The sequence below is a fragment of the Camellia sinensis genome, chromosome 1 (genome assembly GCF_055761805.1).
Source record: "Camellia sinensis isolate YWXY chromosome 1, ASM5576180v1, whole genome shotgun sequence".
In the NCBI taxonomy this organism is placed as follows: domain Eukaryota; kingdom Viridiplantae; phylum Streptophyta; class Magnoliopsida; order Ericales; family Theaceae; genus Camellia; species Camellia sinensis.
This window is the reverse complement of record NC_138961.1, coordinates 183,813,589-183,885,677: the sequence shown is the minus strand read 5'-3', so window position 1 is coordinate 183,885,677 and position 72,089 is coordinate 183,813,589. Positions and strand designations below refer to the sequence as shown.

The 72,089-nt window shown below is 37.6% G+C and overlaps 3 protein-coding genes and 1 long non-coding RNA gene across 7 annotated transcripts in view; 1 reads left to right on the top strand and 3 right to left on the bottom strand.

Annotated features, from left to right (window-relative positions):
- The window catches only part of LOC114265617 (UDP-galactose transporter 1), a 14,934-nt gene extending 14,517 nt beyond the window's left edge, over window positions 1-417 (bottom strand). Inside the window, 1 exon segment of the mRNA XM_082869693.1 lies at window positions 270-417. Within this exon segment, the coding sequence (XP_082725819.1) occupies window positions 270-417 (148 nt within the window).
- A 27,212-nt stretch (window positions 418-27,629) lies between these two features.
- LOC114265556 (magnesium transporter MRS2-F) lies at window positions 27,630-41,707 on the top strand. Of its 2 annotated transcripts, XM_082890180.1 has the most exons (6): window positions 27,630-28,115; window positions 30,362-30,607; window positions 36,177-36,305; window positions 37,812-37,957; window positions 39,406-39,535; window positions 41,223-41,707. In XM_082890180.1, exons 1-6 carry the CDS (start codon window positions 27,723-27,725, stop codon window positions 41,496-41,498), a joined length of 1,320 nt encoding a protein of 439 aa, XP_082746306.1. In that variant the 5' UTR covers window positions 27,630-27,722; the 3' UTR covers window positions 41,499-41,707. The 2 variants fall into 2 exon arrangements, with proteins under 2 accessions (XP_082746306.1, XP_082746309.1); XM_082890183.1 differs by lacking the exon at window positions 30,362-30,607 and having other exon boundaries at window positions 27,645-28,115.
- Window positions 35,000-35,300, bottom strand: LOC145800496 (uncharacterized). The gene is made up of 2 exons (XR_014341472.1): window positions 35,172-35,300; window positions 35,000-35,089 (listed from the first exon to the last, which is right to left on the bottom strand). It is a non-coding gene; the product is annotated as an uncharacterized LOC145800496 (long non-coding RNA).
- A 2,388-nt stretch (window positions 41,708-44,095) lies between the features above and the next one.
- Window positions 44,096-63,972, bottom strand: LOC114265558 (putative disease resistance RPP13-like protein 1). Of its 3 annotated transcripts, XR_014341468.1 has the most exons (4): window positions 63,363-63,948; window positions 46,641-46,772; window positions 46,418-46,483; window positions 44,096-44,400 (listed from the first exon to the last, which is right to left on the bottom strand). XR_014341468.1 is itself a non-coding variant. In XM_082890156.1 (3 exons), the coding sequence occupies exons 1-2, from the start codon at window positions 63,678-63,680 to the stop codon at window positions 46,653-46,655; spliced, it is 438 nt and encodes a 145-aa protein (XP_082746282.1). In that variant the 5' UTR covers window positions 63,681-63,948; the 3' UTR covers window positions 44,266-44,400; window positions 46,641-46,652. The 3 variants fall into 3 exon arrangements, 2 of the variants coding, with proteins under 2 accessions (XP_082746286.1, XP_082746282.1); XM_082890156.1 differs by lacking the exon at window positions 46,418-46,483 and having other exon boundaries at window positions 44,266-44,400; XM_082890160.1 differs by lacking the exons at window positions 46,418-46,483; window positions 46,641-46,772 and having other exon boundaries at window positions 63,363-63,972.
- Between the last annotated feature and the right edge of the window lie 8,117 nt (window positions 63,973-72,089).

Below are 72,089 nucleotides of genomic sequence, written 5' to 3'. Positions count from 1 at the left end.
AACTTAACCATTATTAGCAGATTCATCAAGACCAATTAAGCCTAATCGTAATTAAGTAATTAGAGACTTAACCTAATTTATTTATTACTAACCTTGATTAATTTAGTTAAACTGCAATGCTCCCTCTAATCTCTTCCTCTGAATGTAAGCATCTTTCCCAAATTCAGATCTTGTCTACATGATTGTTTTGCCTATCAGCATTTGCTATCTTATGGAAAAAGAAGGTGCTCCTATCCTTCTCCGTAAGCCACAATTGCTTGGACTTTTGCCTCCAACTATGCTCCCAAACTCCTTCAGTTGTGATTTAACAATATATTTCTCTTTGAGCAAGCCCTCATTTTCTTCTTTCGCAACTAATTCCCAAATCCTTTCCAAAACTTGCATCTTTTGAATTCCCACATACCCAAACTCCTTCATGTTCCACCTTTTCAAATCCACATTCAACAATTTCAATTACTTGGCCAAAACCAAACTAGGCAAGCCCTGCACAAAATATCGGTTCCACCATTCTCGCATTCTAAAGCATCCAACTAGAATCACATGGTCAAAGCTCACTTTTCTATTTCTGTTTCTAAAACTGGTCGAAGCAACAACTTTCATAATAATGGTCATCTTTATTTTCTACTAGTATATGATTAGAAAAGGTGCGCCAAACAAGCACCCATTTATTAAGTGTCACTCATGGTCCAAACTCCAATCCAAACTAAAACAATATCATAGAAAAACAAAAATATAAACATATCATCAAGCAAAATGGTCACTGACGCATATCAAATAGGGTCTGAGAAATGCCTATGTATTTAACACGTTTGAAAGAAACAAAACCACTCCATAGGTATCTAGATTTGGTTTACATATTACTAGTCGTAATACCAACTAAATCTTGGTATTTTAGTTATCAAACATCAGCTACATAACTCTTTCACATGTAATAAATGTTTGGCTTGGTAGGTATCTCTTTTTCTTCTACATGCCAGTAGAAAAGGAATGATAGGGGAAGGGAGGTTTATAGATTTGTAATGTGAATAAATTGGTCTGAAAACAATAATAAAATAAAAAACTCAGAACAAGAATTTATATATCCATAAAGTTTTCCTTTCAACACTGGGTGTCCAAATTCCAGTGCCAAACTCATTGAGGTCAAAGGCAGATCATCAAGTAACAAAATTTTGACGAACCAGTAATGTTATTGTAATGGTATACTTCAACAAAAATATGGTGTTGGTTAAATTTATAGACACAGTAGTCCTTTACCTTTATACTCCTAAAAATTTAAACAAAGCAAGCATTCCCTCCTAAGAACAAGCCAAAAAAAAGAATTTTGCTTAAACAACGGACGAATTATTAGCAATAAAGTAAGACAATCAAATTAACTTAGACATGTCACAAAAAGGGAAAAGATAAGCTAACCCTTTTAACAATATTCCAAAAATATTATAAATTTAAATAGAACAATGAAGCAAAAATAATTATACAACAATGCTACATTCTTTAATTTATCACCTTAGATAATCTTTAATAATGTGACATTAAGGTTAGACTTACATGTTAAAATGTTTAACAAATCAAAATTTAAGAATGATAAATTAAATGTACCAAGCATTTTTCATAATCATAATGACATACCATCAATATTTCCTTCAAATAAAAAAAATTGTACATCACACAATTTTCCAGGGAAATAGGAAATTAAGAACCATAAAATAGATAAAAAAGCATACCCATCTGATAAAACTAATAAATAGTGACAGCTCACCTGAAATATCCATTTGTTCATGAAAATGACAGTGCCATTGAAAGCCCACCGTTGTAGGATAGCCAGAGTAGGAATAATGTTTGGGACCCTATTTTGGGGAGACCCCCACCATTCTCATAGTGATGTGGATCAATGATGTGTTAGTATTGATTTTTTTTTTTTTTTCTCTTTCTTACTTGGACCAATCACAAGTGAATGAGAGTTATGGAGGTAATGTTTTGCGAGGGTCTGAATCATTAGTGGCCAGAGTAGAGGGTGCTGGTGCTTCTTCCATGCGATGTGATAGTGTGATCAAAATGCCATTTTTGCTTTTTTATTTTTATTTTTATGGTGCTCAAACCCAGTTCTAATGCCCTTTCTTCCTTACATTTTTGCTTTTTGCTTTAATTTTCTTTCTAACAGATGTTGGAGCTGTATTGGTTAGAGCATCTCCAATGCATGCTCCATATCTTCAAATATGGAGGATCCTCTCCCAAAAACAACTCCAACCCATCCTCTATATCCTCCTCCCAAATGGAGGAGGATGAATTGATCCTCCAAATATAGAGAGAGGATGAAAAAATGGAGGATCACTCTAAGAGCATCTCCAATGCATGCTCCATATCTTCAAATATGGAGGATTCTCTCCAAAAAACAACTCCAACCCATCCTCTATACCCTCCTCCATTTGGGAGGAGGATGAATTGATCCTCCAAATATAGAGGGAGGATGAAAAAATGGAGGATCACTTTAAAATACTATTCACTCTTTTTTGATCTTTAATTTTGTCTTTATAACTTAATATGTATATTCAATATTTATAAAATTAGTTTCATTAAAAAGATATTAACAATACCTTTAAAATGAGACCAATATTAATTATATTTAACAAAAAATTAAATAAAATAATTTAAATTTTGAAGAAAAACTGGGTAAAATTTGAAAGAAAAGTGAGAAAATGTTCAAATTTTTGAAGAAATAGAGATGTATGATTGGAGTTGTCATAAATAATAAGATCCTCTAAACTCACTTTTTGAATAAAAAATATTATTTTGTTCCTCTATATTAGAGAAATAGAGATATATGGGTTGGAGATGCTCTAAAACACTATTCACTCTTTTTTGATCGTTAATTTTGTCTTTATAACTTAATATGTATATTCAATATTTATAAAATTAGCTTCATTAAAAAGATATTAACAATACCTTTAAAATGAGACCAATATTAATTATATTTAACAAAAAATTAAATAAAATAATTTAAATTTTGGAGAAAAACTGGGTAAAATTTGAAAGAAAAGTGAGAAAATGTTCAAATTTTTGAAGAAATAGAGATGTATGATTGGAGTTGTCATAAATAATAAGATCCTCTAAACTCACTTTTTGAAGAAAAAATATTATTTTGTTCCTCTATATTAGAGAAATAGAGATGTATGGATTGGAGATGCTCTTTTGTTCCTCTTTTTTATTTGAATTTGACCATGGGTGTTTTTATAAAAACTTAAGGGGAGAATTATAAAAAAACATAAAATTTAAAAATTTAATCTAATAAAATATTATAAACCAGTACAAGAATAGTTTTAGAATTTTGTTACATGTTACATTTTTATTACATATGATTATATAATTATTTTTGTTAAAATTCTAAATTTAAATTAAGATGGAGACAAGAAGAATATAAAAATATTAAACGAGACTTATTATTTTCACATATTACTACTTCTAAACTCTTCTATCAAAGTTCAAAATTTTTTGTTACAAGTTTAATCTTGAGCACAACTATAATTAAGGATAAAATTATTAGAATGTAAAATAAAAAATTTCTTAATTTATCTCACAACCTCCACTATTACTCCTCTCGACGTCTCCATATCAATTGGTCACTACACTACCACCATTCTCTGTCTTCAACGAATGTTGGTTGCTTCCTCTTGAGTTCGCCTACAACTATTCATTTTCCTACTCCTTTCGATGCAAGCAACCTTCTCTACCACACTTTCTTCCACACTCTCCCTAACACCTCATCCTTAGGTCTATACATGTATATATGTGAGAGAGATAATCACTAATTAGTATAATAAGAAAATAAAAATAAATATGCTTGGTTTCACTTTTCAAAAAACACTTTTCAAAAAATTCTACTTTCTTATTTTTCATATTTTTTTGTTTTTACTGATTTTTTTTAATATTTTAAGCAATTTTTAAAATTTTTAGACATACCTAACTTAGATGTATCTAAAAAGTGAAAAATTTGTGAAGAAAACCTTTTAAAAATTCACTAAATACCCAAAATACAAAAAAAATACGAGAATTCAGTACATTGTTTGTATTTTTATGTATTTATTAATTTTTTAAAATTTTTTTTCATAAATTTTTTACTTTTTAGATATATCTAACTAAGGTGCATCTAAAAAGTAAAAAAAATGTTTAAAATTTAAAAAATATTCACTAAAAATAAAAAAAACACGAAAATCAAAAAACTTAATTTTCAAAAAACTTAATTCAAAAAACTCAAACCAAACACACTATAATGGAGGAAGGGAATTGGGCAACGGGTGGCGAGAGGGGAGATGAAGCTGACATTGGCAATAGAGGAGATGGTGGACTCAAGTGTAAGTGTGTGGGTGATTTTTTGACCACACTGCCCGCCTAGTAATCAGTTGGAGAGCACCGGCAGAATAGATGGCTTCAGCAAACCAGTAACAGAAAAAAAAGGCTCCGGCGGTGGCTCTTCCACCCGGGGGCACTCCGACGATCAAGTCAGTATATCTCTCAAAGATAATCAAGTGCTAAACTCACTTCTCAAAGCATAAAACTGCATACCTTAGACCCACGGGGGTGCCTCTTTTTTATAGTTTATTCAATCCTAGTCCCACTAGAAGCTTGACTTCTATGGACTCCAATTCTGTACTTACTTTGGATTTCTCAAGAGATAAAAATAAACTCCCTAAGAGCTTTATCCTTATCTTAGCAAAGTCTTCTCTTTACTCTAGGACTCTTGCCCCTTATCCATTATCCGCTTATCTCGGATTCCGATATCTTCGGAGATAACCTCGGCCTCGCCGAGATAACCTCGGCGTCACAACCAGGACACGTGGCACTTCGGCTGACATGTCGGCGTCACCTTGCCATGTGTTGGTATTCAGAAAATACATCCCCACAACTGCCCCCTAGGTTCTATTACCTCGGCATTCTGAGGTGATGGAACCTATATCTGTATTTTCTTCCAGTAAATCGGCTTAAGATTTGACAGCCGAGATCATTCATTTCTGGCCGACATGCTTTCCCTAAAAAATCAAAGATTTTTAAGGAACTTTTTACGCGCATGAGCTGTCATGCACTTCAATTCAACCGTTTTAGACACGTGTTTCTTTCTTACTGGCTCATGCCTGTGACGCGCCCATAAGTCATCTCTTCTCCACATGCGCCGTCTGTCGTATGCGCTCTTTTAGGCATATTGATTGTTTTTGCCGCTGTTTTCATTTTTTGACAAAATCTTTCCCTATTTCTTTCGTCTCTTCACTTTTGCATCTGAGTTCTCTTGCTTTTTTCTCTCTCTAAAACTCTTTCTTTCAAATCCGCCATTGCTCAAGCTTCCAAAGCTCTGCATCCTTCTCCGTTCACCCCTTCCAGCGAGATTTCCACCGGTCTTCTGCTCTTGCAACCGTCATAGGACGTCGGCAAATCCCTTTCCGGCCTCCCTTTTTCTGGTAAGCATCTGTTTCTTTCTATTCCAGTTCTTGATCTTTCCTGGAATTTCTTGCTTACTACTGCTTTACTTAAGTAATCAATTTGTAGATCATACATCTGAATGCGTTGATTTTGTTTTTTGCTTATGCCCTGAATACATGTACTGTTCTTAGTGTTTCTTGCACGTCTTGCTACTGTTTCCTGGCCTTCAACCCTTTGTATTCTTCATGTTCTTGATAGTCCATCTCTGTTCTTGACTCTGAAACTTCGTATTTGTTTTTTTTTTTTTTTTTTGTGTATCTTTTCCAGATCTGTACCTTTGATCTTCATCTTCATAGCTTTAGGTTTGGGATTTGTTTGTAGAACCCATAACTTAGGAAAAAACTAAAACCTGCACCTACTTTCACTGTTTGCCGAGGTCCCATCAATAAGAAGCATCTTTCTGAATTTCAACCCTTCTAATAGAAGCCGATATCGTGGTATGTGGAGACATAGGGTAGATACCCCGACCAAACTTGAGTACTTTAGGCAAGAGTTCTCCATCCCTGCCGATGTCCACCTGAGACTGGTTGGGGATGATGACTCCATCATGCCTACAAAAAATGCCATGCCTCTTCCCATTGTAGCTTTCACTGAGTGCAGACTCCGGCTCCCACTCAACATCCTTTTTCGCGAGATTCTTCATTATTATAAGTTGAACCCTATGCGACTGGCAATCAACTCTTATCGAGTGATTTTTGGTATTATTGCCTTAGCTAAACAGGAAAACGTTAGGATCACCTTAGCTGACATACAGTTTTGTTACACCATGTGTGCCCTTAATTTGAAAGAAAAAGGCTTCATTTATTATCTTAAGCCGAGGTCTACAGAATTCAAAATCGTAGCCGACCTCCCAGACTCCAACAAGGGGGCTGGAGATGATTATGTTATTGCTTCGGGAAATTGGGAGTTTGGCGTAGACGAGGACTCCCATCTTTACCCTCTTCCCCGATCAGTTAAAGAGGGCAAGGGTAAGAGCCCAGTGTCAATACTTAGTTGTTTCTGTTCAAGTCTTCAATATGTTATCTGTTTCTAATGTCTGTTTCTTCTTGCAGACGTTCGCAAGCCAGCGAAAAACTTCCGCCAATCTTACGTTCCTAGTAAGGACCTGAAAAAACTCCTGGACTTGCCAGTTCACAAAAGAACAGAACCTCTTCTTCTCAACTTTATTCCTATATACAAATCGATTTTGCCCGACGTCCCCAAAAGAAATAAGAAAAGCTTTTCTCCTCCCATTGCCACAACTCAAACCGCCTCTACATCACGAACAGATCAAGAGTCAACATTTGACCCAACCAATCAACCATCTACTTCGGCCCCATACTTGGTCCCAATACAAGAACGAAAACGTTGGCGAAGACTTGTCAAAACTGCTGAGATGGGTTGCCCAAAGCCCGTTGCTCAAGACCTCCTTGCCGATCTCCCTGTTGACGTCGATGCTCAGCCGACGCAAACCATGCCCCCACCAAAGCCGAAACGAACCAAGAAAGCCCAGCCAAAGGCTAAAGCCACTGAAGTTGAAGCTGAGGATATCCTGACAATTTCACAATTGGCAGGGAGTGAGAAGACGGCTTCCGTTCCCAAAAAAAAAGTCTGCTGAGACACAGCCATCAGAGTCCATACAATCAAAGAAGCCGAGGTCATCGTCTGCGACGACCTCGGGGTCCAGAATACCAAAAGTCCCCTAGACGTCTGAAATTACTTTAGAAGATAAGCCTGTTCTTGCCAGCAATAGTGCCGACGACATTAATGTCGGCGTAGCACTCAGTACCGCCTACTTCTCCCAGGTGATCTTGAGCGGAATGCCAAGATGAGTGAGTACGAGAACTATGCCTTTATGCTCCAACGTTCTGTCCAAGTAAGTGTCTTTACATGGAAACTTGTCTTCTCTTTTACTTTGTAAAATTTTGTAATAATTTTTGCCCTGTGCTCTTTCAGGCCATTCAACATGCCCACTCTATCTCTATGCAAGCTTTTGAAAGCTGGGCAAAGTTGGCCGACATGAAGAGGGAGGTTTCTGCCCTTAAAAAGGAGAACAAAACTCTTCAATCAAAAATGAAAAAACTGGAAAACCAAGCTGAGGCTGCTACCAAAGCCCAAACCCTAGCCGAAGAAAAGGCCGAATCTGCTGAGGCCATCAAGAAGGTTACCGAGGCCGAGAAGAGAGAAGCCGAGGACAAAAAGGCCCAAGCCGAAAAAGAACTTCAGGAGGCCATGGCCACTAAAGATGCTGAAATCAAAGCGACCGACGAAAAAGCCTATGCCCAAGGAATGGCCGATGTTACAGAGGAATACAAATTACAAGTTAGGCAAGCATGCAACAAGGGCTTTTCCTTTGGTTGGATGTCCCTGGACAAAAAGCTCAATATTCCTGAAGATTCACCTCTGCGCAAGGCCGAAGCTATTCCTCTCCCATTCCCTCCTCCTTCTCCACCTCCAAGTCAAGCTGAAGAAGAATCTGAATCTGAGTCTGAAGATGAGGAGGAAGGTGAGGATGAGGCTTTAGTAAGGAAATCCAAGGAGGCTGTTAGGCCTAAGTCTCCTTCTCTGAATGAGCAGGTCTTGGACCTGACTCAAGATGATGATGGTGATGCAGTTGCCAAGGAAACAACTCCTGAACAGGCCTCATCTAACGTTCCTCCAGCCGAAAAAAGTCTTGATGAAACCCTTGCGCAGATTGATGCCGAAATCGAGGCGGAAAAGACTACCGAAGTAGCTCTCCAGGAACCAGCTGAGGTCCAGTCTCAAATTGTGCCTGAAGTAGAAGAATCATAACTTTGATGTCCCTCTTTTCTTGTCATTTGTACTTTTTTGTTTCTTGGATAGTAGAAGCTTCTCTGTACGGCCGATGTGCCTTCTGTTTGTGTTAGATATTTTAACATAACTATCTTTCTTTGAATGACTGCATTCTTTTTTTGCCTTTTCTTTGACTACCTCTGTTTGATTCTATACTTAGAATTTTTTGTATGCCTTTCATACTTTGCCTCCTTTGTGCAATCTTCTCGGGGTTACATACCTCGGGTATAATAGCTACAAAACTTTTACTTCGGCAAGATACTGACCTGTAAACTTTTCATAAATTCTAACAAGTGTGAAACATATCTTTGCAAACTTTTTCTCAAGTTTCAACAAGTGTTTAAACGGTGATCTCGGTCTAGCCTACTTGTAAATTGCTACAAATTTCAACAAGGATTAACATATACTGTAACAGGGATCAACAAGGATTAACATAACAAGTGTTAAACAATAATCTATTTGTAAATTGCTACGAATTTCAACAAGTGTTTAAACAACATACTTAGCTTTTTCCTCAACCTGTAAATTGCTGCAAATTTCAACAGATGATCATATGCCGGCTTAATGTTATCTTGTAAATTGCTACAAATTTCAACAAGTGTTAAGCATCTTTTTTGGTTTTAACCAACCTGTAGATTGCTACAAGTGTTTAGCAATAACCTCGACTTTGCTTCAACTCGTAAATTGCTACGAATTTAAACAAGCGAAGAGAAACAGTAATCTTGGCTCAACTTCAACTTGTAAATTGCTACAAATTTCAACAAGTGAAGATAAGGAATAATCTCGGCTTAACTTCAACTTGTAAATTGCTACGAATTTCAACAAATAAAGATAAGGAACCATCTCAACTTAACTTCAACTTGTAAATTACTACAAATTTCAACAAGTGAAGATAAGGAACCATTTCGGCTTAACTTCAACTTGTAAATTGCTACAAATTTCAACAAGTGAAGATAAGGAACCATTTCGGCTTAACTTCAACTTGTAAATTGCTACAAATTTCAACAAGTGAAGATAAGGAACCATCTCAGCTTAACTTTAACTTGTAAATTGCTACAAATTTCAACAAGTGAAGATAAGGAACCATTTCGGCTTAACTTCAACTTGTAAATTGCTACAAATTTCAACAAGTGAATTAAGTGTCTCTGTCTTCCCTCTGCCCCCAATGTGAACCTGAGTTCTACTTGGGTTCTCATTATTCATGTCTCCAAAAACACCAATATGTAACTTTATCAATCATATGTATTTAAAGAAAAGGGAAAAAAATTTATTGATGACATCGGCCAAAAATAATGCACATCTAATGATAGAAGAATTTCAAATTACAAGTGTTCCAAGGTCTTGGCAGTGCTTTGCCCTCGTTATCTTCAAGCCGATAAGCTCCATTGCCTAATACCGAAGTAATTCTGTAGGGTCCTTCCCAGTTTGGGCCAAGCTTGCCCTCTCTGGGATCCTTCTTGTTGCCGACGATTTTTCTCAGGACTAGGTCGCCGACTTGAAAATCTCTTGGATTGACCTTCTAGTTATAAGCTCTGGCAAGCTGTTGCTGGTATACTGCGAGCTGAATTGCAGCTTTCTCTCTTCGTTCTTCCAAAAGATCCAGATCTCGGGCTAAGAGTATGTCATTTGTCCCGTTCTCAACTCCCTGGGTTCGGATCCCTGGGATACCGACTTCCAGTGGAATGACTGCTTCTGTGCCATAAGCCATGGCAAAGGGGGATTTCCCTGTTCATCTTCTCGGCGTAGTCCGATATGCCCAAAGCATGTTGGGCAATTCGTCTACCCACTTTCCTTTTGCTGCATGCAGCCTCTTCTTTATTCCATCCAAAATTACTTTGTTGGATGCTTCTGCTTGCCCATTACTTTGGGAAAAACTTGGTGTTGAAAAGTAATTATTGATCTTAAATTTCGCACAAAAGTTCTTGATGAGTTTGCTGTCAAACTGTGTTCTGTTGTCGGCAACTATTGCTCTTGGAATCCCAAATCTGGTGATGATGTTTCTCCATATAAAGTTCTTGACGTCCACATCTCAGATTTTGGCAAGAGGTTTTGCCTCTATCCACTTCGTAAAGTAATCTGTTGCTACCAGCAAGTATTTTCTCTGCCCAGTTGCCTGGGGAAGTTGCCCAACAAGATCCATGCCCCATTGGGCAAATGGCCAAGGGCTGGATACTGGGTTTAGGTCAGCAGCTGGCTGATGTATCAAAGATGCAAACCTTTGGCATTGTTCACACTTCTTCACGTAGGCTTCAGTATCCTTTTGCATGTAGGGCTACCAATACCCCTGGGTAATGGCCTTGTGGGCTAATGATCTGCCCTCAGCATGGCTTCCACAAATTCCTTCATGAATTTCATATAGGAAATCTTCAACCTGCAAAGGGTGTACGCACCTTAAAAGGGGTCTAGTGAAAGACCTTCTGTAGAGGTGTCCATCTGCTGTCAGACTGAATCTTGTCGATTTCAATCTGACTTTGTGTGCCTCCTTACAATCTTCTGGCAGCTTTCCTTCTTTCAGGAATGCAACAATTGCATCCATCCAGCTTGGCCCCATGTCCACACACATTGCTTTCTGCTCTGTGCTCTGTGGTTCTATGCTCGGGCCCGACATATAGTCGATCATAATTGTCCTTGTTTTTCCAGTCTACATTGAACTTGCCAGGTTAGCCAACGCGTCGGCGTGGGTGTTGTCATCTCGGCTAACTTGGAGTAGTCGGCAGTTCTGAAATAGGGCTGCCAATCTGATGACCTCTTTTGCATATGCCGACATCCTTTCGTCTCTGGCTACAAATTCTCTTGTTGACTAGTTAACAATAAGCTGTGAATCACAAAAAACTATTACCTCATCTGCTTCTGCTGCTGCTGCCAGTTTTAGCCCTGCAATTAATGCTTCGTATTCCGCTTCATTGTTTGAGGCCTTGAACCCCAAACGGATGGATTGTTATATTATTTCTCCATCTAGAGATATCAATAGTACTCATGCCCCCGCTCCTTGTCGATTCGAATTTCCATCGACAAACAGTCTGAATGAGTTGCCGATGTAGATGCTGCAGGGTCTGAGTTTTTCCTTCCTTTGCTCTTTTGCCTTAGACTGGGATTCTCCTTGCTTGCTGGGACAATGCTCATCCTAGCTCAATAGAGCCTGATGTTTGATGGTTTCAGGCGTGAATTTTGCCACGAAGTCGGCCAAAACTTGGCCCTTTATTGCTGTTCTGGGCCTGAACTCCAGGTCATACTGGCCCAAGGCAACTGCCCATCTTGCTATTCTTCTTGTTAAGTCTCCTTGTTGCAACAGGGACTTCAGTGGGTGCTCTGTGAGTACCACAATCTTGTGCACCTGAAAGTAATGGTTCAATTTTTTTGAGGCCATTACTAAGGCCAGCATTAATTTCTCTAGTGGTAGATACCTTGTTTCTGCGTCGGCCAAGGTTTTACTTACATAATAAACAGCCTTTTGTTCTCCTTGTTCTTCTCGGATTAGCACTGCACTTACTGCGTGTTCTGGCACAGCTAAGTACAAAAACAGCTCTTCTCCAGGTTCAGGTGTCGAGAGGACCGGAGCCGTGGTCAGATATTTCTTTAGCTCGGCCAAAGCGGCCTCACATTCCTCAGTCCATCGGAAGTCCGTGGTCTTCTTCACCAGGTTGAAGAAGGGTTTACATTTGTCTGAGCTTCGGCTTATGAACCTATTTAGGGCTGCGGCCCTTCCAGTAAGCATTTGTACCTATTTTGCCGATGTTGGGCTCTGTAGGTCTAGGATGGCCTTGATCTGATCTGGGCTGGCCTCTATGCCCTTCCTTGTTACCAGGTACCCTAGAAATTTACCAGATCCAACTCCAAACGCGCACTTTGATGCGTTGAGTCGGAGCCGATATGTTTTGAGGATCTTGAATACCTCTTTTAGGTCGGCAAGATGACTCTTAGGCTCCTTGGTCTTCACGACCATGTCATCGATGTATACTTCTACTGTTTGACCAATCAGGTGTTTGAACATTTTGGTTACCAGCCTTTGGTAAGTTACTCCTGTGTTTTTCAACCCAAAAGGCATTACCTTGTAACAATACAGTCCTTTCGGGGTGATAAACGCTGTCTTCTCTTCGTCTGGAGGGTACATGGCTATCTGGTGGTATCCTCTGTAAGCGTCCAGGAAGCTCATCCTTCCATGTCCAGATATGGCGTCTACCAACTGGTCAATCTTGGATAGAGGAAAGCAGTCTTTGGGACAAGCTTTGTTCAGGCTTGTAAAATCTACGCAGACCCGCCATTTACCGTTCTTCTTCTTTACCACTACTGTGTTGGATAGCCATGTCGGGTAATGAACTTCTCGGATGGCCCTGGCCTCCAGAAGTCTGTCCACTTCTTCTTCTACTGCTTCGATGTGCATCAACGTCGGTCTTCTGGCTCATTGAATCATAGGTTTTGCCGATGTCGACATTCAGTCTATGGCAAGTGACCTCGGGGTCAATGCCAGGCATTTCGTAAGGTGTCCAGGCGAACACCTCAATGTTGGCTCTTAAAAAAGTCTCCAACTCTTTTTCCTCTTCTTTGCCTAAGCCCGAGCCGAGAAGAAAGAAGTGTTCTTCGTCTCTATCCTGGACGAGGATTTTCTTTAGCACCTCTTCGCTCTTCTCGGCTGGTTCTTTGCCGACGTCTTCTAGTACTTCCACGTCCTCATCTTTAATTTCTGCCTCTTTTGGCTCTCGAACGCTGCAAGTAGACTTCATTGCTGCCATGGAGAAACTTTTTGCCTGCAGTTGATCTCCTCTGACTTCTTCAATCCCATGCTCTGTTGGGAACCGCAGTAGTTGATGCAATGTTGAGGGAACTGCCCCCATTGCATGCAACCATGGTCTTCCCAAGATGATGTTATATGGTGAAGGTGTGTCAATCACCATGAATTCTGTCCTGATCTTCTTAGTGCCAGCTTGTACTTCCAAGCTTGTTGCGCCCAGTGGCCACGTCGGCGTTCCATTGAAGCCGACCATCGGGCCATTCGATTGCTCCATGTCGTCTGGGTAAAGGCCTAGCTCCTTGTAACATCTAACATACATGATGTCACAAGAGCTGCCTTGATCTATTAGGATGCGTTTCACTTGGCACTCCCCAACCTGGAGGGATACTACCAAGGCATCATTATGCGGATGCTGGACTATCTCTAGGTCAGCTTCAGTGAAGGCTATCATCGGTCCTCAGCACTCTTCAGGCCGAGGTCTTTTATGTCTGACCTGGTTCACGTGCTGCAGGTGTTTTGCTCTTTGGGTTTCTCCCTGAATGTTGCTTTTGTTCACTTTTGAGTGAATTACATTAACCACCCTAGGTCTCCCTCCCTGTGGTTATTGTGCTGGGGGAGGCGGGGTTGCTGGTGCTTGAGGCAATCTTGCCTGCTCTTCTCTTGTCCTGGCTTCGTCGACGAGGTCCCTCAGATGGCCTTGCCTTACTAAGTCCTCTAAGTATGCTTTTAGGGTTCTGCAGCCCTGAGTTGGGTGCCCTCCTTCATTGTGGTAAGCACAACGCCTACCAACGTTCCTTCCCATGTATTCCCCTGGGGCCTTTGCTGGTGCTCTGAAATAAGGTTGATTTCGGATTTGATCCAGGACTTTGTGTACTGGGATTCGGAACACGGTCGTCACTGTCTGTTTATCCCTCAATTCTATCTCCGATTTGTTAAATCCGTTGTCACCTCTGCTTCGCTTCGGCTCGCCGTTCCCTTTTTCCTATTTTACCTCCTTATTCCCCGATGTGTCCTCCTCGGCTCTGGCATATTTCTCAATTCTCGCCATGAGCTCTTCTATGCTTTTTGGCAAAGTTTTTGCCAAAGACTTCCCTAGTGGACAATTGTCTTTCAGGCTGTTCTTGAATGACACGACCGCTACTTCTTGATTACATTTTGGTATTCGATTGAACACCTCATAGTACCTTTTCGCATAGGCCCTAAGGCCTTCGTCTTTGCTAATCTTCAGAGCCATCAATGCGTCCACCCTCAATGGCTGCAGTTTGTTCGTCACAAACCTGGCCACAAACATCTCAGCCAGGCCTTCCCAAGTCTTTACGCTTCCCTTCGGTAGTTTATGGAACCAATCTGATGCAATTTCCCCAAAGGACGAGGGGAACACTTTGCAGAGCAACGGCTCGTTCCCACTATATAATGCCATCGAATTCAGGTATAGCCCGACATGGAAGTTGGGATCTGACTTACCATCATATATTTGGAACCTCAGCATACTGAATCGTTTTGGTGCTTGAAATTTGTCCAGTTCCACCGAGAATGGTGTCCTCGGCTTAACTGGGGAAGTTACCTCGACTTCAGCATTCTGTTGCTTCCTCTTGAGGTAATCTCTCAAGTCTTCTTTACTCCTTCCTGGAGCTTGGCTATCTCTGGACTTCAATCTCTTCGGCACACTACTTTCGGCCTCGTGGTGGGCTCGCTTTGATCTCTCTCCATGTGTTGTGTCAAAGCAAAGCGCCTGCCCTTGAACATGCTGATGTTCTTTGGGTTCTGGGTCCTTCGTGTGATACGTTCTTTGGGACTCCTCTTGTCTCGGCTCCTCTCGTCCGCCTTCCTTGGAAGGTTGGTGAGAGTGTCTTCCGCTCCTGGTGTGCTGAGGGACTTTGGGAATTGTTCTTCTTCCTCCCTTCTAGGTGTTAGTTGCTGGCATCGGCGTATCCTACAGTGGGTATAGTGGCTGCATGACATTATTTTGCATCATGAAGTTGACGACTGACTGTAGGTCTGCCAACTTGTTTGCCAATTCTTTTACTTCCTCATCCCTCCGTAGGCACCTCTTCCACCATACGTGATGGTTGTCTTCGTGGTAGTACTTGCCTTGGTCTGTCTTCTTCGAAGTGTCGCCCTCCTGGCCGACGTCTTTCTCGACGTGGCCCTGGTCATGAGTTTCTGCATTGTGGTTGTCTCCTTCAATATCAAGGTCAATTGGTCTGCCACTCCCAGCAGGAGTGTCGCCCCCAATGTTTTTCTTCTGTCCATTACTGGCAATCTATTCTTCTAAGTTTCCCACAGATGACGCCAAATTGTGTGGGTGATTTTCTGACCACACTGCCCGCCTAGTAATCAGCTGGAGAGCACCGGCAGAATAGATGGCTTCAGCAAACCTGTAACAGAAAGAAAAGGCTCCGGCGGTGGCTCTTCCACCCGGGGGCACTCCGACGATCAAGTTAGTATATCTCTCAAAGATAATCAAGTGCTAAACTCACTTCTCAAAGCATAAAACTGCGTACCTTAGACCCACGGGGGTGCCTCTTTTTTATAGTTTACTCAATCCTAGTCCCACTAGAAGCTTGACTTCTATGGACTCTAATTCTGTACTTACTTTGGATTTCTCAAGAGATAAAGATAAACTCCCTAAGAGCTTTATCCTTATCTTAGCAAAGTCTTCTCTTTACTCTAGGACTCTTGCCCCTTATCCATTATCCGCTTATCTCAGATTCCGATATCTTCGGAGATAACCTCGGCCTCGCTGAGATAACCTCGGCGTCACAATCAGGACACGTGGCACTTCGGCTGACACGTCGGCGTCACCTTGCCACGTGTTGGTATTCAGAAAATACATCCCCACAGTAAGTTAGGGTTTGAAAGGTTAAAAAGAAAGTAATTTTGGAATTATGATGAGAGTAGTAAGAAAAATTTTAAAATTAATTTTTAAAAATAGGTGTATTTAGAATGTGGGTGTACTTGAAAATTTTGCATATACAAATAACAACTCCTTTACAAAAGGGAGCTTTCATTCGTATATGAACTAAATACTGAATTGAATTTTCATTTGATAGTTCCTCTCCCAAATTATTGATAAAAAAATAATCCAATGTGATATGAGTTGAAATATTAAGGAGCTTAATATAATTATATTAAAATTATGTGGCTCATTGTATATGAAAAATCTATACAAAATGATGTGACATTTTGATCTTATTATTTTTTAAATTAAAAGATCTATTAAAGTGACCTTTATTTAAAGGATGCCACTGCTACACAGTTCTGGTATATTATTATTCTACACTAATTTTTTGGTAAAATAACATTTTCCTTTTCTTTCATATAATTTAGAAAAAATACATTAAGGCCTTGTTTGGCATCCTTAATTGTTCATCATACAGTTGTAACTCCTTACTTTCCTCTTAGTTTTCTTAATATATCGGAGAATATTCTGAACATATCGTTTGTGAATATACGCCGCCTTAAAAGGTGCACGACCACGGTAACTACGCTTATATCCACTGGCTGCAGGTGTCCTTGACCGACGGTACGCAAGGGGAGTCCGATACTAGCTGCTCATACCTCCTTTTATTTTTTTTATAAAACACTCCAAATCTTTTGTCCTACAAATTCTGCAAATTCTCTTACCTCTGCTAACCTTTTTGTTCAGACACCTTAGCTTTGATATTTCTTCCCTCTGCTCCTCGTACCGACGAACAAACTTCACCAAAGCTGACCGCCGACTCTCTTTCCACAGTCCTATTTGCCACGTCAAGAAACGATCTGCACACATTTGAGTGATCTGCCCATAATTCTCGGGATACTCTTCTAAGGAGTACAACATTGTATACCAAAACAATCAACAACAAAAAAAAAAGACTGAAAAGGAGGGACGAAACAAGGTACCAAAAAACAACTTCACCACAATAGCTATCCCACTGCAAAGGAATATTCCTCTATACCATCAAATGTGTTCTGGTACCAAATAAATAGCAAAACTGCCCCGTGATTAAGTACGAAGATTCCCCATTCAAAATAATTCAAACATATTTATTTTTTCGCCTTTGCTTTATGTCTATCATTCTGCAAAAAATATTTACTTTACAACCACACAAACCACCAGAAAAGTGACACGTATATAGCACTATCTAGCAGAGGAATCAAAAGTACTCACACTACTCACACCTGGGCCCGGGTGTGACTTTCTTTTAATCCCATCCAATACATGTGCCCATAAATACAACAATAGACGGCCCAAATCAACGGGAGGGGGAGCACTAGTAATATTAATACAACGCCCCCCCAGTCACACCACTCACACCATTCACACTGGATTTTTTAACTAATAGGGAGGTCTTGTACGGCTGGTGTGAGTTCACTGTTTACCACTACAAAATTCCTTGCCAAGCCTCTTTCAGTTTCTATGCCAAAAGTATTTTTCTCACCTAGCCACAATGCTCATGCCCAAAAGAACAACTCTTGGAACTCCTCCAATCCCTTCTCCAACTACCCTGCCAGTTATACTACATGTTTGTCGCAAGGGAGCTCGACGAAGATGGAAACCCTCACCTTCATGCCATGGCTCAATGCACGAAGAAGATCCAAACCTCCAACCCGAGATTTTTCGATCTCACTGGAACCAATGAGAGGATCTATCATCCAAATATAGAAAAACTCCACTCTCCAACAGCAAGTCGACAGTATATACAAAAAATGGGACGACATCGTAGAATGGGGAGAATTTTCATTGAAGGGGAAAAATTCCTTAAAGAACAGAGATGAACTCTGGAAGGGAATACTTGCAAAAGTAGAAACGGAGGAATAATTCCTTGCACTTTGCAAAAAGAGATGTCCTACCGATTACGTCACAAAATACCCCCAATTAAAAACATTTTCGAGGGATCATTACAAAAGAGAGAGGCCCTCATATACTAGCCCCTTTAATTCATTTCGTTTCTTAAATGAAGAAGTAAAAAAATGGCCAGAAAATAAATTTTGTTTATAAGTCGAAATTTTGTACAATATAAGTTATGTCAAAATTGTTGTCTCTTCGTTTGGAGGGAAGATGACTGGATTAGATTAGGGATACACAAAAATAATATCAACAATTTATATACTGACAAAGAACTCTCTTCCTCCTTTGATAACAGGATCCGGAACAGCAGCCCATCCGCCCAATCTCCCTCTACCTCGAAGGACCCTCAAGAACAAGAAAAACCGACTGGGCCAGAAATATCGGACAGCACAATTACTTCTTCGGCAGAATAAGCTTCAAGGAGTACGATCAAGATGCCGTCTACAACGTCATAGTCGACATCAAATACTCGACAGTCCCTACCGAATTAATGAAAAATTTAGTAGGTTGCCAAAGAGACTTTCATGTATTTGTTAAATTCTAATTAGATCTCACTATTAGAGGAGGAATTCCTTGTATTAAATTAACTAATGGGGACAGTAGTTGGTTAGATGTAATGTCCCCAAAAATGAGAGAATGATTTGATGTTAATGTAACCACTGTCATGATTAATGAAAAAAATTATTAGTTTTATTTATGAAATCACTCAAACTTTTATTTACTTACTGCATTTCTATCATCATCTACTATTTACGAAATGTAATAATGAGTGTAAAAAATAGTGATGTGACTCAAGATGTAATAGTAGATGATAAGGGAAATATAGTAAGTAAATAAAACTAATAAAATTTTTCATTAATCATGACAGTGGTTACATTAACATCAAATCATTCTCTCATTTTTGGGGACATTGGATCTAACCAACTACTGTCCCCATTACTTAATATAATACAAGGAATTCCTCCTCTAATAGTGAGATCTGGTTAGAATTTAACAAATATATGGAAGTCTCTCTAGCAACTTACTAAATTTTTCATTAATTCAGTAGGGACTATTGAGTATTTGATGTCATCTATGACGTTGTAGACAGCGTCTTGATCGTAGTCCTTGAAACTTATTCTGCCGGAGAAGTAATTGTATCATTCGATACTTCTGGCTCAGGCGATTTTTCCTGTTCTTAAGGGTCCTTCGAGGTAGAGGGAAATTGGGCGGATAGGCTGCTGTTCCGGATCCTGTTATCAGAGGAGAAGGAGAGTTCTTCGTCAATATATAAATTGTTGATATTATTTTTGTGTATCCTTAATCTAATTCAGTCGTCTTCCCTCCAAACGGAGAGACAACAATCTTCATATAACTTGTATTGTACACAATTTCGACTTACAAACAAAATTTTATTTTCTGTCCATTTTTTTACTTCTTCATTTAAGAAAGGAAATGAATTAAAGGGGTTAGTATATGGGGGCTTCTCTCTTTTGTAATGATCCTTCGAAAATGTTTTTAATTGGGGGGTATTTTGTGACGTAATCGGTAGGACATCTCTCTTTGCAAAGTGCAAAGAATTGTTCCTCCGTTTCTGCTTCTGCAAGTATTCTTCTTCAGAGTTCGTCTCTGTTCTTCTAGGGACTTCTCCCCTTCGATGAAAATTCTCCCCATTCTACGATGTCGCCCCCTTTCTGTATATATTGTCGACTTGCTGTTGGAGAGTGGAGTTTTTCTATATTTGGATGATAGATCCTCCGTTGGTTCTAGTGAGATCGAAAAATCTAGGGTTGGAGGTTTGAATCTTCTTCGTGCATTGAACCATGGCATGAAGGTGAGGGTTTCCATCTTTGTGGAGCTCTCTTGCAACAAGTATGTAGTAAGACACAATTGGAGAAGGGATTGGAGGAGTTCCAAGAGTTGTTCTTTTGGGCATGGGCTTTGTGAGTAGGTGAGAAAAACATTCTTGGCATAAAAACGGAAAGCGGCTTGGTGAGTTTTAACTTAAAAGTCAAAAAGTTACTAAAAAAATCGCGAAGCCTATAACCAATACCAAGAAGTCAAAGATTCTATTTGCTCTCTACTTTTTGCATATCTTTTCGTAAAAAATTTAAAAGTTATTCCAAGCACACTAATTTTTTTAACCTCATATTTTAGTGTAAAAATCAAAAAATTACTAAAATAGTTTATTCCCAAACGAGGCCTAAGTCTCACAAGTTTGATTAATTAACTCCAATCAATAGGACCAACTGATAATTTTAACTTTTTTTTGTCGGTAAGTTACATAAATTATCCGTGAAGCCAAAAAAAATACAATAAACTATGTAAGTTTAGCATGATTACTCCAACATTTTTTAGTAAATTAAATATACCAAAATTAATGTAAATAGTTTATAGACACCATGATAAACAAAATAAAAATATACATTTCAATTTAAAAGATATGATAATATCATTTTTTTTTTATCTATATGATTAATGAATTATTAATAAAAAGTAGATTTAGTGTTATGTGAATTAAAACTTTAAAAAAATCAATAGACCTGTTTGGTAGAGCTTATAAGCTGTTTATTTCAGCTTTCAGCTTTTATCCAATAAGTTATGAGTGAGATTTTTAATGACATATTAGTCCTACAAAACTTTTTACTGTTAAGAATCATTGAAAAAATAATAAAAATTTGATGTGAGAATCAGTTTGAGTATTTTTTATTTTTATTTTTATTTTTTTTTTGGGGTCAAAGATAGAATGCTTATAAAAGTTAAGTTACAACTTAAAGGGATAGTCGCTGGCCATCAACTCGAATTTCTGATCTTTCACTCATTGTACCCTAATGCGCGACTACATGTTACCAGGCCACAAGGGCCTCAACAAATCAATTTGAGTTAAGAATAGTAGATTAGCAAGCTGAGTTGTGAGGGTAAAATAAAAAATGTGGGCTATTAATTTGGACCAAATATTGCTGGGTATTAAGTTTCATTCGTAGGACTGGCCTTTAAATCTTGGAAAAAAAACAAAAAGAACCTTTTGGTTTGGATTTTCAGGATTCATTTTTCAAAAAATTGATTATTTTTATTTTTCATATTTTTTTTGTTTTTATTGATTTTTTTTAATTATCTAAGCAATTTTTTAATTTTTAGATATACCTAACATAAATACACTTAAAAAGTATAACATTTGTGAATTTTTTTAAAGAAAATTCACTAAATATCAAAAAAATATAAAAAAAATATATATGAGAATTCAATACAATTTTTGTATTTTTGTGTATTTATTAATTTTTTAAAATATTTTTTTACAAATATTTTATTTTTTAGATACATCTAAATAAGATGCATCTAAAAATGAAAAAAAAAATTGCTTAAAATTTTAAAAATACTCACTAAAAACAAAAACTCAATTTTCAAAAAATTAAAATCAAACACATTGAATAGTATGAGAAAAAAAAAAAAAAAAAAAAACTAGAGATCCTAAAAATTTTGTCAAAATTTTTATCAAATATCTTATATGAGTATGAGATCCATATCATATAAGTGTCATGTGAGTCCTACACCTATATGAGATATTTAATAAAAGTTTTAGTAAAAACTTAATATCTCAAACAATACCCTAGTATGAAACTAAATTTGCAGTCCAATCCTAAAACATATAGATATGTCCCAAATTTTCTACCAAATAAATGATCAAATGTCTCACATGAGTGTGAGATCTACAAACCTGTGTGGGTGATTTTCCAACCACACTGCCCGCCTAGTAATCAGCTGGAGAGCACTGGCAGAATAGATGGCACCTGACTGACCTGCAACAGAAATATAAGAATCCCGCGGTGGTTTCGACCACCCGGGGGCACTCCGACGATCAAGTCAGTATATCTCTCAAAGATAAATCAAGTACTAAACTCACAAGCTTGAGTATCAAAACATACCTTAGACCCATGGGGGTGCCTATCTTTTATAGCCAATACAATCCTAGTCCCAATAGGAGCCTGGCCCTAATGGACTTAGGATTACTGCTAATCTGGGACTCCCAGTGGGATTAGGATAAACTCTCTAAGAGTCTTATCTTTACCCAAACTGAAGTCTTCTCCCAACCTAGGACTCTTGTCCATATCCAAGTTGAGTTCCCTTTTCATTCTAGGACTCTTGTCCCTTATCCACTTATCTCGGATTCCGATATCTTCGGAGATAACCTCGGCCTTGCCGAGATCACCTCGGCATCACGACCAGGACACATGGCACCTCGGCTGACACGTCAGCGTCACCTTGCACGTGTTGGTATTCAGAAAATATATCTCCACAACTGCCCCCTAGGTTCTATTACCTCGGCATTCTGAGGTGATGGAACCTACACTGTTCGTTCATCTGTGCCCCTCTGTCCGAGATCAAACTCGCCGACCTCAAAGTTCCCTGGACTTTACTGTCCACTGGTGTCAAGAACCAAGTTTCATGCTTTCCAAGCTGCTTGAAATCGCACCTCCTAGCCGAGATTCTGGTTCCATTTAATTCGTAAACTCCAAGAGTTTTGCAACTGCTCTACTCACATTTTCTGGTGGGTCCCTGACTTCCAGTCATCTATTTGACTCCGGCGATCTTCATATCGGCATTCATTTCACTTTGTAGGTTCATAAACTCTTACTTTTTTATTAAGCTCAATCTCTCATAACTCTTCTGATTTACTTTGAATCTGTTTATTTGCCATCTGTGGCCTTCTGTTCTCGTCTGTCTTCAAGTTTTTGATTTCTTATTGCTAAAATGCCTGGAATTGTTCTTTGTCATATCCGCTTTCTGTTGCCAGCATCATGCCTGGTTCATTATTTTCTTGTTCTTCACATACTTACTTAGTGCCTGTGTACTTGGCTTTATTCTTTAACTTTGTTGTCTTCTTGACTCTGAATTTTCTCTTTCTAGCTCTTTTCAAAAAATGCTCTGCAACTGTCTTCGTTCCTCTTCTCTGGTGAAGCTTATGTGAGTCTGTTATTTTCGCATCCGTCGTCAGACTTCGGCAATTCTCATTCAAGCTTCCCTCTTTTTGGTAAGCCACTTTTCCTTCTGGTTTTATTTCTTGTTGCTTTCCAAGAAGCTCTGCTTCATTGTTAATCACCATTGCTGTTTTACTTGTTGTTTCCAAATCATCTTCTTGACTACACACTATTCACATATCTATTGATTTTTGCCACTGTTCTTGGCTTGACGCACCTGTGCAATCTTTTTGTCTTAATTTCCTGATAGCTTCATCACCATTTTTGATTTACGAATTACATTCTTGTTTCTGTTTTCTGTGTCTTTTCCCAGATTCTTGCTTTCAATCCTTGCTTTCAAAACTCCGAGGTGCCAATCGCCAAGAAGAGCTTTGATCAATTTCTTCAGGAGGTTGATGCTGAGCTCGTGGCTGAGAAGGCTGCTGAGAAGTTCTTTCCAACTGTCTTCTGGGGGTGAGACACAACTTACCGCTGATGCCGAATAGTTTGCTTCCTTCTTGAAATTGATGCTGAGGTAGTGGTAGAGAAGCTCCTCCAACTGACTGCCAAGGCTGAGCCATTGTCGTCCGTCGAAGCAAATTAGTCCGACGTTCTTGCTTTCAGTCCCTAGTTCTTTTAAGGTCTTCATTTTTGTACTTGCCAACCTTCTCAGCTCTTAACAAGCTAGTTGGTCATTTCGGTTGATCATATCTCGGAAACATCTTTCAGTGTTATCTCGGCTATACCAAACTTGTAAATTGCTACAAATTTCAACAAGTGGTAGACTTCATAACCTTCGGTTAACTCATCTTGTAATTTGCTCAAAAATTTCAACAAGTGTAAACATTCCTTGCTCCTTAATTATCATTCCTTCTTCCACTGTATTTGATAGCCATGTCGGGTAATTGACTTCTCGGATGGCCCTGAGCTCCAAAAGTCTGTCTACTTCTTCCTCTACTGCTTCGACGTGTATCAACGTTGGCCCTCTTGCTCGTTGGATTACAGGTTTGGCCGACCTGTCGACGTTCAATTTGCGGCATGTGACCTTGGGGTCAATGCCAGGCATTTCATAAGCTGTCCAAGCAAATACCTCAATGTTTGCTCTCAAACAAGCTTCAAGTTCTATTTCTTCTTCTTCGGCTAAGCCTAAGCCGAGAAGAAAGAAGCGTTCTTTGTCCCCCTCCTGGACGAGGATTTCCAGTGCCTCTTCACACCTTTCGACTGGCTCCTTGCCGACATCATCTAGTACCTCTATGTCCTCGTTTTCAATCTCTGCCTTCTCTGGTTCTCGAATGCTGCAGGTGGATTTCATTGCTGCCATGGAGCAATTCTCCGCCTGCAATTGATCCCTTCTGACTTCTTCAATCTCATGTTCTGTTGGGAACCGCAGTAGGTGATGCAACATTGAGGGAACTGCCCCCATTGCATGCAACCATGGCTTTCCCAAGATGATATTGTATGGTGAGGGCGTGTCAATCACCATGAATTTTGTCTTGATCTTCTTCTAACTGCTCTTGCATGATTCTATACTTAGAATATTTTGCATGCCTTTCATACTTTGCCTCCTTTGTGCAACCTTCTCGGGGTTACATACCTCGGGTATAATAGCTACAAAACTTTTACTTTAGCAAGATACTGACCTGCAAACTTTTCATAAATTCTAACAAGTGTGAAACATATACTACTCAATGTTAACTTTGCAAACTTTTTCTCAAGTAACAAGTGTTTAAACGGTGATCTCGGCCTAGCCTACTTGTAAATTGATACAAATTTCAACAAGGATTAACATATACTGTAACAGGGATCAATAAGGATTAACATAACAAGTGTTAAACAATAATCTATTTGTAAATTGCTACGAATTTCAACAAGGATTAACATATACTGTAATTTTTTCTCAAGTTATAACAATGATCTGCTTGTAAATTGCTACAAATTTCAACAAGTGTTTAAACAATATACTTAGCTTTTACCTTAACCTGTAAATTGCTGCAAATTTCAACAGATGATCACATGTCGGCTTAACATTATCTTGTAAATTGCTACAAATTTCAACAAGTGTTAAGCATCTTCTCTGGTTTAACCAACCTGTAGATTGCTACAAATTTTTAGCAATAACCTCGGTTTCACTTCGACTTGTAAATTGCTACAAATTTCAACAAGTGAAGAGAAACCGTAATCTCGGCTTAACTTCAACTTGTAAATTGCTGCAAATTTCAACAAGTGAAGATAAGGAACCATCTCAGCTTAACTTCAACTTGTAAATTGCTACAAATTTCAACAAGTGAAGATAAGGAATCAGCTTAACTCTAACTTGTAAATTGCTACAAATTTCAACAAGTGAAGATAAGGAATCAACTTAACTCCAACTTGTAAATTGCTACAAATTTCAACAAGTGAATTAAGGAATCAGCTTAACTCCAACTTGTAAATTGCTACAAATTTCAACAAGTGAATTAAGGAATTAGCTTAACTCCAACTTGTAAATTGCTACAAATTTCAACAAGTGAAGATAAGGAATAATCTCGGCTTAAGCTTCAACTAAGCATCATCTCGGCTTAAGCTTCAACTAAGTATCATCTCGGCTTAACTTCGGTTAAGCATCATCTCGGCTTAACTTCGGTTAAGCATCGTCTCGGCTTAACTTCGGTTAAGCATCGTCTCGGTTTAACTTCGGTTAAACATCATCTCGGCTTAACTTCGGTTAAGCATCCTCTGGGTTTAACTTCGGTTAAACATCATCTCGACTTTACTTCGGTTAAGCATCATCTCGGCTTAACTTCGGTTAAGCATCGTCTCGGTTTAACTTCGGTTAAGCATCGTCTCGGCTTAACTTCGGTTAAGCATCCTCTCGGCTTAACTTCGGTTAAGCATCGTCTTGGTTTAACTTCGGTTAAACATCATCTCGGCTTAACTTCGGTTAAGCATCATCTCGGCTTAACTTCAGTTAAGCATTATCTGGGCTTAACTTCGGTTAAGCATTATTTCGGCTTAACTTCGACTAAGTATCATATTGGTTTAACCAACTTATAAATTGCTACAAATTTTAACAAGTGGTAAACACATTCTTCTTTTCTCTGCCCCCCCCAGTGTGAACTTAAAATCCACTTGGGTTCTCATCATACGTGTAGCTTCGACCTTGTCGCCGAGATTTAATTCAAGTCGAGGTTGTCGGTCTTGGTTTCTCTATTGATCTTACTTGGCTCCAACCTGAGTTTGATTTTCGATCTTGCATCGGCGAGCCGTTTCTCTTTTCTTGTTCCAACGCTTTTGTTCCCGGCATGTTTTCCTCGGCCTTAGCATACTTCTCAATTCTGGCCAACTTTAGTCTGATCTTGTGTGTTTCCTATTTATCTTCTGGGATCTGAGATCTGTTCATTGTGCTCTTCTCTTCTCGGACTCAGGTGCCGAGATCTTATCTTCTGGAATCTTGGATTTGCTCACTTAGGTTGAGCTCTTCTCTTCTCGGACCTACTTATCTAGGCCAAGATTATGTCTTCTAGGATCCGGGATCTGGAATTCGGGATCTGCTCACTTAGGTTGAGCTCTCGTCTTCTCGGGCCTACTTGTCTAGGCTAAGATCATGTCTTCTCGGATCTGGGATCCAGGATCTGAATCCGGGATCTGCACACTCAGGATGAGTTCTTCTATACTTGAATGTTATTTCCTTGGGAGCGCTCATGCCCCTTGTCTTTGCATCCCTTCTAGAAGGGTCTTCGTTCCTCCACAGGTATCTATCCTTCCATACCTGGAGGTCATCTTTGTTGTTTTGATCTGTTGTCTTTGGTGCGTCACCTTTCTGGCCGGCTTCTTTCACTCCGTGACTCTGGTCACGAGTTTCTGTGTTGCTATTGTTCCCTTCAACGTCGAGGTTGATAGATCTCCGACTCCCAGCAGGAGCGTTGTCTCTAATCTGATCCTTCTGTTCGTCATTGGCCACTTATTCTTCTTTCTTTCCCACAGACGGCGCCAAATTGTGTGGGTGATTTTCCGACCACACTGCCCGCCTAGTAATCAGCTGGAGAGCACTGGCAGAATAGATAGCACCTGACTGACCTGCAATAGAAATATAAGAATCCCGCGGTGGTTTCGACCACCCGGGGGCACTCCGACGATCAAGTCAGTATATCTCTCAAAGATAAATCAAGTACTAAACTCGCAAGCTTGAGTATCAAAACATACCTTAGACCCATGGGGGTGCCTCTCTTTTATAGCCAATACAATCCTAGTCCCAATAGGAGCCTAGTTCTAATGGACTTAGGATTACTGCTAATCTGGGACTCCTAGTGGGATTAGGATAAACTCTCTAAGAGTCTTATCTTTACCCAAACTGAAGTGTTCTCCCAACCTAGGACTCTTGTCCATATCCAAGTTGAGTTCCCTTTTCATTCTAGGACTCTTGTCCCTTATCCACTTATCTCGGATTCCGATATCTTCGGAGATAACCTCGGCCTTGCCGAGATCACCTCGGCGTCACGACCAGGACACGTGGCACCTCGGCTGACACGTCAGTGTCACCTTGCCACGTGTTGGTATTCAGAAAATATATCCCCACAAAACCCATGGAACATTTGATTATTTATTTGATAAAAAATTTGATATCCCTGCATTATCCTAATAATAAATAATGATTAATGCCAGCAATTCTAAATATTTTATTAAATATTTTATCAAATGTTTCATATGAATGTGAGATTTACACCATCATGTGAGATATTTAATCATTTATCTAATAGAAAATTTGGAAACTATGGCATTTTCATATTTGAGTCTATCATTTTTCATAAATAATTTCCAAATCTGGCGGGAACCACATTTTTTTTATGTACATATCTTATGAAATAAAATAAAAAAGTCTAAAACACGACAGTATATATATATACGGTTTTGTAACTGATTCAACTAATTCACGGAACGACCAAACCCTAGAAAACCTAGCATAGCACCCCTCTCAGAGCCTCAGAAAATGGCTTACAAACTCCATCATCAACACGCCGACGAAGAATCTGGCAAATCCGCAGCCATGGTCCACTCGCAGCCTCGTCGAAAGGGCATCGGGACTCGAGTCTGGCTCGTCGTCTCGGAGTCGGGCCATACGCACATCGAGGAGGTCGGAAAACACTCGATCATGAGGCGAACCGGTCTCCCCGCCAGAGACCTGAGGGTCCTCGATCCGATGCTTTCGTATCCATCGACAATTCTTGGGAGAGAGAGGGCAATCGTGATCAATTTGGAGCACATTATGGCTATCATCACTGCCAAGGAGGTTTTGATGGTTAATTCGACTAACCCGCTTGTCGTTCAGTTCGTTCAGGATCTTCAGGAACGGGTTTCTTGTTCCAAGGATACGCAACAACAGGTAATGTTTCTTCTTTCAAATCTATCTCTTTTGTTAGATTTTCATTTTAGAGGTAATGTCGATTCATTTGGAGGTCATTTTATGATGTGTGTGTATATGTATCAATTCGAAATGGTTGCTAGAGCTTCAATTGTGGGTAAAAATTGCTCTTTTTTGGGATAACATGTAAAATCATAGGAGAAATCATCTGCGGAACTAGGATTTCATCTGAAGGTTCCCCCATTCCATCTGACACGAGTCGGGTTTAATATCAGTTTCATCACATAATGAATTACAATACAGCTTTGATAAATAAAAGAAAAAAGAATAAATTTAGTTCAATTTGATCATCTAATCCCATAATTACAACTCAATTTCATCAAAATTATCCAAAAAAAAAAATCAAATTTAGCAGATAATCAACAATAACAAATCAATGTCAACATATTATCAACATTTTAAACTAAATTTGAGCAAATAATCTATTTTTATAAGGCATTGTTCAAATATTTGTTATTGTCAACTGACTCAATGCCATCAAATTTTGAAAATGAAAAGAACCCACAGTGTATAGACAATAAAATGGTCAATGGTGGTGGCTAACAAGTAGAAAAAAGTGTAGTCTGTACCCAACACGTGTGTTCAGTTGGTGAACAAATGTTGGATAACTTGTTTTTATACAACAAAAATTCACGTGTTGTGACCACAAAATAATCAACAAAGCTGTCTTCAAGGAGTGCACCAGAGGAGATCATACAGTCAAAAAGAAAAAAACACCAAATCCTTTATATTCTACTTAATCTCTTTCTTATCATTCTCAACGAAATTGAATAACTGGAAAAACTTACCACTCCCAAAAATCAAATAACCAATTTTTTTTTTTTTCCCCGATAAATAAAATCAAATACAATATAAAATCTTTACAAATAAACTTTCAAAGTGGGAGAGATTTTTTTTTTTTATTGGACCTCTTCTTCTTCTGCAATCACTTTGGTCAACTATATTTGCTCACAGTCACTAGACGCTGGAGGGTGCCAATACAATTAAAATGAAGAACTGCTGCACCCATGAAAAGTAGTTTTATACCTTTAGAAGGAAGAAAAAAAAAAAAAAAAAAAAAATTGATACCTAGATATTGTTTGTTTTTCCTTTCTCTTGGTTGCAATCATATTCAAAAGTCTTCTTAGGATAATTCTTGTTGTTTCAGTTTTTATATTCTTCTAGATTCAATGTCTATCCCCCCTTTACAGAATTGCGTCACTTACTTTATTATATGTCCTTGTGTACTATCGTAAGAAACAACTTTGATTACTAAATAAATTTATTTTTAAAAATTTGTTTGGCCCATTTCTCTTTTTATCAATCACTTCGGCCATGAAATCACTTATCATTTCCTAGGTTTGAGCTACCATATGATGATTATATTGAGTATTCATTCTTCCTTTCCCCAAGTTGTTGTATGCAATGGATCATATTTTCCAAGGAATCCATGCATTATTTTAATAGGACTTCAACTCTACCTGTTAGATAGTTGTAGTTCAAGATGCTATCTTGAGCACTGGAGAGGGTTGGTCATGGTTACTATAAAATGCTATTGCTAATACCCTACTTGCCTATACTTTTCTCTGAACAAGAAAAAGAAAAGCATAACAGAATAAAAGAACGACTAAAAGTGCATTTTAGCCTATAAATGCCTACCAAGTTGTATTTTAAAGTGCATTTTAGTAGTCATAATGCTGATATTGTGGACAAGTTTTCATCCTTTTTGGTTCCTAGAGTCCTAGATAGAATCTTTTACTTTTTAATAACGGTTGGACAATCAATTTCTTGAAAATTACAAGTCACGTGAATTGACATCGCATTTTTTGTTAGCATTTAATTTTAAGTGCATTTATTTTTTAATTTAAACAATATCAACACGTGGGCATGTAAATACATGGCCATTTTAAGTTTCTGTGATCACTTTTTTTATATGTAATACATAAATTATGATGATGATTCCAACTCCAGTAATGTCTTTCTTCCAGAAGGTGAACTTTTTCCTTTTAATGCATTGCAGAACTGCACAGCCTGTTTGAATTTGATATGATATCCAGATTGCCTAATTATATACCTCCAACATTTCAAAAGTCTTCTTGATAGTTTGTGTTATGTGCAAGGAAGAAGAGTTGCTGCATGTAATTTCTAAGATACTTTGTAATCAGAAGATAACTACTTTCCTGGTTGTCAGTTATTATAACAATTATTCCATTGTTTTCATTACGAAGGCAACAAAGAACTGTGACACAGACATGGAGGATGCAGTTGAGGGTACTTGGGGCTCACCCTCAATAAATAGTCATCATGTTATGTCTGGAAATTTCAATAATTTGTCGGACATGCCAAATACTGAAAAGGGCAGCTCAAATAGCGCAACTGGGAGACCAGAAGCTCCTGGACCAAAGTTGTTACCATTTGAGTTTAGAGCGCTTGAAGTATGCCTCGAGTCTGCTTGCAGGTGCCTTGAATCGGAAGTATGTAGCTTGCTGTTTCCATATCCTGCTTCATTTTAATTTTTTTTTTTTTTTTTTGGGTATGTTTTTCATTCTCTTGCTGCAATTGCTCCAATATTCATGAATGTCACTTCAATTCTTTTTGACATTCTCACTTTCTGGATAGGCAGCTACATTCTTGATGAGTTGATTGATGAAATTATAAAAAAAATTCTCGTATTTGGAATTTTATTTAGTTTGCTTGTAAGTTAAATAATTATATACAGGTAACTGGAGAAAAACCAACTCACTAAAGTTTTTATGCCTCCTACAAATGAACTGAATGATTGACATAAACAGTGGTTTCAAATTATTAAGCAACTGTGTCCAAAAGTAGAACAAGGTGCAATCCTTAACCAAAGATCAGAATATGTAGGGATTCTGTTGCATTTCCTGCTATCAATTATAAGTGAGGTTGATAAGAGTACAATGTATTTGTTTCAGACGGATTAGAGTGATAATTTAGAGAACTTGGGCTTCTTGTTGCATTTTCTCCTATTGAGACTACAAGAGTTGCGTGCCATTTGTGAATTTTGTTGATAAAATTATTTTAACAATTATCACAGTTTGACAAGTAAAGTTTTCTAAGTGGATGTAATTAATTTGTCACTTTATTGCCTTAAATTTCTTAGTTGGTGGACAATAACTTTACGTTTTCATGCTGCAACCAGAAAGGGAATTGGCATTTGGAAATAATTTCTCAAATTTGAGAAAATATTATCAGAATTGTTGGTTTTTTCCTAGAACATAGCAAATCATTACATTAAAATGAGTATCTGTAGGAGCATATTTATAGTTTTGTACCAGTGACTTTGACTTTGTCATTGGCAAACCATTTAATTAAATTTAGACCACAAATTATGATTGACCCTTTTCTTTTCTTTTTTTTTTCTCTTTTACTTTTCTTATTATTGTTTAATACATTTCTAAAAGTGGCATTTCTGTCAAGATGAATGTGACGTAGAAATAAAAAAATATTGTTGATGGATAGATAAGGTGGTTGGTGGAGAACAGAATAGGGACAAAAGGAAGAAACTCACAAAAGGCCACAGCCAAGAACTCTCTATATTATTATCTCCACGCTAATCATTACAATATTTATATAGGCCAAAACCCTAAAACTTATTTGGAAAATGAATCCTATTACTCTTTTGGAAACAACAAAAAATAACTAGATTAATTCTTGTTTAATTCCTAACTAAATAATAATAACAGAAAATTACCAATTACATTTATTGGATCAAAAGGAGTTTGGATCCACAGGTTTCCCTTTGGGTTTCCAATCCGACAGTGTGCTTCATGCCAATCCAGGGCTGCGCCATGAGTGTTCTATTAGACCTTGAACTGCATGTTGACTCTTGGAACTCTCTCTCTCTCTCTCCCCCTATCCATCTATTGCATGTTGACTCTTGGAACTTTATCTATCCCTATCCATCTATATATCTATTTTTGATCAATCAACATGCAATTTCTTGTCATGATACTCTCTCTTTCTCTCTATCCATATATATATATATATCTGTTAGAATTTACCTACACCTACCACCACCTACTACCACACCTACACCTACTACCACACCTACTACACCTACCACCAATTTACCCTCACCTACTCCTCACCTACTACCCAAACCCTCTCGTATATAATGAGCTACTCTGATTTGTAATATAATACATCAATAATCAACTCATCAATCAATAATACATTCATTTCTCTTTATACATTAAATTTCTATCATTTCTCTTTATACATTAAATTTCTACATGGTATCAGAGCAAGGTTAAGAAGCTAGTAATTCTGCTTCACCGGCGGGCGGCAGCCTCGCCTTGGCCGCCCGTCGGACCTCTACACATACCTTCTCGGGAGCTTGCAGAGATGGTATCGGTTTCACTGAAGATAGGCGATGGAACAGCCAGATTCAAAAGAGCAACTCTCTGTTCTTCAGCTGTAAATGTCCTCATACTCTTCTCTGTCCTCACTACCAATGTCCTCATCGATCTTTCACGACCCAACATCGCAACCGCGCTCAAACTCTTCCTCAAACAACACGCGCTTCCACTTGGCCGAGATTCACGAACTGGGATCACTGAAATGGTGGCCTCTGTGGGTCATTCTTGTGAGACATCTGTGGATTTGCTCTCTTTCTCAACCCATCTCTCTCTCTCTATCTTCATATCTGCAATCGCCTTTTGGGTATTGTTGTGAATTCGATCTGAAGTTTTTGAGGATAAGCTATTTGGAATTTGGGTTTTCTTCCTCACGAATCGGCTCTCACTGAACTTTGAATCGGTTGTGGAAAAGGTTAACAGTCGTGGCGATCAGATTACTGAAAGAACAGCATGCGGTGGTATTGTCTCTCTGTTGATGTTTGCCGGACAGTTATCTCCTTGAACTTGTACTGTCGCGTGATCCTGTAATCCCTTCAAACACACCCACAAAACCCTTTAATATCCTCTCTTTCGATCCATATCCATAACCTTCCATGGGATCCAATTTGTTTGTTGTCATTACCTACTACGTCCGCTGGATTAGCTGAACTTTCTTTATAATTTTCTTCTCATTTCTGACCCACCATCGATCTTTGTTTGTTATCGGGATTGAATTCTTGTTGGGTTTTGTTTGCATTCTTGTTTGCCGAAGATTGCCGTGTTGTTTCGCTTATAAAAAGGGTTGGGAAGTTGTAGTTATGGTGTGCCAAGCAGCGAGCCTTTGCAATACACTCACCGAGCATTTTTCTCTCTCCCTTTAATCATATCCATCCTTTTTCTTAATTTATTCCACAAGATCTGCACACCACACACTGTCACTCTCTCTCTCTCTACTCAAGGCCACACCACCACTTTTGTCTCCCACTTTTCGTTTCTTTTTCTTTTCCTATTCTTCTTTTCTACGTTCCACCCAACCACTTATTTGTTTTTAAATATTTCACCCCACTCATTCTCTCTCCCACTACATGGGTATTCTCCTCCGTTGTCTACGACTCCAATTCCACTTTCTTTTTTTATTTTATTTTATTTCTTTCTTTATTTTATTTATTTATTTATTTATTTTTTCATTAAAAAAAAAAAAAAAAAAAAAAAAAAAAAACTGCACACCAAATTCATTTTATTCATGTCGGGGCTCACCCCGATCACCATTTTACACCACAAAAAAAAATAAAATAAAATAAAAAAAAAAGGAAAAAAAAAAAAAAAGAAGAAACAAACCAAAACAATTTGATTTCTTTTCTGCAGACGGCCACCCACCGACCTACTCTGCCGCCAGTCTCTTCTTTTTGCCTCCGTCCTGGGCAGTCCTTGACGGTGTTGCCTCCGTGCTTCCTAGACCACCAAGCAAGTTGCCTCCTCCCTGTTCCTCCACTGCAGCATTTGATGGCCCTCCAAATCGGAACATCACGGTGGCCTTCCGCTTCAGCTCCTTGTTTTCTGCCTTTAGCACACTGATCTCTGCTCGCGCATCCTTATACATGCGTTGGAGCAGAGCCAGCTGGGCATTTAAATGCTGCACCTCATTTGTCCTACTCTGCAGCCGGTTCGACAAGTTTGTGACCGCCGTCATGCTTTCCACACATGCCTTCAAAGTATACTGATTGGCCTCCACATCCGACTGCACTGCCATTCTTTGCTCCACAGACCGCATCGGAAAGTTCAACGGAGTAAACTCCGGGGCGCTTGGTTGAGGTTCCAGTGCCACCGCACCAGTTGTCTCTCTTGTTGACTCGTTGAGGTCGGGAAAGAGAGTGAGCAGACTCCGGGAAGATGACGCCATTTTCTGGGCAACAGAGTGTTACAGAATAACTCTCGCAACGAAGAGTTTTTTCAGACTCTCTCTCAGCACAACGAAGTTTTTTTTTCAGAGGTTTTTCGCAGCTTTTCTCTGCCTCAGCCTCAGCATCAACCTTGGTTAAATAGCCAAGGCAGCCACGCGTATCGCGCGCCACTTGACGCCAGACGACAAATGGGCGCGCCAGCCAAGGCGCTCACGTGCCTCGCCATCATCATGTCCGGCACACCTTTTTATGGATTGGGCACGCCTTTTGATGGCACGCCTTTTGAAAAATTTGGCACACCTTTTGAGGGTGCGACTTTTTATGGGTCCGACAAGACTCCATAAACTGTCCCGACATTTGATACTGGTTAGCTTTTTCAAGGGTCCGACAAGACTCTGTAAACTGTCCCGACATTGATTCCGGTTAGTTTCTACAAGGGTCCGACAAGACTCTGTAAACTGTCCCGACATTGATTCCGGTTAGCTCCTTTATGGGTCCGACAAGACTCTGTAAACTGTCCCGACATTGATTCCGGTTAGTTTCTACAAGGGTCCGACAAGACTCTGTAAACTGTCCCGACATTGATTCCGGTTAGCTCCTTTATGGGTCCGACAAGACTCTGTAAACTGTCCCGACATTGATTCCGGTTAGTTTCTACAAGGGTCCAGCAAGACTCCGTAAACTGTCACAACAACTGTCACAACATTGTCTGCTACAACGGTCCGACATGACCCCATAAACTGTCTTCTACAACGGTCCGACGTGACCCCATAAACTGTCTTCTACAACGGTCCGACATGACCCCATAAACTGTCTTCTACAACGGTCCGACATGACCCCATAAACTGTCTTCTACATCGGTCTGACACCGCCATCCAGTGTCCTCTACACCGTTATGACACCCCCATACAGTGTCCTCTACAACGTTATGACACCACCATACAGTGTCCTCTACAACGTTATGACACCACCATTCAGTGTCTTCACCAATGGTCTGACACGACCATACAGTGTCTCCTATCCTTTTTTTTATTTTTATGTATTTTCTTGTTTTGTTCCTCTCTTCAAACTCAAGTTGGTTAGTTTCTATCCTCCTTGAGTTTGCGGGGGGCTGTTAGAATTTACCTACACCTACCACCACCTACTACCACACCTACACCTACTACCACACCTACTACACCTACCACCAATTTACCCTCACCTACTCCTCACCTACTACCCAAACCCTCTCCTATATAATGAGCTACTCTGATTTGTAATATAATACATCAATAATCAACTCATCAATCAATAATACATTCATTTCTCTTTATACATTAAATTTCTATCATTTCTCTTTATACATTAAATTTCTACAATATCTATGATCAATCGATATACAGTTTCTTACCATGATACTCTCTGGGCTCGGTTGAAGAGTAACAATGCTGTTGTTAGAGGCAGTTTTGCAGGAAAACATGGCGTGTTTTGTTAACTATGCATATAATGTTTCATCCATTCATGATAAGATTCACATGTTCTTTGCTGAAAAAATTGCTGAAGAATGGGATCATTTAATAACATTATTATTATTTTTTTGAAGTGCTATGTTTCTTGTTACTGGATTGGTGCTTAATTGTTTGTATTCTCTCTGAAGCTAAACTTTCTTCTTTTTTTTACTAGTATCTTATTTCTGTACTTACCAAAAAAACGAAGTATCTTATTTCTGCATTTGGTTAGCTCCACTTCTATGTAATTCTTGAACTTTAACTGCAAAATGGATTTACTTGTATCTACATCAGACTCAAACACTGGAGCAAGAAGCATATCCAGCATTGGATGAGTTGACTTCTAAAATCAGCACACTTAACCTTGAGCGTGTCAGACAAATAAAGAGTCGTCTCGTTGCAATATCTGGTCGTGTACAGAAGGTAAATGTGAATAAGCTCTTTTGAGACTGCCATTGCACGCTGAGTTATATATAATGTGAACAAATGCTCCCTTTCCAAATAGTCGTTTTCTTGTATGTGTTCTAATTATTTCTATCTAAATAACTCCTGGTTTCATGGACACCTACTGTCATAATTCATATTCATACATTTTCACAAGAGCATGGGCTATATGAAGATATAATGCATTCATACATCATCAACTATAATTTCACTAGGATCTGACAAATGTTCAATTCCTTGAATGAAAATTTAACTTCTGAGTCACGTGTGATCCATAGAAATACTCAACCCCAATGGAAGTACAGGTACTTTAGCAACATTTTGGTAGAGTGATGCTTAATTTCCAATATGGCATTGCCTTGAAGAACTTCATACTATTTACACCAATGTGTTCTTCACATCATCTCCTTAGTGAAGGATTAGTTGCTGGGAAACTTACTCAAAAATGCTTATAACATCAATCAGTTGTTTACAGAAATAAACTTAGACCATCATGGCTTTAGCAACTTCTTTCTTCATTTATTTACTTATTTTGTAGTAGTGCCGGCAATGCCTTCTTGGCTCTGCCTACCCTTTCCCCTTTTCCTCATTTTATTTGAGGTGGGCTTGCTCTCATCTAAGAGAAAAGGGAACCCTTTGGGACACACTTTGTCTTAGACAGAGCCTCTAGTAACTCTGTGCTTCAAAAGACTTGCAAAAGTAGTTGAGTCGTGTAAATTGTCGGCAATCCAATGCTTGTCACAACCTTTTGCCGTCATTAATCATGAATTCTTCTTTCTTGCATTATTGGTGTCAATCTCAATATTTTCCTCATGCCGAGATTGTTGCTGGCTTCCTGCTTAAACATTTGTTGATAGAAGAGTTAGATTCTCTTTTAGTGGTTAAGAATGGTGATTAGACTCCCTTATGATAATTGATAACCAATAACGTCCTAAGTGGACAATGCTCTTCTACTTGAGTCATGTCCTGAGATACTACAATTCTTTACCTATGTTTAAACACCATTTTTTTGTTGTCTGCATCTCTAAAAACAGCTAATTATGTCGTTTAGGACCCATCATGATAATAAATAAATAATTATTGAAATGTTCTTCACTTCCTTCTTTAAGGACAGGAATTATGGGCAGGAAGGTTGGTGTCTAATACAGAAACTTCAAAAAGATGATGTAAAACAAGTAGTGTGGCAATTTCAGATAAATGCAAAAAATTAGCAATTAGAGTTACAATGACCCTATTGTCTTTACTCAACAAATTTTCATTTTTTGTAAAAAATCTGTTAGTATGTATCAAAGAATTAGATTGTTGAGGGGATTATGTGAAGCTCACTTATCTGTTTCATAACCAATATTTTGATATTTCATATTATTAAAGTTATGGATGTTATTTTCAAAATTGATATTATGTTGGATATCTTTGACTCCACTCATGGACTTGTTGGCTATTTACATTGTTTGTAATTTTCTTTTTTTATCATTTTCTTTTTAGGTGAGAGATGAACTCGAGCATCTGTTAGATGATGACAATGACATGGCTGAAATGTATTTAACAGAGAAGTTTGCTGGTCACTCAATGGACCACACATCCTTAAAGGAGGAATTATATGATGAGGCACTTGAGGATGATGAAGACAGGTGATTACTGATGCAATAAATTTATCTTTCTTAGAATAATTATTAATTTTCACATTTAATGCATGATAGGGAGTGTACCGGAGTATGAATTATTTGAGGAAAAGGTTGATTGGTTGTATATGGGTGGATGGGCTTTAGAGGTAGTTACCATGTCTTATGGGTTGGACATGTGAAAAGGCATTCGAAATGGGTGAGATGTATTTTTTCAGGCACATTCAGTTTGTGGTAGGTTTTGGAGCCATGTGTAGTGTGGAGAGGAGGTTGGATGCAGTGTATCCTAATATTGCTAGTATTGGGGTAGTCGTTATTGAGTATCTCAAGGTAGATGGTAGTCATGTATTTTGGGATATAGGTATCCATAAGAGAGCTTAATGATTAGGAGATAGGGGAGTTGATGGACCTCTTTAGGCGTCTTTATGCCATTCATCGTGTTGGTGATGGATAGGATGCTATCTGACGGTTGAGATCCAAGTCAGGAGGGTTTGAGGTAGAATCTTTTTATGAGATCTTGGCAGATCAGACGAGGATTATATTCCCTTGGAAAAGGGTGTGGGGGGCACAAAGACCCCTTCTAAGATCACCTTCTTTATGTGGTTTGCAACTCATGTAAGGTTCTTACCATTGATAATTGGATTAGGAGAAAGCAAATGCATGTTGATCTGTTTGTATAAGCATGATGGGGAGTCTGTGAGGCATCTTCTATTCGTTGTGAGACGGTGTGGAAATTATGGTCTTAGCTTCTTCTCTTGTGGGTAATGCCTTATTGATTACTTTGGTTTGTTGTCTTGAATAGTTCACAAAATAGAGTGATTATTTCATTTATTTATTTAATAAATAATAGTGTGACTAAGGCGGTGTATGATAACCTAGGTGCTGTTTGATACAAGTGAAAACTAAAAATTGAAATCTGAAATTGAAAATTGACTGCTGAATTTTTTAATCTAAAAAGTTGTGTGGTGTGTACAAAAACTTTAATTTTTGAATTAAATCAAGTTGTTTAATATTTACAAGAAGAGATTTTTAAGTATTTTAGTTTTCAAATTCTTTTCTTTCACTTTATATTGTGGTGTTGAATTGGTAGTGACAATAGTGTTGGTGGTAGTGTGGTGGTGAGTGGTAGCGATTGTATTGTGGTGGGGTGGTAGAGTAAGGGAGGCGGCGGCAGCGGCGATGGCGACGCGACTGGTGGTAGTGGCATGATGATCCAGATTTAACAGTAAGCTACATGTGACGCTGGCTATTGTGATAATCTTGAACATTTCATAAAATATAACTGACCTTGAACAAATCAGACTGTGGAATACAACCAAGTTTATCTAATAAAATTGACGTAGGATATGATAAATACAACTAGAATTACAATGTCATTTAACTTACAGTTATATCTCCATTTTGAAACGTTTTGCTGGTTGTGTATTTACTTATTCTTCATGGTACTTCATTTTCAGGGGTGAAGAAACTAAGTCTCAACACAGCTATGGAACTTATACTGGAATAAAGCCCAATATTGAGGAGCTGGAGATGCTTTTAGAAGCCTACTTTGCACAGATAGATGGCATCTCACAAAAACTATTCCATGTATGTTCCTCACCATATTCTTATTTAAGAATTAATATTTTCGTTGGCATTGCTGCTATTTTTTTTTTTTTCAAAATTGTTTTTGCCAAGTGTAGGTAAAATTGACAACATTGCTCACTTCAAAACTTGATGAAATTATCAGAATTGATCTTCGGAAATTGCAAATGTCATAAAAATTAAATAAGTTTGTTTATTGTAATGGTATTGGTAATCTAGTTCAATCAAACATAAAAAGGAGAAAAAAGAAAATGTTCAAACATTTATGTGGTTATAATCAGTAAGGAAAATTTCAAATTGAAACCAGTCATTTATTAAGGGGAATACTGAAAAAAAACCAGGGGTTAATTTAAGGATTTATCTAGGAATATAATGTTCATTTAGATCTTGCCAAGTACTTAGTATTACAGGTGAGAAAGGAGTTATAAATTTTGGCTTATTAAGCTTTCACAAAAACCAAACAGATTTGCATTGCAAGACACTGCCTTTCAAGCAAGCTAGAGAAGAACAAAATCTCATAGAACTTCAACTTTTTTGGAAATTATGGTGTAAATCTGTATGAATCAACCTTCAAAACTATTTTAACTTCAGAACTTAAAAGACTAGCACAAACAAAAGCCCAAATCTTTCATATAGAGACCCTCTTCTAAAACTCCCTCATTTCTTTTAAGGAAAGGAAAGCACAAATTTCTTCTTAGAAGCCCCTTACTTTATTGGTATCACCAAATGGGTTAAGAGTCAAGGTGCAGTTCAAAAAGGTTTCCAATATAGCTTTACGATCCTGTAAAAAAGAATTTGTTCACGTGCTGCTTTGTTATATTCATATTTTTTTTGGTCAATCAGTAGGAGATTATTTTAAAAATATCATGGAATTACATCAAATTAGATATTCAATTATGAAAGAAAGTCTAACATATAGCTCAATCATACAACAAACCTACCAAACTCAAGAAAAACCCCAATCAAATACAAGGGTCAAAAACCCAATGAGAGTCAAACTCTTGAACTCTTAGTGAGATGTACGGATTATTAGCCAATGGGCTAGCTCCGTTCTTTCTTTTTTTTGTTGAGACAATTACAAAAAAAAATCATAGGGTTTGAGCCTTGTAACAAAATAATCCCTGAGTTTTTAATTTTGTCAATTTAAACCCTAAACTTTTGATTTGTTTTCAATCTAAACCATTTGTCAATTTCCATAAAGTAAAACCGATGAAAATATGTGTATGTTATTTTAGACATTTTATGTATACCTACATTGAGTTTAATGACTAAATCGCTCTTTTTTTGTCGGTTTTACTTAACCAAAATAGACAAATGGTTTAAATTGAAAATAAATCAACAGGTTAGAATTTAAATTGACAAAATTGAAAAATCATAGTTTATTTTGTTACAAGACTCAAACTCTGGGATTTTTTTTTTTTTTTTGTAATTGTCCTTTTTTTTAAAAAAAAAAAAAAAAAAAAAATGAAAGTTAAATACATGCAAGTAGAAAGCTAAACTAGATAGTCAAATGTCCATTATGATAGAGCGACTAATCTCTAATTTATCAAATGCTAGATAGTTCTAACTTTCAATTCCCTCCCTCTTATTGAGTGAATTTACTCTTCTCTCTCTTTGTGTCTTCCTATTTGGAATTTTCCTTCTACCTCTTCTACTTATATGAAAACATTTGACTTGTTATTGTGCTAAGATGAGTGAGTACGTCAACGACACAGAGGACTTCATTAACATCATGTTGGATGAAAAGCAAAATCAGCTGCTACAAATGGGAGTGATGCTGAGTACGGCAAATATGATAATGAATGCAGGTATCGCGGTTGTAGGGTTGTTCGGGATGAACATTGAGATCTCTCTCTTTTCTAGTCCAACCATAAACTTCTGGGAAACTGTTATTGGTACTGTAGGAGGTTGTGTGGCTTTGTATTTGATTGCTGTAGGATGGGGTAAGAAAAAGAGCCTCATCTAGAGAAGGGGGAAAAAATGGCTTCTTGTGGGTGGTTAATTTTATCTCATATGATTAGTATGTCAGGAATCGAAACACTTGTAGCTGAATTTTCATTGACTGAAAAGATTCTTGCTACTAACATGAAAAGAATTAACAGTTTATGTTACCTACTGAAAATACATCTATTTGATATGTATATATTCAAAAGTCTAGTTTCTTTTGCTCTTCAAGGCAAGTTTTGAAAAGTTAGTTTGAGGTGGTGTTCTCTGAGCAGTAACTGATTGAGTAATAAAGATGCTCATGATTTGTGTTTGAGTTTATTTATTTACATTATCCTGAATCTAAGGGTTAATTACTAGACAGTCCCATTAAATGAAATTAATTAACTCCTCAACTGTCTATATTACCCTCGTTAAATATCTTATCTTCTCTTAAGTTCTCTCTCTAATATTTTTGATGAGAATTTCTTTCTCTCTCTCTCTACCATTTCTGAAGCCTCATACCACTACCACACATCGCCACTGCTGCCACCGTCTACTACCGCCGTCGCCACTGTCCATTACCATCGCCATCACCATTGTTCACCAACCATCTCCACTGTCATCACTCACTATCATTCACACATACACAAAATAGTTCTCATCAGTAATAAATTTATCACTGAAAATAATTATTGGTAAGGCCTTTTCTTTCCCACTTCATCCATCTTTGTACTCCTCATACTCCTGTTCATTTTCTTTTGTCACTACCAGATATGAGGAAGTGGTGGTAATAGTGACATGGTGAAGACGGACGTTTTCAAAAATGGCTAGAAAAGTATTGTCAAAAACTATCACCAGAGGTCAAGACGGCAGCCGGATATGGTCGCCGAAGGTGGTTGCCAGAAGTCGCCGGCTAGAAGTGGTTGCCGAAGGTCGTTGGTGGCCGACAGTGATTGCCAGATGTGTTGCTGGTGATGATGGAGTAATGAAATGATAATGAAGGGTAGGGATATTGCTAGGTAAAAAATGATCAGGATTTATAGATGGTGGTGTTTGGGAAGCAAGTTCCCAAATTTTTTTCTCATTTTTTCCACTAAAAGACAAAAGTTTTGCAAAATAAAAAAAAACACATCCAAACAAAATATCACATCCAACCCCATAATCATTTCACTTTTTCTCTCACAAACATCACATCCAACCACATAAAAACCCAACTATCTTCCCAAACACCAAAAATTTTTTATCTCATAAAAACCTACATCTAATAAAATCTACATAAAAACTCACTTCCCAAACACCATCATAGATAAGTTTGGTCAATAGGACTGGCCTATAAATCCCTAAGTCTATAATGGTTTATAGGACAAACATCATGTGTGGTGTTTTTATTGTAGTTTAGTGTCCTTTTGAAGTTGTTTACTTTAAGGAAACAAGGCTTTTCCACTTAAAATTTTATAACCCAAGAGTTGCTCGAGAGAAAGCGGTGTGTATTGATGTGTTTGTGTGCACAAGGGTTGTGGGGGATTTTATGATTGTGGTTCTTTGTGGGTTTCTTTTGGGCTATGTGGATTTGTTTTTGTAGGTTAGGTCTTTCTTATGTTGTTTATCAATGGAGAGATTGTTGCATTTTGACGGGGTCTTTGTGAACTTCTAGATTGTAACTCAAGTTTCACTGTATAAATTGTTCACTTACTAAAAATAAATAAATAAAGGGTCTTGCTAACAAACATCTCTAGGACATAATAAACAAAAATGTTAGAGGTCTCAAATATTCTACCAAAAGTTTTACCAAATGTTTCACATGGGTGTGGGACCCACACGACTTTTGGTAGAATTTTTGGGGCCCACATTGTGTGGATCCCACACCCATGTGAGACATTTGGTAAAACTTTTGGTAGAATATTTGGGGTCTCTAGCATTACTCGACAATAAAAGGACAAAAGATAAGTTAATCTGGAGATATTTATTACTAAATTCAATACACTTTTTCATGAATTTCAAAACACTTTATAATATTTTTACATTTTTTCAATACACTTTTTTACACCTCAATATTAACTAGTGTCATGAGGGTACTTGTTTGCATTTTTCATAAATAAAATGAAAAAGAAATTTTCTATGGAGGTGATGATGAATGGGTTTTGACAAAGATATTCCCCCTTGTGTCTCTATTATGAAATTTCATATTTTTTTGGTCCCAAGAAGCAAGATATGGATCAGTTATCCAAAAATGAAGCAAGAATTGGATCCCAATGATAGCGAGTTACAAAACACATGGAAATAATGAGAGAATAGATGAGGGTATGATGGCTGCAAACACCAAGTAACTAACCTTCAGACTCTCTTGACACTTAGTCTTGGGAGTAGACTATTTTAGTTAAAATGTGACACTTTATCTTATTAGTTATTTTAACTTATTTTGGTTTTATCGACAATTTTAACCTAAACCTAACTTTCCAAAGAAGGCCATGAATGAGTATTTTTTTAAAATATATTTGTTAATTTTTCACAACGATTAATATTTTTCGTGTGGATTTTTTTTTTTTTTTTTTTGACTTAAGAAAAAAACTTTATTGATAGCAAAGATGGATGAATGTATCTATCAATAGTTCAACCATTACAATTACAATGACAACATTGATAATAAAGTCGCATGTTTAACATGCAATTTTGCATTAATGTAAATTCAAAGTCTAAAATCACATAATCAGTTTATGAAACCCTTTGTCTTGTAATCATTTTCACCAGAGTCGACAATGAATATTTTTTATCAACTATGTTCCCTCTCAATCTCCACTTCTATCTGTCTGGATCTCCACTACATCTCTAGATCTCCCTTACACCATCGCTGGCAATCTCCACAAATGAGGGAGAAACCGATGGCATTCACCTCCACTCTCCACTCTTCACTCTCACAATCTCTCTATATATGTGCCTCAATTCTGCAATTACAATCCAGTATAATTAAATACAATTATAAAAGAAGGGATAGTAATCGAAGGAAGGGTAATTTAAGAATAAAACAATTGTTAGGATTTGGCATAAAAAAAAAGTAACGTTTCACAACTCCAAATTCAGCATTTGCTTTATATATAGTATAGATATATAACTGTAAGATAATAACTACTACATATTTTCTCCGGTTATGCTACAATACACACCCCTATTTGGGGTGTTTTTTGTTGGCTGGATATGGCACTTTGTGGTGTTGATACCACAAATGTCATAACTAAATCACTTTTAATCATAACTAAAAAGATACCGTGAGTCATAATCAAACATTATTTCAAGACAACCAAATATCTTTTTTGTTATAACTAAAATAATAATCACATAGGTCACAATCAATATTATAATAAGTCATAACCAAGTAATAACTTGAGGCATAACTAAAGACCTCTTCGATCGTAATCAAAATAAAAAAATATAACCAAATCATAATTAATACATTAAAAAGTCATTGTCATGTCGTAACTAACAACACAATGAATCAAAACCAAATATTACAAAAGTTATAACTGGGCATATGGTACACAACCCAAAAATAAGTGTATTATAGAAATTTTTCTTAATTGATTATCACTTAATACATCTAGAATTAAGTAAAGTGTTGATTGGGAAGTTTGGCTTTCTGGTTAAAAAAACTAAAAAACTACTAAAACAAAAGATGCAACTAGAAAGTAAAAAAATAATACTTCCTCATTTGGCAAGTTGTGATTTAACCTAAAAAGTAAAGTCACTAAAAAAATGAAAAAGTCAACAAATACCAAAAAACCGATCAAAAAGTCAATAAAAAAAAGTATATTCGCAAAAATCAAGAAGTCACTAAAAAATGTAAGTCATACACAAGGAATTTATGTTTTTTCATACAACTAAAAAAGTCATTTTCAAATTAATAAGACTAGGATGACTTCCTAATTTACTCAAAAATTTATCAACTGTCCACGTGGCAACTCACTATGGAGGTTGTTTTTATTTAAAAGAAAAAAATATATATATATATATATACACACAATAACCTAGCCTTAACATAATTGGAGAGTTGATAAATTTTTGAGTAAATTGGGAAGAGTTCCTAAACTTGTAATGTTTGTTTCCAGTTTTTTTGAAAATACTTTTGAGAAAATTCTACTTTCTTATTTTTTATATTTTTTTGTTTTTATTGATTTTTTTAATATTTTAAGCATTTTTTTAAAAATTTTTTTTAGACACATCTAACAAAAATACACTTAAAAAGTATAATTTTTTTGAAAAAAATCTTTTAAAAATTCACTAAATACCAATAATACAAAAAAAAAGAGAAGAAAATTCAGTATATTTTTTGTATTTTTTTATATTTATTAATTTTTTAAAATATTTTCTCACAAATATTTTACTTTTTAGATATATCTAAGTAAGATTCATCTAAAAAAAGTAAAAAAATGCTTAAAATTGTAAAAGTACTCACTAAAAACAAAGAAATACGAAAAACAAAAAAACTTAATTTTCAGAAAACTGAATTTAAAAAACTGAAACCAAACACACATATTAGTTTCCAATACAGTAGTGTTACATGCATCAATGGGTATACCAATTAGTGTACCAACATATGTTATGACATTATCACTTCACAACTATGGACCCACCCACTATACAAATTACAAATATTTAAAACTTCTAAAATTATGTCACATCATTTGTTAATACACTAATTAATATGTCAATTATTATGTATGACTTTATTCTTTCCCATATATTAGTAATTTTTTTTACCTCATAAAAAAGATCACTAAAAAAAGCCCAACCTCAAATGACACCTGAATCGAATTGGGTTATTAATCACCACCTGCAGCTTATACTTAAAAACTCAAATTTAAAAGTCAAGTCTACCGTGACCATGACAATTTTCCCAACAATTTCAGAAATCTCTAATTACATGTAGGCAGGTAAGTTGATATGAAGGATTTACTCTTTACATACCACGTTGCAGAGAGGTTGCAGTCAAAGGGATGAAGTGGCCCTTCTTCACTGCTTCTCTTTTAATTTCTACATTTTACAACCACAAAAGGGCAACTCTGATGAGAGATAGCATCCCAAAATATAAATTAAATTATTGTTATTACTATTTTTTTTTAAAAAAAAGAAAAGAAAAGAAAAGAAAAGAAAAGGAAGGGAGAGTGTTATATTTAATGATTTGACGCACCTGACTTGTTTTCTAGCAGCTTGGGTCAAAGATGAATTTATCATCTATGTCCACACGAGGAATGTGAGAAATGAAGCGCCAATATCGGCCTTTCCCCTTTTGACACCTTTGGCGGCCTCGTTTGGGAAGACTCTGTTGTAGTCAAAAAGTTAAAAAGTTACTAAATTAGCCAATTAGTCATACCAAAAAGTCAACAATTACGGCTTCTCTTTACTTTTTACACAGCTTTTCGTAATTAGTCAAAAAGTCATCCCAAACATACAAGTTTTTTTTACCTACCTTTTTAGCCAATTAGCCAAAAAGTTACTAAATTAGCCTGTTCCCAAATGAGACACATCCTTTGATCACCAACCGCAAAAGCGAGCGAGGCAGCCCTTGCTCCGGAAACGATGATAATTTAGGGCAACTCTTAATCCAGAGAAACCAAAGTGAGGGAGGCAGCCCTTGCTTCGGAAAGGATGCAAAGTTGGGGCAACCCTGGATCGCGAGAGACAAAAGCGAGGGAGGCAGCCATTCCTTTGGCAAAGAAATGAGCTTACGACAATCATAGATGAAAAGGTCTTCAAGAGAGGTGAGGTCTTGAAAGTCCTTGAAAGATAGCTTCTCTAGATTTGGAAAATATTGGAAGGACAGGTTGGTCAGAGAGGTGGGCAATAACATTCCGTCTTCTGAAATGGACTCCCAACGGTAATCTTCAAAACCAATAAGAAAGAGTCTTCTAAGAGAGGGTAATCTGTGCAAACCCCACTCTGATGGGGGCTTACCGATCATGATCGTGTTGATGGTAAGTGAACTGAGGTTCGTCAGAGAACTCCAGTTGGAGACAATTCCTGCAGGGCAATTCCATACTTTCAGCTCTTGAAGAGAACTGAGGTTGTACGGTAGGGCCTCGAGCTTTTTGCAGTCGTAGATAAGCAAGTGTCTCAGATTCGATGTGGCGAACTGGAACCAACCTTCCGGAAGGGACTCCATGTTTTTACAACCTCTTATATACACTAGGTTGAGATTTTTGAATTCATTATTGTTGCTGCTATCATGCATGGCATCGGGCAAGGATTTGAGGTTCTTACAAGCATTAATTCGAATCGATTGAAGAGATGGACAACTAATTTTCGTACCCTCCTCTGCTAGTAGTGACTCCAGCTTCGATAGATGAGCAATATCAAGTTCTCCAAGTGCAGCCGGTAGCCCACCTCTGGACGATAAGTAGGTGAGCGATGGACAAGTTTGAACCTTCATTTTCTGAAGACATTTCAGGGCATGCAGTCCCCCTGGCAGCTTCTCCAGCTTTTCACAATTATCAATGCCCAGATACTTAAGCCCCATTAAGTAAGGCGACCTCTCTTGCTCCTGCTGCTGTCGCTGCAACTGTGGACTATCTTCTTCTTCTTCTTCGAACAAGGAAATAAGTTGGGGGCAGTTTTCAATCTCCAAATGTTGCAAGGCAGGGGCAGGGAGTTTGTGCTGTAGTTTGACCTCATTCTGCCACAATGTTGTTGTTGCGGATCGGGGGCACACCAGGGAACTCAAACAAGCAATAACACACAAGATTTAATGTGGTTCGGCAAGTCGCCTACGTCCACGGGTAGCGGATTCACTATATTGAACAAAATGGTAAGAATTACAACACTCTCTGTAATTTTCTCTCTCTTTTTGCTCTCTAAGCTCACACCTCTCTGTTATCTCAGCCGTACATCTCAACTCTCCTTAGCTTCTCTATATATAGAGATTACAAATGCAAGAGAAAGTCTTTGAAATGAGCTGGCTGCCAGCCCATTGTTGTGCTTTCGGTGGCTTTCCAGATTGATGCTTCACATGGCTTCTCATGGCCTCATGGCCAACTCACATGGCCTCATGGCTTCCCCACCATGTAGCTGGCTGCCACTTTCCATCACATGGCCAGAATCTGTAGCCAATATTCAACAAATCTCCACCTTGGCGAGGATTCTCTTATCCAACATAGTGATCGATCAACACTGCCATGCACCCGAAGGTGCTCAGTTCCGAGAGATGTTGACCAAGTCCAAACAATGTTGGAACTTGATCCCAGAAACTACCTTTGTGAGCATATCGGCCGGATTATCTGCAGTACCAATCTTTTGAAACAGGATATCCCCTTCATTCACAATTTCTCGGATGAAATGGAAACGGACATCAATGTGCTTGGTGCGGGCATGATGAACCTGGTTCTTTGCCAAACAAATGGCACTCTGACTGTCATAAAACACCTCAACGTGCTTCTGAACAATTCCCAAGTCTTCAATCAACCCATGTAGCCAAATAGCTTCCTTAAAGGCTTCCGTCACTGCCATGTACTCTGCCTCTATAGTAGACAAAGCCACCGTTGACTGAAGCGTTGACCTCCAACTTACCGGCCCTTTAGCAAGCGTAAATAAATACCCTGTTGTTGACCAGCGTTTGTCTAAGTCACCAGCATAATCTGAGTCCACATATCCTTCCAAATTCTGCCCGAGTCGGTTATCTCTCTCGAACTTCAATCCCAGATTGACCGTGCCATGTATGTACCTTAGGATCCATTTCACTGCCTGCCAGTGATCTTTTCCTGGATCATGCATATACCTGCTTACCATACTCACAGCATGCGAGATGTCAAGCCGTGCACAAACCATAGCATACATTAATGCACCAACTGCATTTGCATATGGAACCTGTGCCATACTTCCGTTCTTCTTCTGTGCGTGGAGACAACGAAGCACTAAGCTTGAAATGAGGGGCCAATGGTGTACTTACAGCTTTGGTTTTCCCATTGATGCCAAATCTGTCTAACACCTTTTTTAGATAGTGGGTTTGTGTCAGACAAACCGTGCCCTTCTTCCTGTCTCTCTTGATCTCCATGACAAGAACTTTCTTTGCTTCTCCCAAATCCTTCATTTCAAACTCCCTTGCTAACTGTGCCTTGAGTTTGTCAATCTCCACCTTGCTCGTAGATGCAATCAGCATATCATCTACATATAAGAGCAAATAGATGAAGGAACCGTCGGGAAGCTTACGGAAATATACACAATGATCAAATTGACTTCTTGTGTATTCTGTCTCCATCATGAACCGATCAAATCGCTTGTACCACTGTCTCGGGGATTGCTTCAATCCGTACAACGGTTTGTTCAGCTTACAGGCCCAATTCTCTTTTCCAGCAATTTTGAAACCATCTGGCTGGGACATGTATATCTCCTCTTCAAGATCTCCATGTAAGAAGGCAGTTTTGACGTCGAGTTGGGCGAGCTTGAGATCAAACTGTGCAACCAAAGCTAACAAGATGCGAATAGACGTGTGCTTCACAATAGGTGAGAATACCTCATTGTAGTCTATTCCTTCCTTCTGAGCATAGCCTTTAGCTACCAATCTAGCTTTGAATCTAATGTTATCTCTGCCTGGAATGCTTTCCTTCTTGGTGTAAACCCACTTACACCCAATTGCTTTCTTGCCTTTTGGAAGTTGCACCAACTCCCAAGTCTGGTTCTTGTGAAGTGACCCGATCTCTTCATCCATAGCCTCCTTCCATTTGACACTTTCTGCATTATGCACGGCTTCTTTGAAAGTGCAAGGAACATTGTCTTCAATGATTGGAAGTGCATAGGCTACCATATCGGTCATCCAACTGGGTTGCTTAGTAACCCTTTTTCCTTTCCTGATTGCAATGGGTTCTGATTGTTGCGGAGCCTCTGGATCTTCATTTTCATCTGAACTCGCTTCAGAGCTATCCTCTAAGACTTCTTCAGGATGGTTGATTGGCTGACTAGTCTTTGCTGGAGTCTCAAACTCCACCTGCACTGACTTCTTCAATGCTTCCTCATTCTGTTGAGGATCTGGTTGCTTCAGCATTGCAGACTTATCAAAGGTAACGTCTCTTCTGATGAGAACTTTCTTTGATTCAGGGTACCACAGTCTGTATCCCTTGACACCGTCATCGAAGCCCAAGAAGATGGCTTTCTTGGCTCTTGGATCCAACTTAGATTCTGTAACATGAAAATATGCTGGACATCCAAAGATACGTAACTGATCATAATCAGTAACTGGGACTCCTGACCATACCTCCATGGGAGTCTTCCCATCTAATGCTGCAGTAGGTAGTCTGTTGACAAGATGACGAGCATAGTTCAATGCCTCGCCCCAAAATGCCTTGCTCAATCCAGACTGTGACAGCATATACCGGACTTTCTCCACCAAAGTGCGGTTCATGCGTTCTGCAACTCCATTCTGCTGCGGTGTTCCAGGAACTGTGAAATGTCTCACTATCCCTGCATTCTGGCAAACCTCAAAGAAGGGATCTGATGTATATTCTCCACCATTGTCAGATCTGAGCTTCTTGATCCGTCTGCCTGTCTGGGTCTCAATCATCTTCTTCCACGTAAGAAAGATGTCTAAGACTTCATCTTTGTGTTTCATTGTATAAATCCAAACTCTTCTAGAGAAATCATCAATGAACGACACAAAGTAGTGTTTACCTCCCAACGAAGCATTCTTGGAAGGACCCCATACGTCGGTGTGGACGTAGGCTAGAATCCCTTTGGTACGGTGAATTGCAGTACCAAACTTGATTCTTGTTTGCTTGCCCAATACACAATGCTCGCAGAACTCAAGCTTCCCCGTCTTGGCGCCTTTCAATAGGCCTTGCTTTACCAATCCTTGTAAAGCCTTCTCACCGACATGCCCTAGGCGCATGTGCCAAAGTTTGGAAGTGTCTGATGCATCATCTTCTGAGCTGGAACTGGTGGAGATAGCCACTCTCCTTGTGACTGTAGAACCATCTAGGAAATATAAATTTCCCTGTCGAATACCCTTCATTGCAACCAATGCTCCTCGAACAACTTTAAGGTCTCCACCTTCCATGGTTACTCTGTAACCTTTGGAGTCTAAAACTCCCATTGAGATGAGATTCTTGGTTAGATCTGGTACATACCGTACATCTTCAAGAATTCTGATTGTTCCATCATGGATCTTCAGTTTAATTGTTCCAATCCCCTTTGTCTGGCAAGCTTGGTCGTTGCCCATCAGCACAACTCCTCCATCGAACTCTCGTAAGCTCGAGAACCACTGCTTGTTAGGACACATATGGAATGAACATCCGGAATCTATTATCCATTCATCAGACTGGCCATATGATGAAACTGTGAAGGCTCCTCCTTCATCATTATCTCCATCTCGTGCAATATTCACCTTCTCTTCTGTCTTGTCTTTATTTGGACAATCTTTTGCCCAATGCCCCTTCTGGCGACAAGCTGCACACTCGTCTTTTGCAAGACGTCTTTTGTCTGAAGGTTTCCCCCTGGATTTTGAGCGAGACTTTCCTCGCCCTGTATTTCTTCTGTTATTTGTTCTGCCTCTGACTGTTAATGCCTCGGATGTTGAGTCCCTGTTTGCAGACTTATCTTTCCTTCTGAACTCATTGTTCACCAAGGCGTTTGCAACATCAATATACTTGATCTTCTCTTTACCGTACAGTAAAGTAGTAGTGAGATGATCATACGAGTCAGGCAAGGAATTTAACAATAACAGTGCTTTGTCTTCATCACCAACTTGATCATCCAAATTCTTCAAATCCGTAATAATTTTGTTGAAGTTATTTAGGTGTTCGTTCATCGAAATACCTTTAATGTAGTCGAAACGAAACAACCTCTTCCTCAAGTAGAGCCGGTTCTCAATGCTCTTTGTCATGAACTTATCTTCCAGCGCCTTCCAAAGCTTCTTCTCAATATCATATTCTGTAAAGGCATACTTCTCCTCTTTTGCAAGGCAAAGTCGGATGGAACTGCAGGCCAGGAGATTCACCCTCTCCCATTCTATCTCGTCCAGGTCATCTGGTTTGTCTCCCAGAGTGAAGTGCAGGTTCATTTGGACAAGCATATCCTTAACTTCGCATCTCCACATGCCGAAGTTGCTGCTTCCATCGAACTTCTCTACCTCGAACTTGGCATGGGACACCGGGGTCCAATGCCTAGAAGTGCTTGTACTGGCTGAATTACTTACGGACTCGGTTGATCTAGATTCTGCCATTTTTTAGAAACTTCAATTCAAAAAACTGACCATACAGATGTGTCCGGAATACTCCAAATAGTTGGGAAGCACTATTGGATCGTTAAAAACGGACTCCGAATGGCTCCGATCTGGCAAAAACACTTTGGACGGGTCAGATTTGCATAATCTGGTGCGCTGAGATGCACTGGATAATTTCTCCTGTCAACGGCTGGTCAACGGCTCGGTCAACGGCGCAGGCGGCGCGGTCAACGCGGCTTGACGGCTGGTCAACTTGGCTTGACGGCGCAGTCAACTCGGCTTGACGGCTGGTCAACGCGGCTTGGTCAGCGGCTCAGGCTGACTGGGCAGGGCACGTGTCCGACACGTGGCTGACACGTGGCTGACGTGTCGGCTGACTAGGTCGTCTTCTTCCCTAAGCAGCGCGTGGGGCGCGTGGGTTTCACGCGCAATCTTCTCCTGGCGCGTGACGGCGCGTCGAAGCTCCTCTGGGCTCTGTTTTTGCTATTCTGGACTCCTCTCGGGGAGTTCTTCCTCCTAGTATGGTCAAAAGTGGATTTTGAGCACTTCGAAATCTGGGCACTTTCGGGAAAAATTCAATTTTTCACAACCCGAGCTCTGATACCAATTGTTGCGGATCGGGGGCACACCAGGGAACTCAAACAAGCAATAACACACAAGATTTAACGTGGTTCGGCAAGTCGCCTACGTCCACGGGCAGCGGATTCACTATATTGAACAAAATGGTAAGAATTACAACACTCTCTGTAATTCTCTCTCTCTCTTTGCTTTCTAAGCTCACACCTCTCTATTATCTCAGCTGTACATCTCAACTCTCCTTAGCTTCTCTATATATAGAGATTACAAATGCAAGAGAAAGTCTTTGAAATGAGCTGGCTGCCAGCCCATTGTTGTGCTTTCAGTGGCTTTCCAGATTGATGCTTCACATGGCTTCTCATGGCCTCATGGCCAACTCACATGGCCTCATGGCTTCCCCACCATGTAGCTGGCTGCCACTTTCCATCACATGGCCAGAATCTGTAGCCAATATTCAACAGTTGTGAGTTCTTCACAATTATGTATCCTCAATTCTTGGAGTCCCGTAAATCCATGAAAGAACCATCTAGGCAGGCATGTGAGTTTCTGAACATTTTCAATTTTCATATCAGTCACTGAGCTCAAATGTTTACACGTTGCAGTTGCTAATATTTCATCGCCTATCTCTTGATTAGGAATAGAGTCCAAAATTGAAACATCACTGAGAGATAAGGAGGTGACTGAATTGAAGTGGAGGGTATTCCTCTTTTGGTGGAGCATTGTAGGGCTCGGAAGCCATTCAACCACCAACTGTGGGCACTTCAGAATCTCAAGCTTTCTTAAGCAAGGAGGACTGTCAGGCAATTTACCCAAAAGCTTAGGACAACTTTGAATGGAGAGCTCTAAGAGGCGAGCAAATGCTTGAACTTCCTTATCAACTTCAAAAGGAGACCAATCCTCCCATTCCGGCATATCCCAAAAGTGTAAAGTCTCTAGAGCTGGAAAAGGGTTTGAGCAACCCCCCAAGAAATCAAGGCCAACATTCTCTACTCTTTTCATTCCTGGAATGTAAAGTTTTGCAAGTGAGGGTAATTGCCCCAGAGGGGGTAAGCATGTGCATTTTTCACAATTTTGCAACACTAAGTGCACCATATTAGAAAACCGAGGATCTCCAACCCAGGTTGGAAATATTGGACCATGGTAACCATTGATGGAAAGTACTTTAACCTTATTGTCCGGTTGTAGCATGTCAAGAACTTCTAATTCAACTTTTTCATTTCGTGAATCTTCTGAATTAGTGTTACTCCATTCCATCAATAACTCGTCTAAGCCCTGCTTCTCATATAACTTAGCGGCCTTTGCATCCACAACATCCACCACATTATCTAACCCGGATATGCAAAGTGCCCCTCTAAGATGAATTAAGTTCCCCAACTCTCTTATCATAAACCCATTTCCTTTGCTAACAATTAAGTTTGATAATGTTTGGAGACTTGTTAACTGACCTATTTTTGGTGGCATCTCTTGTAAGGAATTTGCACCAGTAACGTCGAGATGACGCAAGTTAATTAGGTTTCCTGTAGCTGTAGGCAACTTTTTCATATGTATGCAATATCTTAATTTGAGTGTTTGTAGATTGTAGAGAGTGCACAGTGATTCGGGTAATGAACAAAATAGGGCATAGCAAAGATCAAGATACCTCAAATGCTTTAAATGTCCGATTGAACTTGGCAGTTCACCTATTATGCATCCACCAAAACTAAGCACGCGTAAACGTCTAAGCTTTGGCAACAAATCATGGTGGTCAAATAACCTCCATAATATCCTCCATATAGTAAAAAGGTACGTAAATGCTTGGCATCATAAAATGCCTCAAACTTTTTGATGCCGTCATAATGGCTGGACATGTATGATGAGTGGCGTGCCTTACTGAGATTTTTGTACTGCTCGTTAGCTTTCGACTTACCCTCCAACCAAAAACAAATTTTTCCTGCAACAAACTGAGCTAGATCAATGATGAGGTCATGCATCACAAATTTTGAACTTTCACCACTAGTTAATGGTTGAAAAAATGACATGGACAACAATTCACGAAAGTATTGATGTCCAAGATCTTCCATTTGCTTCTTTCCTTTTCCTTTTGGTTCTTGAATGAAGCCTTCTGCCATCCACAATAAAACAAGTTTCTTTTCCCTAAAGCAGTAATTCTTGGGCAGTATTGAACAGTATGCAAAACACTTCTTCAAATGTGAAGGGAGGTGATGGTAGCTTAACCTCAAAGCTGGAAGAATGTCACTTTCCTGATCTGATAACTCCCACATTTTATTATTCAATACATCTTCCCATTCATCGTCTCTTAGTTTACGGCGTAAAAGGCCACCAAGTGTCCTAGCAGCCAAGGCAAGCCTCCACATTTCTCAACTATTTTCTTACCAATTGAAACCAAATTCGGGATTGCCTCAATAATTGTGTTCCCAAATGCATTTTGTGCAAACACCGACCAACAATCATCCATTGATAATTGCTTCAAGTGATGATATTTCACAGTTCCTAGCATCAACGCAACATCTATGTTACGTGTTGTTACCATTACTCTACTTCCTCGGGCACCATCGTTGAAAGGACTCTTCAAACTACTCCAATCACTGTGTTTTTTGTTCCAAAAATCATCTAAAACAATCAATAACTTTTTCCCATCCAAAATCTGCTTTAGTTCGACTTGGAGTTGATCCAAGGTATCAAACTTGCAAGACTGGGAAGTGACGGACTTCAAAATTGCTTTTGTCACTCGCATAATATCGAAATCTTCAGAGACACAAACCCATGCTTTTATTCAAAATGCTTCCCAACCATGTCATCATTGTATACCATCTGAGCAAAGGTGGTCTTGCCAACCCCACCCATACCCACAATCGGAACAACCCCAATATTGCAATTGTTGGAAATGGTTATAAAATTCTGGGTAAAACCAGAATTTTTTCCTAAGTTTGGTCTATTTTTTAGGTGGGCCCCGTGTGTCGATTTTCATGGGTCAAAGTGGTAACGCATTCTATGCTGCGTTGTGATTCACGTGGTATATTTGGTTGCTCAAAACCATTATCGAGTGAATGGGAAATTGAAGCCAAAGTATGCTCCGTGCAAATAGAGTTTTGGTGGAGAATCCTTAAAGGTATTGAATACGGCTTGTCTCACATTGATTTGGTGGGAAGTTTTGAATGGGTTTATAAGGCATGGGTTTGGTACTTGGGGTGTACCCCAAGGGGTACCCAAGTGTTTTAGAGGGAGAGGTTATGGGCTAGACCCATTGGACCCAAAAATCACCACACGCGCGCGCGCGCCGCCGCCGCCGTCCGTCCAGGCGGGCTGGGCTGGGCTTGGGCGCGAGTGCGTGGTGTGTGGTTGGGTTGGACTTGTTTGGCCCAATACTAATCTTTTTGGGCAAAAAATATTTGAATTTAATTTTATTTTTGGTAAAATAAAATCCAGAATTCAAATTAAACCGGAAAATAAACTGGTCCGGTTTTACTGTATATCCAAACAGGGCCCTTCCCGTTTTTTATCTATTTGAATTATAAACCAAACAGATTCAAATCTGTTTGAATTCAAAACTAACAGGTTCACACCTGTTTAATTCAAACCCAACAGCCATAATTTCATCTATAAATAGGACAACCCTCATTTGGATTTTGTAACTCTAATTCCGTCCTTCATAATTCTGCAAATATTCTTTTCAAATTGCTGCATTATTTTCTTCTGTGAGAGAGTATAAACACTTAGTGTGTTCGTTAGGCAAACAATTTGTAGTGCTGCTATTGTTTGTAGTAGATCATTTTATCTTGGGAGATAGACGTCTAAATTCTGAAAACACCATGAAGAGGACGAATCTGTCTTAAGGACACAGTGTCAAACACTGGACTTGATCAGATAATTATTCAAAGAAATTAATCAAGTAAATTGTATAATTTATTATTCTGTTTTATTTATTTATTTAAATCAGATTTTATTTTTTTTTGTAACAAAATAAAATATGTTTTTATTTATTTTGTTTTATTTCTAGTTTAATTTTTGTAATCAAATAAATTCTCTCATTTCCTTTATTTGTTTTATATTCTAGTTATTGTTTAGTACACAACAGAATTTAATCTACTTAAATACAGTGAAGATTGTCCAACAATTTTAAGACAGACTTTATTTTTGATATCTTCATTGTATTTAATTTTCTGTAATTTTATAAAGACACATTCTGGTTGGAAAAACAAATAGTGATTCATGCTATTTGATAGATAGTAGTAATATACTGTCTCTTTTCTTTGACAACTAGTAGTAATAAACTGGTGTCATTAACAATTGCAGAATATTAATTTGTATTACAGAAAATTATTGTGGTATTTTATTTTTCTAGTTTTAGTAAGAAGGAAAATAAAATTATTTTGTGTTTTAATTTATTTTCTGATTTTGGTAACTAGAAAATTAATTTGTGGTATGTTTTTCTGATTTTTGTAATCAGATATTATTGTGGTATTTTATTTTCTAGTTTTAGTAACAAGGAAAATAAAATTATATTATTTTCTAGTTTTAGTAACAAGAAAAATAAAATTATTTTGTTGTATAATTTATTTTCTGGTTTTAGTAACTAGAAAATTAATTTTGTTAATCAATCATATAACTTTTTGTTTCGGTTACAATCTGTACATTTTGTACGTAACTTACGGTTTCGTTTGAAAGGTCACTTAAACCCTTTGTGAAAAGGTGTTAGTACTTGGAAGTATTTGATTCTGGAGTTAAATATTAGTTTTACAAACTAATTTCATTTTTATTACGAAAAAACCTTTATGGCAAGGTTTTTCCTTTATTGGTTTACTGATTTATTCTTTAATTTTGTGAATAGTTTCTGCACATGAGTCGGAAAATATATATATATATATATATATTCACAAGAACATTTTAATGCGTATATAATTAGTTTATTTATGTACAAATTAAACTGATTAAATGAATGTATGTTTTGTCATTTTTGGAGTTTAAAATTCAAAATGCGTTGAATTTTATTTATGGGTTGAGAATCATTTTATTTCATGATGCAAGTTATGAGATCATGCATGATTAATTTTTGTTAATTCATTATTTTTAGTGGATGTGTTTGATATGCATGTATTGATATCAACTCTAGTTATTTCTTAAAAAATAATTTCATGTGATTTGGAATGATAAATTAATATGTTGACTTTGTACATAAGCAGATTAATTTGAGTATTTCTAATCAATTTTGAATGGGTGTTTAAACACCAGAGGAATTTAAACATGAAGATGTATGTAGTTATATCGTTCTATTTAATTGAAAGTAAATTTAAGAAATCTTTTATGTTGATTATTAGTTTGTTTTGAATTTGTGACATGAGATGTCGTTAATTATTATTTTACTTGCGTAGTAGAATTTGTTAAATCATAAAACATTTTATTAATATAGGGGTGTATCTCTTGCATTAGATGAGATAATTTAATTTTCTTCGGTCACAAATATTTTTTTGTGACAATGTTACTTATTCGTAAATGAGTTGCAAGAAGTTATACAATCAAATAAGATTTTTGTTTTGTTCGTTTCTTAAGCAAAATTTTTATGAGGATATGATTTTGTCAAAACATTAATTCTGATTTGTGTAGTCATAATTATTTTGGATTTTTCATTTGAGATTTATGAATCATGATTTGAAATTAATTCTGATTTGTGTAGTCATAATTATTTTGGATTTTTCATTTGAGATTTATGAATCATGATTTGAAATTTATGAATCTAGCACATCATAGACAACAAGTGGTGGGTGTTATATTTTGATTTATATTAGAAGTGATAAGGTGGTGAATATGATGTACCATTAAATGAATTTTGTGCACAACATGGCATTATTCACCAAACTTCAGCCCCTTATTCTCCACAGCAAAATGGAATTGCTGAAAGGAAGAATAGAACCCTAAAAGAAATGATAAATGCCATGTTACTAAGTTCAGGCTTACCACAGAACTTGTGGGGGGGAGCAATTTTGTCTGCTACTTTTGTTCTTAACAGAATACCCCACAAAAAAACCAACAACACTCCTTATGAATTGTAGAAAGGTCGATCGCCTTCCTACAAATACTTAAAAGTGTGGAGGTGTTTGGCAAAAGTTGAAGTTCCTGTTCCTAAAAATACTAAGATTGGACCAAAAGCAGTGGACTGTGTGTTTATTGGTTATGCTCAGAATAGTAGTGCATATCAGTTTCTGACTTATAAATCAGAAATACCTGATATAAATGTGAACACTATTATAGAGTCAAGAAATGCTGTGTTTTTTGAACATGTCTTTTCTTACAAGAAAGGACAGGAATTTAATTCACAGAAAAGAACTTATGAGTGTACACAAAGTCAAGAGACTAATGACAATCAAATACAAGAGACTAGTAATGGTCTCGACCAACAGGATTTAACTGATGATGAACTAAGAAAAAGTAAGAGAGCGAGAACATCAAAATCCTTTGGTCCAGATTTTCTGACATACCTGTTAGAAAATGAACCTCAAAGCTTTAAGGCAGGAATGACAGGTCCTGAAGCACCTTTGTGGAAAGAGGCTGTTAATAATGAAATTGAATCCATTATGCAAAATCATACTTGGGAATTGGTGGATCTTCCACCAGGTTCTAAACCTCTTGGATATAAGTGGATATTCAAGAGAAAAATGAAGGCAGATGGTTCAATAGACAAGTATAAAGCAAGACTTGTAGTAAAAGGTTACAGGCAAAAGGAAGGTCTGGACTATTTTGACACATATTCTCCTGTGACAAGAATAACATCCATTCGCATGCTTATTTCTATAGCATCGTTGTTTAATTTAGAAATACATCAAATGGATGTTAAGACAGCTTTCTTAAACGGTGATCTAAATGAAGAGATCTATATGGAGCAACCCGAAGGGTTTGTAAGGTCGGGGCAAGAAAAGAAAGTTTGTCGGCTTGTGAAGTCTCTTTATGGATTAAAACAAGCACCTAAGCAATGGCATAAAAAATTTGATTATGCAATGCCTACTAATGGGTTTAAGATAAACGAATGTGACAAATGCGTCTATGTTAAAAACACTGACCAAGGATATGTCATAGTTTGTCTTTATGTGGATGACATGCTTATCATTGGAAGCAGTCAAAACATGATCAAATCAAATAAGCACATGCTTAACAAGAGATTTGATATGAAAGATATGGGGATCACAGATGTTATATTAGGAATGAAAATTACTAAAACATCTGACGTATATGCATTATCTCAATCACATTTGATTGAGAAAATTCTTGGTAAATTTATCAAGGATGATATGAATTTAGCTAGAACACCCGTAGACATCAATCTTTATTTATCAAAAAAATAAAGGTGATGCAGTGTTTCAGTTAAAGACTCCCAAATCATTGGAAGCCTAAATGTACCTAATAAATTGTACTCGTCCTGATATAGCTTATGCTATCAGTAAATTGAGTAGGTACACTAGTAACCCTGGAGAAGACCATTGGAAAGCGATCATTCGGGTTCTTAGATATTTAAGATTCACCCGTGATTATGGTTTGAACTTTACTCGATATCCAGCAGTACTTGAAGGTTATTGTGATGCCAATTGGATATCGGATACTAAAGATTCAAAATCCACTAGTGGATATGTCTTTACTCTAGGAGGCGCTGCTGTTTCTTGGAAGTCCACGAAACAAACTTGCATCGCACGACCCACAATGGAATCCGAGTTTATTGCTTTAGACAAAGCAGGAGAAGAAACATAATGGCTTTGTCACTTCTTAGAAGACATTCCAATGTGGCCAAAACCTGTGCCAGCTATTTGCATTCATTGTGATAGTCAATCTGCCATAGGCAGGGCACAGAATCATATAACGGTTAGTCACGATATATTCGTCGTCGATATAATACCGTAAGGTAATTGTTGTCAAACGGAATAATCTCAATAGATTATATAAAATCTAAAGAGAATATTGCAGATCCGTTAACAAAAGGTTTGACAAAAGAGCTAGTGTACAGTTCATCGAAGGGAATGGGATTAAAGCCTATTACATAAGAGTCGTCATAATGGTAACCCTACTTATATGACTGGAGATCCCAAGAACTAAGTTCAAAGGGACAACTAAGTTATGTATGGCTCGCCAGAAATCACCAAGGGATTAAAATTCCTTACCCATTCCTATGGTGAGAGTGATATCTGTAACATATGTTGTATGCAGGGGTATAAGGATAAGTTTTGCTTTTAATGATTACTTATATCTTGATTAAGGCATAAAATCAAGACGAGTATAAGGAGATACTCACAATAAGAATCACCTATATGAGTGTCAAACTGGGGCCGGTTCTATGAGAATAAAGAAGTTAAATTCTCTAGAAACACTTATGAAAACCAGGAGCGTTCAAGGCCAAAATGAACACAACAGTGAGAACCACGATGTGTTAGAAGATATTTTGTGTGTAATCTATTGTCTTGGCTTACACAAACGACTGAACAATTCAAGGCATCGCGTCCATTCGTTAGCCAGTAAGTCCGATAGGTTATCACTAGGGAAGGTTCAAGGCCGAAAGCTACCTATCCTGATGCAAGATATTTTCGACTTATACTCTTTCGATAAAGTCTGCATATTGTTGTATTTCCGTTGTCATCAAATTCCATTCATGCGGGGGATTGTTGGAAATGGTTATAAAATTCTGGGTAAAATCAGAATTTTTTTCTAAGTTTGGTCTATTTTTTAGGTGGGCCCCGTGCGTCGATTTTCACAGGTCAAAGTGGTAACGCGTTCTATGCCGCGTTGTGATTCACGTGGTATATTTGGTTGCTCAAAACCATTATCGAGTGAATGAGAAATTGAAGCCAAAGTATGCTCCGTGCAAATGGAGTTTTGGTGGAGAATCCTTAAAGGTATTGAATAAGGCTTGTCCCACATTGATTTGGTGGGAAGTTTTGAATGGGTTTATAAGGCATGGGTTTGGTACTTGGGGTGTGCCTCAAGGGGTACCCAAGTGTTTTAGAGGGAGAGGTTATGGGCAAAATGGGGTAGACCCATTGGATCTAAAAATCACCACACACGCGCGCCCGCCGCCGTCCGTCCGGACGGGCTAGGCTGGGCCTGGGCTTGGGCGCGGGTGTGTGGTTGGGTTGGGCTTGTTCGGCCCAACACTAATCTTTTTGGCCAAAAATATTTGAGTTTAATTTTATTTTTGGTAAAATAAAATTCAGAATTCAAATTAAACCGGAAAATAAACTGGTCCGGTTTTACTGTACATCCAAACAGAGCCCTTCCCATTTTTTATCTGTTTGAATTATAAACCCAACAGATTCAAATCTGTTTGAATTCAAAACCAACAGGTTCACACCTGTTTAATTCAAACCCAACAACCATAATTCCATCTATAAATAGGACAACCCTTATTTGGATTTTGTAACTCTAATTCCGTCTTTCATAATTCTGCAAATATTCTTTTCATATTGCTGCATTATTTTCTTCTGTGAGAGAGTATAAACACTTAGTGTGTTTGTTAGGCAAACAATTTGTAGTGCTGCTATTGTTTGTAGTAGATCATTTTATCTTGGGAGATAGACGTCCAAATTCTGAAAGCACCATGGAGAGGACGAATCTGTCTTAAGGACACAGTGTCAAACACTGGACTTGATCAGATAATTATTCAAAGAAATTAATCAAGTAAGTTGTATAATTTATTATTCTGTTTTATTTATTTATTTAAATCAGATTTTAATTTTATTTTTGTAACAAAATAAAATCTATTTTTATTTATTTTGTTTTATTTCTAGTTTGATTTTTGTAATCAAACAAATTTTCTAATTTCCTTTATTTCTTTATATTCTAGTTTTTGTTTAGTACACAACAGAATTTAATCTACTTAAATATAGTGAATATTGTCGAACAGCAATTGCTCGACTCCTCAACACCTAGTAAGAGAAACTCAATTATCTTCTTTTTATCGTCATCCCTCCCATATACACTAGGTTCATTCATCAAACATGTGGTGGGTGGTCTTTGCCAAGCTTTAGCAGATGTCCCTGCATTACTACTACTACCCACCTTTTGCAAGCCGAGCACAGTTCTACGTTCCAAAAGATCTTGGAATCGGGTAGTGATCTCATCGAATTTGATAATATTGGTTGGAATTAGTGCACGTACCTTGGTGGTGATCATCGACTTAGGTCGCAAAGCTTCGGTGGAGAACTCGTCGAGTATGTCATCGACGTCATAAGCCAAGTCCTGAAGATCTTCAAGCCAAATCTTAATACCCCTTTCGGTGACTCGCTTCTCATCAGCATCAACGAGAACTGCCTCAATTTCTTCCAAAGTTTTGCTCCATTTCGTCAACAGAGTACGAATTCGCCGCTCTCCGCCGAAGCCGCGTGCAAAGTTCGACAGCTCGCTGGAGGCTAAAGTGGCCAACTTCTCAAATAGAAACTTGATTGAAGCGGCGACTAAGAGCTCTCCCATAGCCATTGATTCCTGAATTTGTGAGAAGGAAGAAGCACTAGAAATGGATTGAACTGAACTGAATTGAATTGATTTGAGAGTTTAACCAAATCGGAGGGTGGTTGTAGTTATGGATTCATTTGAAAGACTCCACACAACCAGAACACAAGAAATGGGAAAAGAGAATGCAATAACGCATCGACTAGACATGTATGGAGAGAGAGAGAGAGAGAGAGAGAGAGAGAGAGAAGTCAATAATGTAAAAAAGCACACGGTAATGGAAAGGAAGTGTTGAGAAAAAACAGAGTGGGCACTCTGCAAAAGCAAACGGTAAAAGAACGTGCGGAGAAAAACGTGTTGAGAAAAGGGAAAATTCTACCGTACGTGAAAGTGATTTTGCATAAAAAATTATGGATTATTAGATTTATCAGACAAATGTTAGTTCTTCAATTTATTGATAATAAAATTAAATAGAAAAAATAAAATAGTTTTGATTAATTTTGAAATAATAAAAAATCATGTTAACTTATAATTTATTGTTCTAAATAAGTATATTTTTTAACTTTTTATAAAAAGATGTGTAAAAAAGTAAAGAGGAGATATTCATTAATGTGACTTAAAAAAATAAAAAGATTGACTACAATAGGAGATGCCAACCAAGGCCTTACTACAAACATACTTATTATTTAGTATTCACTTATTTACTATTTGTTATTAATAAACTTACTATTTAAAATATTACTTGCACTAAACAGGTGACCTCTAATTCTTGAAAAGTGTGCTCTCTTTTATATTTTAAATTAATTTTAAATACATAAAACTAATGACAAATAGTATTTAACTATTTTCCCTCAATATTTTGCCTTGTTATGATTTATAAAAAATAAAATATCATATGTAAATATTAATTTATTAAAATTTACTAATTTTTTAAAATAGTCATTATTGTGAAACATTAATTTAAAATAATAATAATAATAATTATTATTTTACCTACAACACCTCAAAATAGTAATTACTATTTAAGGGTTTGTTTGATAACATTTATATTTATTGCTCTTGCCTAGAATAAAGCTAAACGAACGTCAAGTCCAGGCAAGTTAATAACGAGTTTTTCTTTTCGGCGAAAGATGCCTCTAAAGCAAGTAACTCATAAGCAACCAGTCCTTTACACACCCATGAGTAAGCTAAAGGTCTTCATAGTAGAGGAGGTGAAGGTGGTTAGCCTCTAAGAAAGCTAGAGCTAAGAGCTCTATTAGTTAGTGTATGCTATCTTGTATTTATGAGTTAGTCGCTATCCGTTCGGCCGAATGCAAGAGTCAACTCCCAGGAAGCCAAGTGTCTTAGAAGAGTCCGTAAAGGTATTCTATTTAAGTATAATTTCATTAAGAGATTTTCAGCAATGCTCCGGCAGTCCTCCGACAACATTCTAACGACTCATTTTACACTTTTAAAGTGTAGGTCTACACTCCTAGAATATAGATCTGTTGGAAAATAATAGTTTCGATAAAATTAATTGAATATGAATAAATAAATCAAATAATAGACTTACAACCTTTTACAGATTAAAGAATTGTATGAAGTTGCGATTGAGGCTAGTGTATAGACACTATGTCTTTAAGACAGAATAATTCCCTCTTCACTGGTGCTCGAGATTAATGGGTGTCCTGTCTCCAGGATTCAACAATCACCACACACAGAATTTGCACTAACTCTGTGTGTACAGTGAATCAGAGTATGTGTTTTGCATTCCCTCAAACTTAAACTCTAAAACATGGAATATGCAGGATGAACAGAGGATGAAGAAAGTAGAAAATCTGAAAAAAATTTGATGCCAAAAATCGGATGGAGGAACGGCCATTAAATAGAAAATGAGAGAACCTTTTCGGAAAGAGACATGTCCGTTTGCCGGACCGCACCGTACCGTAAAATTTGAATATGAAATTCAAATTTTTCCAACAAATAATTTTGGCCCAAAAAGATAACTACCGGGCCGACCCAACCTAACTCATACTCTAGGTGCCCTTTGGGTTCAGGCCCAAGGTTCAATCTAGGACCTTATATCTTCTCCAAATTTTCCTTAAATTTTCTATGTGGTACACGACCATACAACACCAATTGAGAATTTCACCAACATGTCTAATGTTCATGAACCTCACTTTGGAGTCAATTTTCCATTCACCTGTAAATGGGTTTAACTTACTAATTACATAATCTTGTTCACCACACGGCGACAAACGCATTGCTACTCGGACCCTCCAAAAATGACTTGTGGGTCCTACATAATTATTAGCGTAAAGTTTCTGAAAAATCAACATTAAAACCATTTTCCCAACAATCCGCCACATGACTGAAATTGATGAATAGGAAATGCAACAACATTTAAATTAAGAACGTACAAAACTAAAAACATCCTGCATAAGATAGGTGGCTTTGGGCCTTGAACCTTCCCTTGTAAGACATTATCAGGTTCACTGGCTGATCAGTGAACATGATGTCTTGAATTATTCTGCCGTTAGTGTAAACTGAGACAATAGCTTTCGCACAGTTTTGTTTTCACACATAACTTGGTTCTTTTGGTTGTGCTTGTTTTGGCCCTGGGCAATACCTGGTTTTCATGAGTGCTCTAGAGAATGTAGCCTTAGCATTCTCATAGAACTAGCCGAGTTCACACTCATATAGGTGATGCTCATTAAGAGTATTTTGCTATACCCTACTTGGTTTGCCAAGATATAAACTTCATTAAAAGTAAAACTTATCTTAATTCTCGCTGCAGACATCACTTGTTATCATAGAAAATGGGTAGGAGATTTGTCTCCTTAGGAATGGTCGAGAATCATACTTAATTTGGTTATGCCTTTGAACCTAGATCTTGGGATCTCTAGTTAGCTAGGTTGGATTTCCATTAAGTCAATTCTTAATTGGTAGGCTTTAATCACATTCCCCTCGATGATCTCATAACTTGCTCTCTAGTCAAACTTTTTGTTAACGAATCCGCAATATTATCTCTTGACCTTATATATTCAATGGAAATAATTCCATTTGAGGGCAGTTGTTTAACGGTATTATGTCTATGACGTATATGACGAGACTTACTGTAATATATATTATTTTGTGCCCTAGCCATAGTTGTTTGGCTATTGCAATGGATGCAAATTGCAAGCATAGGTTTGGGCCACATTGGAATATCTTCCAAAAAATGTCGAAGCCATTCTGCTTCTTCTCCTGCTTTATCTAATGCAATAAACTCGGATTCCATTGTGGACCTGGTAATGCATGTTTGTTTGGAAGATTTCAAAGAGACTGCTACACCTCCCAAGGTAAAGACAACAACTAGTAGGCTTAGAGTCTTTAGTGTTGGATATCTAATTAACGTCACTGTACCCTTCCAGTACTGCTGGATATCTTGTATAGTTCAATCCATAATTCCAAGTATATCTTAGATATCTAAGTACTCTAATTATGGCTGTCCAATTATCTTTTCCTAGATTACTCGTGTACCTGTTCAATTTACTGACATCATATGCTATGTCAGGACGTGTGCAATTCATAAGGTATATTAAACTTCCAATTATTCAGGAGTACTCTAGTTGTGATACACCTTCACCCATGTTCTTCATTAAATGAAGACTAGCATCCACAGCGGTTTTTGTAAGATGGTTGTCATATTTATTAAATTTCTTAGGGACTTTTTTCTACATAATGACCTTGAAACAAAGCATATCTATCAGATGTTCTAGTAATTTTAATTTCTAAAATCACATCTGCTACTCCCATGTCTTTCATGTCAAACTTAGTGTTCAACATTTTCTTGGTAGGTTTTATAATTTCATTATTACTACCAATAATTAGTATATCATCTACATATAGGCAAATAATGACATATCCCTTTTTTATGTGTTTCACATAAACACATTTGTCACACTCATTTATTTTGAATCCATTTGACATCATAATATTGTCAAATTTTTCATGCCATTGTTTTGGAGCTTGTTTCAAACCATAAAGAGATTTTACAAGCTTGCACACTTTCTTTTCTTGCCCTGGAACTACAAAACCTTTTGGTTATTCCATGTAGATTTCTTCATTCAGATCTCCATTTAAAAATATGGTCTTAACATCCATTTGATGTATTTTAAGATTGTATAAAGCCGCTATAGCAATCAACATTCTAATGGATGTTATTTTTGTTACAGGCGAAAAAGTGTCAAAATAATCTATTCCCTCTGATTGCCCATAACCTTTTACTACAAGTCTTGCCTTGTATTTCTCAATTGATCCATTAGGTTTCATTTTTCTCTTGAATATCTATTTATATCCAAGAGGCTTACATCTTGGTGGAAGATCCACCAATCTCCAAATATAATTCTGTAAGAAGAAATCAATTTCACTATTAATAGCTTCCTTCCATAAAGGAGCTTCTAGTGTATACATGGCTTCCGGCGTAGACATGGCTTCCTTAAATGTTCGAGGCTCATTTTCCAGAAGATAAATCAAGAAGTCAGGACCGAAGGATTTACTAGTCCTAGCTCTCTTACTATGTCTAGGTTCTTCCTCATTCGTTCCTTCTTGATTTTCCTCAATTTGTCCTTGACTATGATCAAATGCACTTTCATAAGAATGTTTAAGAGAATTTGACTCTTGTATTGATTTACAAGAAAATATATGTTCAAAAAAAGATTCATTTCTTGACTTGAGTATAGTATTGACATGCACATCTGGACTATCACTTTTGTATACTAAAAATTGATAAGCACTACTATTATGTACATATCCTATGAATATGCAATCAATAGTTTTAGGTTCGATTTTTACCCCTTTAGGATCCAGAATGGCCACTTTAGCTAAACACCCCTACACTTTCAAATATTTATGAGAAGGATCCTAGCCTTTCCACAATTCATATGGAGTTTTAATAATCTTCTTGTGAGGTATTTTATTCAAAATATAATTTGCAGAAAGAATTGCGTCTCCTCACAAGTTCTAGGGTAAACCTTAGCTAATCAACATGGCATTCATCATCTCTTTCAATGTACGATTTTTCTGCTCAACAACTCCATTTTGATATGGTGTATAAGGCGTAGTAGTTTGATGAATGATTCCAAGTTGTGAACATAAGGTTCCAAAAAGAGCATCATATTCACTACCTCGATCACGTCTTAATGCCTTAACCTTCCTGCCAAGTTGATTTTCAACCTCAGTCTTATATTCAATGAATTTTTCCAAGGCTTCATCCTAGCTTCGTAATAAATACACATAGCAGTATCTCGTGCTATCATCAATAAAAGTGATGAAGTACCATTTTACCCCCCTATATTTGAACAAATTTCAAATAACAAATATCACTGTGAATTAAATCCAGTGCCTCAGTACTTCTTTCAATGGAGTTAAACGGTGCCTTAGTCAATTTTGCCTCAACACACACTTCACATTTATGATTTGAGTTAATAGAAAAAATAGGTAGATAGTCTACGTGAATTAATCTACGCAACGAATCATAGTTAACATGTCCTAATCTACCATGCCATAAATAAAAACAAATAAGCAAAAGATGTGATGTTCTTATTAATACTAGGAATTACAGTCTTGCTTAATAATGATCCAGACACCAAGTTCTTCCGAATTTCTAGAACATGCAAAACATTGTTAAACGTTAGCTCCATGCCCGAAGTCGTCTTGAGCACAATCTTCCTTTGTCCTTCAAATTTTGCAATAGAGGAGTTTCCCATGAAGAGTTGCTCGTCATCTTTAACTTGTTGATAGGTAGTAAACATTTTCTTATTTGCACACACATGTCATGTTGCCCTGGTGTTTACCCACCATTCCTTGGAGTTTGACCCCATCAGATTTACTTCAGACACAACTGCTGCAAGATTCATCTCAGTCACTCCATCAGACAAAGTCTCCAATTCAATTATGTGTGCCTCCTCATACTTTGTCTTCTTGGAAGGACCTTGTTGATCTTTGCGGTTCCGATAATATTTGATTTGATGTCCTATCTTGTTGCACACAAAGAACTTTCCCTTGAACTTTATAGGTCCAATCTTAAATATCTGACCAGCATTTTGTTTAGAGTTTTGCCTAGGATGCTTTTTCTTTTTCTCCTTTTGTCCTTGCTCCACTATGTTAGCCTTTGCTTTGAAAACAAATTTCGGATTTCTTTTCTTTTCTACCTTGTAGTTATCTTCATCAATCCGTAACTGGAGAATCAAGTCTTCTAACTTCATTTCCTTACGTTTGTGTTTTAGGTAGTTTTTGAACTCTTTTCAAGATGGTGGTAGTTTTTCTATGATAACTACCACTTGAAAAGATTCGCTCAAACTCATACCCTCTGCATGAATTTCATGCAAAATCAATTAAAGCTCATGGACTTGACTAATTACGGTCTTTGAGTCCATCATCATATACTCAAGAAAAATGGCCAACCACATATTTCTTGATCTCCGCATCCTCTGTTTTGTACTTCTTGTTCAAAGATTTCCACAAATCTCTAGCCATTTTTAGTGGACTATACACGTTATACAACATGTTGTCCAATTCATTCAAAATATAGTTTTGGCACAAAAAATCAGAATGCTTCTATGCCTCAACTACGGCAATTGCTTGCTGATTAGTTTTGTCCTCACTCAAGGCGGGTGCTAGGAGTGTAAAAATGGCCTGCGGCCTGTGGATGGCCTGAAGCCCGTCCGGTACCAGGGTGGGCCCGGGCTTGAGCCCAGCTCGAGCCCCTGGGTCTGGGCTTAGGCCATCATTTTGAAGCTCGGCCCACTTGGCTCAGCCCATAGGCTAACTCATCGGCTCGCTTAACACCCACTCATGGCCAAACTGGAGGCCCGCTCCCACCTGAGGTCCAGTGTCTTTTTTAGTGGAAAATAATAATTTTTTGGTAGAAAAAATTTAAAAAAAAAAACAAAAAAAAATAGTTATGCTCGCCCAAGCCTGGCCTAAGCTCAAGGCCAAGCCTAGGCCCACCAGGCTGACCTGCCCAAGGCCCCGAATATTCCTGGGCCTGAGCTTAATTTTTTTGGCTTGTAGGCCTGCTCGGCCCAGTCCAAATTTTGGCAAGAGCCCGCGAGGCTTGACATGGGCCGGACAGGGCCTGGGCTGGGCCAGATTTACATCCCTAGCAGGTGCATTCTCTTTGACAAATCTTACCAAATTTAGATTTGTTAGATAAAATAACATTTTTTCTGCTGCCATCTCTTAAACTTTGTCCCATTAAATTTTTTCGGCTTTTCATTGTGGTTTACCAGAATAGTGGTGGGAAGTGAAATAACCACAGGAGTAGGAACCATGACAGATGCAGATGTTAGGTTTGCATTTCCAGCATTGATTACAGTCTCAGTTGCCATTTAAACGTTCTATTTTCTGATTCAACAAAACAACAAAACCAAATCTTTTCATGTAAATAACCAAGATAAAAGAAACTCAGAATCTAGGAAACCAATAACCGATAAAATAAGACAAACCACAAGCGATGCAGACAACACCACATACAAAAAAAAAAAAAAAAAAAAACTTAGGGCAAATTATAGCGGTAGTCCCTGTAATTTACCTTTTTTTCAATTTGGTCTCCGTTTTTTCAATTTGATCAATTTTGCCCCTTAATTTTACGGATTGTGTCGTATTAGTCAAATAAATAACGGCGGTTAAGTTTGATGGACGGATAATCATAAGGACCAAATTGAAATGTCATATGATTATCCGTCCATCAAACTTAACCGCCGTTATTTATTTGACTAATACGACACAATCCGTAAAATTAAGGGGCAAAATTGATCAAATTGAAAAAACGGAGACCAAAATGAAAAAATTGGTAAACTACAGGAAGCATTTGCATAATTTATCCAAAAACTTATTATGTTTTGTTACACTTAAAAAATAGAAGCACGTATGAACAAAATCTAAACTATTCAAACAAAATATTAATATCTAAAATATAAAATATAAACTAACAAACAGCCTGACGCACAATGAACCAAATTATAAATAAACAATAAAGTATTTGATCTGCGCAAACCACAAACAAGGTGCACCAAACCGAACAAATAAATAATAGTGGTCCCAAATGACGTTTCTCCAAAAAACAAATTTTTTTTCTTCTTTCTACTTCATATGCGTTTGAAAATATTAGTCAAGCAGATTCAGACAAACATGACTATAGTATATATAACAGAATCCACAAATAGTACATTAACAGGAAATACTACCCAGAATATTAAACTTATGCATTAAACCAGAAAATGCAAAATTTGCAGTATGAAATTCTGTATTAAAAACAGAACAGGAAAACAGTCTAAAATAGCAACTGTATTTAAAACAAAAACATGCAGAATATATTTTGTATTTGAACAGAATCGACACACTGGGGAAAAAAAAAAAACCAGAACATTAATTTAATCGAAACCTAAAGCTAAAGTAATTATTCTATCTTAA

Bases quoted from the DNA above. Each gene is read 5' to 3' on its own strand.
- LOC114265556 (XM_082890180.1), top strand. From the start codon at position 27,723: ATGGCTTACAAACTCCATCATCAACACGCCGACGAAGAATCTGGCAAA. The intron at 30,608-36,176 runs GTATGTAGCTTG...TATCTACATCAG, and splicing joins GCAGGTGCCTTGAATCGGAA to ACTCAAACACTGGAGCAAGA. The intron at 36,306-37,811 runs GTAAATGTGAAT...TTTTCTTTTTAG, and splicing joins TATCTGGTCGTGTACAGAAG to GTGAGAGATGAACTCGAGCA.
- LOC114265558 (XM_082890156.1), bottom strand. From the start codon at position 63,680: ATGGCTATGGGAGAGCTCTTAGTCGCCGCTTCAATCAAGTTTCTATTT. The intron at 46,773-63,362 runs GTACGTGCACTA...TGACTACAACAG, and splicing joins AGTCGATGATCACCACCAAG to AGTCTTCCCAAACGAGGCCG.